The 72,089-nt window shown below is 44.7% G+C and overlaps 2 protein-coding genes and 1 long non-coding RNA gene across 6 annotated transcripts; 2 read left to right on the forward strand and 1 right to left on the reverse strand.

Annotated features, from left to right (window-relative positions):
* Nucleotides 1-12,184: 12,184 nt before the first annotated feature.
* LOC127321259 (protein TIFY 9) lies at nucleotides 12,185-14,833 on the forward strand. The gene is made up of 4 exons (XM_051350291.2): nucleotides 12,185-12,599; nucleotides 13,451-13,541; nucleotides 13,650-13,707; nucleotides 14,457-14,833. Exons 1-4 carry the CDS (start codon nucleotides 12,321-12,323, stop codon nucleotides 14,554-14,556), a joined length of 528 nt encoding a protein of 175 aa, XP_051206251.1. The 5' UTR covers nucleotides 12,185-12,320; the 3' UTR covers nucleotides 14,557-14,833.
* A 673-nt stretch (nucleotides 14,834-15,506) lies between these two features.
* Nucleotides 15,507-45,670, reverse strand: LOC127321248 (uncharacterized). Its single transcript, XM_051350284.1, has 13 exons — nucleotides 45,417-45,670; nucleotides 45,209-45,319; nucleotides 43,756-43,853; nucleotides 43,249-43,335; nucleotides 42,991-43,121; nucleotides 42,838-42,910; nucleotides 42,690-42,735; nucleotides 42,481-42,590; nucleotides 42,255-42,362; nucleotides 42,097-42,156; nucleotides 41,067-41,128; nucleotides 40,586-40,898; nucleotides 15,507-16,154 (listed from the first exon to the last, which is right to left on the reverse strand). The coding sequence occupies exons 1-13, from the start codon at nucleotides 45,598-45,600 to the stop codon at nucleotides 15,936-15,938; spliced, it is 1,602 nt and encodes a 533-aa protein (XP_051206244.1). The 5' UTR covers nucleotides 45,601-45,670; the 3' UTR covers nucleotides 15,507-15,935.
* On the forward strand, nucleotides 35,372-39,104 carry LOC139836118 (uncharacterized). Of its 4 annotated transcripts, none has more exons than XR_011752282.1 (3): nucleotides 35,372-36,004; nucleotides 36,125-36,191; nucleotides 36,733-39,104. It is a non-coding gene; the product is annotated as an uncharacterized lncRNA (long non-coding RNA). The 4 variants fall into 4 exon arrangements; XR_011752281.1 differs by lacking the exon at nucleotides 35,372-36,004 and having other exon boundaries at nucleotides 36,011-36,191; nucleotides 36,733-38,228; nucleotides 38,738-39,104; XR_011752283.1 differs by lacking the exon at nucleotides 35,372-36,004 and having other exon boundaries at nucleotides 36,011-36,191; nucleotides 36,733-36,865; nucleotides 38,738-39,104.
* Nucleotides 45,671-72,089: the final 26,419 nt, after the last annotated feature.

Consider the following 72,089-nt stretch of genomic DNA (forward strand, 5'->3'; position numbering starts at 1 on the left):
AGTGGAGACTCCCCTTGCAGCGTGTCTTGATCTCCCCGGCAACGGCGCCAGAAAAAGAGCTTGATGGCGTGTAACTCACACGTTCGTTGGGAACCCCAAGAGGAAGGTATGATGCGCACAGCAGCAAGTTTTCCCTCAGAAAGAAACCAAGGTTTATCGAACCAGGAGGAGCCAAGAAGCACGTTGAAGGTTGATGGCGGCGGGATGTAGTGCGGCGCAACACCAGAGATTCCGGTGCCAACGTGGAACCTGCACAACACAACCAAAGTACTTTGCCCCAACGAAACAGTGAGGTTGTCAATCTCACCGGCTTGCTGTAACAAAGGATTAACCGTATTGTGTGGAAGATGATTGTTTGCAGAAAACAGTAGAACAAGTATTGCAGTAGATTGTATTTCAGTATAGAGAATTGGACCGGGGTCCACAGTTCACTAGAGGTGTCTCTCCCATAAGATAAACAGCATGTTGGGTGAACAAATTACAGTTGGGCAATTGACAAATAAAGAGGGCATGACCATGCACATACATATTATGATGAGTATAGTGAGATTTAATTGGGCATTACGATAAAGTACATAGACCGCCATCCAACTGCATCTATGCCTAAAAAGTCCACCTTCAGGTTATCATCCGAACCCCCTCCAGTATTAAATTGCAAAGCAACAGACAATTGCATTAAGTATGGTGCGTAATGTAATCAACAACTACATCCTTAGACATAGCATCAATGTTTTATCCCTAGTGGCAACAGCACAACACAACCTTAGAACTTTCTCACTTTGTCCCAGGTGTCAATGCAGGCATGAACCCACTATCGAGCATAAATACTCCCTCTTGGAGTTACAAGCATCTACTTGGCCAGAGCATCTACTAGTAACGGAGAGCATGCAAGATCATAAACAACACAAAGACATAACTTTGATAATCAACATAACAAGTATTCTCTATTCATCGGATCCCAACAAACGCAACATATAGAATTACAGATAGATGATCTTGATCATGTTAGGCAGCTCACAAGATCCGACAATGAAGCACAATGGGGAGAAGACAACCATCTAGCTACTGCTATGGACCCATAGTCCAGGGGTAGACTACTCACACATCACTCCGGAGGCGACCATGGCGGCGTGGAGTCCTCCGGGAGATGAATCCCCTCTCCGGCAGGGTGCCGGAGGCGATCTCCTGGATCCCCCGAGATGGGATCGGCGGCGGCGTCTCAGTAAGGTTTTCCGTATCGTGGCTCTCGGTACTGGGGGTTTCGCGATGGAGGCTATTTGTAGGCGGAAGGGCAGGTCAAGAGGCGGCACGAGGGGCCCACACCACAGGGCCGCGCGGCCAAGGGGGGGCCGCGCCGCCCTAGGGTGTGGCCACCTCGTGGCCCCACTTCGTCTCCTCTTCGGACTTCTGGAAGCTTCGTGGCAAAATAGGACCCTGGGCGTTGATTTCGTCCAATTCCGAGAATATTTCGTTACTAGGATTTCTGAAACCAAAAACAGCAGAAACAAAGAATCGCCACTTCGGCATCTTGTTAATAGGTTAGTTCCAGAAAATGCACGAATATGACATAAAGTGTGCATAAAACATGTAGATAGCATCAATAATGTGGCATGGAACACAAGAAATTATCGATACGTCAGAGACGTATCAAGAGGCGGCGGCTGCTGGATTGGGGAGGATTGGGATAGGGCACGACGCACCAACGCCGGGCCGCGTGGGCTTCATCGACCCATGGATAAAAAGCGGGTTCGCGCGAGGGCCTCGCGTCCGGACTACTCCACCAGTGAAAAATGGACGGACAAGATTGCCAGACGGGAAGATCCAACGGCTACGAGCAGCTAATCTCTGTGAGGCCCCCTATGGGGGGCATCATATACAACGTTAGATTTCTCGCGTGACACAGGCCGCGTGTAGGGGCTTCGATTTTCTGCCCCGCGCGAGCCACCATTGGTGTCCCGCGACGTAGCTTCGCGACGCAATATCCACAACATTATTTGGGAAACGCCGCGGCCCAACATATTTCTGGCACGGTAATAATTCTTTTTTCGCTCTTTTTACGTAGACTGTTGTACTTAACTTCGCAATTTTATTTCTTTAGATCTACACCTCTGTTTAGAATAGTGTTTTTCCGTTAACTTTGTAATTAGATCCTCTACAATTTTCATGTCGAAGTTTTTCCATCCGAGCAACTTGTTCGGACAACTTTTCGTACACTATTAGAACCGTAACCACTTAGGTCTAGTTTTGTAAAATCCATATCTTGAGTTCTACACGTCGGATTTCGACAAACCCTATACCGTCGGAATCAGCAAATCACGTAGATCATGTTAGACATGTTACGTGGCAGTTTCGCCCAACTTATCTTCGCGGTACCCCTTTGTTCCGCAACATCGTCTATAAAATAAATACTACCAACTTTTTCTGAGAGATTCTTTTGGCGATACGCTTGTAATGGAATTCTCTACAACTTCCGTGTAGAAAGGTTTTCCATCCGGAGAACTTCTAATAACTTTTCGCGAAAAGTGTAGTCCTATAACCTGTTTCGACATAGTTCATTTAGCCAAAATGATCTTTATGATCATACCCATCTTCTAGGACCATTATAATTCTTTATCATGTTCACAGATAATGCATAGCTTACCCCTGGTTGTTTAGTTCATATTATTCAAATGACAATTGAGTTATTTGAGTAATGTGTGACTTGTCCTAGTTTAGAATTTACCTTGCTTTAGTAGGGTGGAGATACTCTACCCCATATCACATGTGGCTCCGCGAACCAAATCCCGATATCATTCATGACATTCAATCCTTCCACTTAGTTCGAAATATTCGAATTTCAAATGAGTTATTTGAATAGATCATTATATCATTAGTTCATATCAATTCCTATGTGTGACCTTGTGCTACTCTGATAAGTGTTGTCACACTATGTCGATTGCATAAGTCTTGTTTTGCCGTACTCCATCCAATAGCACCATTGTCCAAAATATTTGAATCACTTTGCAAATATTCAAATTCAAATATGAGAATTTGAGTATATGTCTATTATCGATTTCTATAATCCTTTCTCAACATGATTCTTTTGTGAAGGTGAAACTTATGATCACATTCACACACCAATACCACTAGACACTTACCTTGAACCAATATCGTGTCTATTCAAATTCTTTTTCATTCATCCCTTTGACCTAGTTTAAAACCATTCAACTTACAAATGAGTAAATTGAGTAATTCCAAATACCATTAGTTCATACCCAAGACTATGTGTAACTCATACTATCTTAGTAAGTGTTGTCACACTTTACTAAATAATGTTTTGAGCTGCACCCTTTGAGACTCGTGTGATTTTATCACATGGATCATTCCTTTTACCCATTCTTGAGTAGCAAACAACATTTGACCATAGGTTCTTATCAATCCTTTTCTTCTAAGTATTTAACTTAGATAATCATGTTCTTTCCAGGTATTTGACCCATCCGTTCAATATCTCCAACTCATATCTTGCAAGCCATACCTCATGCCATATCTTCTTTATTCGATGACTAAAACACAATGAATAACTACCTGTTGTTTGCTTGGTTTGATTTTATTGTTGTTGAATGGTGTGTTTATGTTGTGCTATATTCTATGTTATAGTTTGTACGGAGAGGCACGTATTTTGATTAAGAGAAGTGAACGCGCTTCGACTACCAAAAAGGCAAGTGACACTCAATTACCTACCTATTTTGTTAAGCATTAGTGTTTTATAAATTAGTATGCATGGTAGGATTTTGTTTTTGAAAGTTATGCTATGCTTATCAATCCCAGTAGTGTGTAGTCACCATGAACCCTTGCTAGCATTCTTAGTTTGCCTAGCATTAACAAAATGCCATTGCTGATTTGATTATTCTGGATTGTAAGTATTGGGAATTAAAATTAACAACCTTAATGAAACACCTGGGTGGATTGGTTGAATGGTGGGCGGCTACTCAGGGCCACAAGACTCCTGTCTAGTACTTGTCTTGTGGTTGTCTTCGCCTGAGGGTGCGCATAAGTCGAGTGGCTACTCAGGGCCACATGACTCATGTCTAGTACTTGTCATGTGGTTTTCGTCGCCTGAGATGTGCACTTGTGGTTGGCCACTCAGGATTAAAGAGATTAATATGTCGTCCATGTTTTTAGTTAGCTTCCAGTGCAGCCTTATGGTATTATGGGCTCTGCCGGGATTAAGTAAGTTGTGAGGCCAAACTTGTTGCTAGACATGATGATGTGGCTTGCAACCAAACGGGAACGGGTCTAGCTAGTTATGGTTGAAGCCTCCTTCTGAAAGGTCTTGTCTCATTTCTTCTCTTGGGAAGGGTGGGTCGTAAGGTGAAAGTGCACAACCTCTCGAGAGTAAACCTAAGATCTTAGCCGTGTCCCCGGTTATGGACAATTTGAGCTTTCTAGGCAGGAAATGTACGGAAGAATCTCATCACCTTTTCAGAATAAGTTAAAATTTGAGTAGCAACTGTCGGATAGTACATGGGAGATGTAACCATGATACTGTTTATGACATCATTATGAGTTTTGTAAAAAGTTTTGTTTTAAATAAAATGTAGGATAAAATTGGCTTTATGCAAATTTGCCTAAACTCCACTTGCCAAATATCATGTAGATAGTCATGCCCAAAACTGCCACCATATAAGTGTCATTTGCCAGTACATCATTGTACTGACCTCCATTCGTGGGGCTGCATATTCAAATGTGCAGGATTTTCTGAGGAGAAGTACGTGGTAGGATCTCGAGTCTACATTCCAACATGACTGCCTGTGGCACATGAAGATGATGAAGGCTCATTGATGACTTACATTCCGTTGTGTTTGTTCTGAACATTTTATTGAGCTAGTCCATGTGCCTATGCAAAGTGTAAGGTTTTACTTTACCCTATGGATCAATTATGTAGTAATTTGATACTATTGCAATGATTACTATATTTTGTAATGTGTGTGCTATCAGTGATCTCGGGAATAGCACTATACACAGGTATCTTGCCTTTATAAAAAGGTAGGGTGTTACAGCGCCGCCCTATGGTGTGGGCCCCCTGCTGGCCTTCCTCGACTCTTCTTCGGTCTTCTGGAACACTCCGTGGAATATAGGGCCGTGGACTTTTGTTTCGTCCAATTCCGAGAATATTTGTAACCAACTTTTCTGAAATAAAAAACAGCAGAAAACAGGAACTGGCATTGTGGCATCTTGTTAATAGGTTAGTCCCAGAAAGTGCATAAAAACAATATAAAGTGTGAATAAAACATGTAGGTATTGTCATAAAACTAGAATGGAACATAAGAAATTATAGATACGTTGGAGACGTATCATAGCCTCGGGGGCTACTCCCATCGGGAACGCTGTTCGCATACCCGATGAAATTGAAGAAGTCATGGTGATCATATTTCAAGTTATGATATAACTCTTCATATACTCCCATCGGGAGGACAAGGTAAAAAAAATATGTCATCATATGACTCGAACAAATGTGCTAATCCAGCGCCTCAGTCGCGACTTAATCTTTGAATGCCGCAATACTTTGCGAAGGTAAGACCCCAGGATCCGTCCTGCGCGGCGTGGCATCGCACCCGAATGCGCTTTGCTAATTTTTTCCGTATCAACAGATGCGAAGAAAAATCCTAATGGACGCGTTAGGTACCCGATAAAACATGACTGGAATTCGGCATATGGTAAGACCTTAAGCGGCACATGTCGAATTACGTCAGTATACCGAGACCATGTCCAGGGACTTGATCTTGAAGTAGGTATTTGCGGGATTTCCACGAGAGCAGTTAACTGGTACCTGATCCGTCAGATGAACCAGCCCTAATTACCGTTATCCCTGTACAATATATGATTGTTTTATGAAAGTCATTTAGTAACTCGAAGAAATCAGGTGTTAATTGTAATGATGGAGATTTTCCCTGATTCTTCGATTCAAGCAAAATCTCGGGGGCTGCTGACATAGGCATCCCCAATGGGCCTGCCGAAGATGGCTACTGACATAAGCAAAATCTCGAGAGCGAAGCAAGAGCAACCAATCCATTGGAAGTTTCATCTTCTTCATCATCATCATCCCCGGATGTGTATTATTCTTGAGTTGATAGCACAATAGATGTGTCCAAAGATGACCTTGCCATTGACATAGGCATCCCCAATGGGCCTGCCGAAGATGGTACCCGGGGTTTACTGAAGGCCCACGACCCGAAGTTTATCAAGCCCGGAAGCCCAGTTAAGAGATAATTTGGAAAGATAGAGTTGTATTAGGAATAATGACTTGTAACTATTACGGGACGAACTCAAAGAGTCTCCCGGTCTTTGTAACTTGTACATCACGAAACCCTCGGCTCCGCCTCCTATATAAGGGGGAGTCGAGGGAGAAAGAGAGGATCGATTTCATTGTCAACATAACCCTAGTTTTCTAGCAGTCGAGTACTTTTCCGGCTGAACCCTCGAGATCTACTTGCCCCCTACTTCCCTGAAAACCCTAGTCTACAATCCGTAGGCATTGACAAGTCGATACCTTGTCAGCCATTAAGAAATGTGCATTCTTGATGTGAGGGTTCTCATTGGGGGATTCAAAGAGGGATGAAGAGGGAATATTGGTGGTGGCAATGGCGGCCACTTCCTTTGAGGTCTCTTCTTCATCACTAGTACTATCATTGTCATCGGAAGAATACTCTTCCTTAGTCATTGGCACAATCCTTGATGGCCTCTTATTCTTCTTATTCTTGTTGTAGAATTTCTTGTTGGGGGCCTTTGAATCTTTTCTCTTGTCCTTGGGAAATATCCTTCCACCATGAGTTTCTCTATGCTCATAGGGGCATTCGGCTATGAAATGGCGCTTGTCACCACAATTGTAGCAAGATCTTACTCTTGGGCCCGAGCTCTTGAACCCGCTTCAGTTGTTCCTCTTGATGTTATATTCCTTTGCCTTGGATGGATCACCCAAAAGGTTTTTGCATGGAATGCCATGTGGTCATTTTAGTGGTATTCCAAATCTTCCGGATAGGACATGCTCCAAGATGTCCTATATGGTTCTTGAGTGTTCACTTCTTCCACGGTATTGACCGTCAAGGCAAGGTTTGTACCTCTTGTCATTCCCATAGCACGATTGCGAGAATCTTGAGAGTTTTGTTCGGGCACCTTGAGAGCTTGCAACTCTTGCACCACTTGTTGGGAGGTGAGAGAAGGATAGCTTTCTCTCCCAAGAAGACTCTTGACATCAATGGGTTCAAAAGGCATCATGCAATCAATATACTTGTCCTTGATCCAAAAGTCATCAATATGTTGGGCACCCACATTCCAAAAAGCATCGGCAATGGTGATAAGCCTTCTATACATCTCTTGATGATCTTCATCTGGCAACCTCATGAATCCTTCGGCTTGGTTCCGAAGAGCACTATACTTGTTTCTCTTCATGCTTTCACTTCCCATGAAGCTTATGGACAAACCCTCCCAAGCTTCCTTGGCAGTTGTGAATTTCCGAACAAGGGCCAAGTCCTTTGTCCCCACACTGGTTTGAATCATGTGCAAGGCAATGGAGTTGAGTTGGTTATCAACCTCTTCTCTTCTAGTCAACCTGTCGGGGTTGTAAGGCTTGTAACCTTCCAAGATGATTCTCCAAAGTTCATTGGAGGCAGTGCAAAAATGAGAGCGAAACTCAAATTGCCATGTACTAAAATCTTGATCATTAAACTTGGGTGGGTCGCCTCTAGTGTTTATATGAAGATGGGGAACCGGGATGTCGGGAGAGCGGAAAGGTGGAGCGAATGCATTGTACCTCACTCCTTCACTTGCTCTAGGAGAAACCTTGGGAGTGTTAACTTTGTTTAAGTGATCACCATCCAAGGGTGGGCTAGAAGAGGGTGAGCCCGAAGCATCTCCCTTTTCTAACGTACCCTTGTCCCTTTCCTCTATGATGGGGATGACGGGGGGAACCGGTGTCAAAAGCTCGGAAATCATTTTCTTCATGCTTTCCATTTGAGCTTCCATGGAGGACCTCAAAGATGTTTCCATCAACTTGAGATCTTCCATAGAGACCAACTTCGCGGCCCCTTCCGTAACATCATCGTCTGGCATACTCTTAGGCGGTTAAGCCCGAAATAAGAGCCGATGCTTTGATACCAAATTGAAAGGATCGTATGCCGCACCTAGAGGGGGGTGAATAGGTGCTAACTAATTTTTAGTTCTTTCTCAATTTAGGCTTGACACAAAGGTAAATTCTCTAGATATGCAACTATGTGAATTTACCTATATGACAAGGTCAACTACTAAGCAATATATAGTTAGACAATATATAGGGGAGATAATAATGATAGAGGTAACCGAGAGTGGAGCACGCGGAGACACTGAGATGATTCCCGTAGTTCCTTCCTTTTGACATGAAGTACGTCTATGTTTGGAGGAGTGTGGTCACTATGAAAGCCAGACCAACGCCACGAAGATTTCACTCAGGTCTCCTGTGAGCAACACCACGAAGGCCTAGCCCACTTCCATTAAGGGATTTCCTCGAGTCGGAAACCGGGTCTTTACAAGGTTCTTGGGGCACACATCCACAACCAAATTGGAGGCTCTCAATATCTGTAACAATACAACAACAACAAGAACAAATCAACCACAAACAACTAGGGTTTCCAAAAGAGGAACACTAGCAAAGGGGCCCTCAAGCATATGAGGGGGAAATGCAAATCTCTTCGGTGAAGATGTAGATCGGGGTCTTCTCCTTCGATTCTCCAACGATCAAGAGCTTTGGATGGTCAGAGGAGGAGATCTTGTGATTCTTGTGTTTCTTGAGTTGGCTCTAATGGTGGATGAACTTGAGATGAATGAGCAACCTTTTCCAATGGGGAAGAGAGCTATTTATATGAGTAGACGCTCCAAATCTGACCGTTGTGCACGTTTTTGTGTAACACCGGAAGTTCCGGCTACAGGGGCCGAAAGTTCCGGCTGGATCCCATCCCGTCTGAGACGATGATGGAGCTGGTGCTGGCGAAACAAGGGTGGAACTTCCGGTGGCCGGAAGTTCCGGCCAAGTTCCGGCCTACTTCCGAAAACGCGAGAAAACCCCCCTGGTAAGGAAAAAACGCCATTTTCGGAACTTGACCGGAAGTAGGGCGGAAGTTCCGATGGTCGGAACTTCCGGCCTACTTCCGCCGTGCTTCTTCGGCAAACACCACATCAGTGCTTCTTTCTGGAGCATCTGGGCGGAACTTCCGCCTGCTGAGGCCGGAACTTCCGCCAGAAGTAAAAACACAGCAATAGCTCCAGTTTTGACAAATATGTCCACCAGCCATGTGTGTAGTATAAAATCATGTACATGTCTACATCAACACACATAAAATGTACCTATGTTGACATCAAACACACAAAACCTAAAAGGGCGGGAAATGTTCTTTCATAAACCCGCCTATTCACCCCCCTCTAGGCGACATCCTTGGACATTCAACACTTTTATGAAGCGCCTTCGATGTTAATACTTTTTCTTAGCACCATGATTGCACAATAGTGTTTATTAGTTTGAACCTTCGTAGAAAATATCAAGTAATGGTGTTCATCCAAGTGTAGCACCATATAAACCATTTCATGTCGCAGAGTGCGCCATGTCACATGGGTACAAACGCGTCTTCACCTGGCGTTGGCGCTCCATCCTCCTTCTAAGCGACCTCAGGCGCACATTGTTCCTTCTTCTTCGTGGCAATCTCGGCCTTCAACTCCTTAAGCTCTCTCGTTCTTCCCTCTATCCTTTCTGTGTCCATCGATGCATGTATCCCTATCACAAATTATGATGTAGTATACCATCCTTGAGGGTAAGCAACGAAGTCACGGAGAGGAGTGAATTCACCTTTGATGTGACGGTGTTGATGCACATGATGCGGTGAAGACCGAAGGTCGGGCTACATCACTACCCAAACAAAGTTTTAGTTAGTTAGACCTTTTTTTTGGAAAATGATCAGATTCCCCCGGGGGATCGAACCATCACAACCTCCTGCTTCTACATGTGACACGTGCCCCACGTGGCCCACTATCCCGTCGATGCATTCCCCTCCACTCGTTCCTCCCTTCACGATAAGGCTGACTTTTTGCTCGTCCGCCTCCACAGCGCCGCCGCCGATTCACCAAGCTCCGCCCACGACGCTGCACATGCTCTCTCCTCCCCCATCCGTCTCTCCCTGCCTATTGCCCCATGGAGCTTGCGCCGCTGCGGATTTTCTTCAGGCCATGAACGGCGATGCGGAGGAGGCCGGCGAGGGCACCTCCCGGCAGGAGCTCGAGTGCCAGCGCGGGTGGTTGCACGGTCGCGGAGGACGGGACCAAGGCACAGAGGCGTACGACCCAGCGCGGGTGGTTTCTTGGCCGCGGGGATGCGACCCAGCGCCGGCGGGTGCTTCGCAGTGGGGACGGGGTCACGGCGTGGAGGCGGCCGCCACCTCCACCGGCCGCTCGCCGGCGTCGCCTCCCGAGGCACGCGCTGCCGCCTCCCAGCCGCTCGCCGGCGCCGCCTCCCGAGGCACGCGCTACCGCCTCCCAACCGCTCGCCGGCGCCGCCTCCTGAGCCGCGCGCCGCCGCATCCCAGCAGCTCGATGCGTGCGCCATGGAGCTCTTGCGTGCGTCATGGAGGTCCTGCGGCGCGTCGCCGCCGCGTCCTTGGTGGGCTCCCGCCGCGTGCGACCGCCATGTCCTTGGTGGGCGAACCACATGCAGCTTCGGCAATCTCAGGCGGAGGTGCTGCTGGTGGTACAAGCCAAGCACCTCCATGCGCCGGCACCGCGCTTCTCGGGGAGTTTGCTGGCTTAGGTCTTCTGTGTTGCTACCGGCGGATGCCAGTTTTGCTAATTTAGACCTCCGGCATTGCTACCGGCGGAGGCCAGCCTTTTGCTACCGGCGCAGGACAGCTTTGCTATCGGCGGTTCCAGGAGTTGCTGCCTTTTGGTCAGATGGAGTTACTTCAACCTTGGACGACGCTAATGCCGGCTGCAGGCGAGGTCTTCGTTGTTGTCTCCGAGGATTTGCAACATATGAATAATTTTCTTGCTATAACATTTTTATGTTTTTTGCTACAATTGCAAAATATGTTTGCTACTAGGATCTCCGGTGATTCTCCGGTGAGTTCTCCGACGAGTTCCCTGTCGATATCCATTTTTGCTACAAATAGCACGATTTTTTGCTACAATCGCATAATGTTTTTGCTACGAGGTTTCCGGCGAGGTCTCCGGCGAGCACAGCCTTTTTCTTTTCTTTTCTGAACGAACCGTTTTTTGCTTCAGTCATTTGCTGCCGGGGGTGATTTTTTGCTGCCGGAGGTGTTTTTTTTGCTACATGCAAATCTAACCGTTAAAATGGTTAATCCGACGGCTAGGGACCCGGGGGCTGGGAAATCAGATCCCCCGGGGGACGCCCAGCAGTTTCCCTTTTTTTTTAGTCAGTTAGACCTTGAAACGCGCTTATATGAAAAAACAGTTCTCTAAAAACTAGCTATATATTCAAACAAGCTAGTATACAGAATCACGGAGATACGGCAGATGTGTTTTTCCTTGTTGGCTCAGTTTGGCGCCTCGCTCGCTTTCCTTTGTCTCTTTCCCGAACAGCAGGGCTCGAGGATCGCGTGCGCAGACTAAAACGACGTGTCAAATGAAGCTAGCTGCTGAGACAAGGCCGATGAATTAAACCGAACGCCGATGGTAGCGTAGAACCAGTCGCAAATTAACCACTAGCTCGTCAAAAGGTTGAAGAAAAGGAGAGTGGGCGTCGAGGTCGCCGAGCTCACGCTGTCGGCTCAAACCGGGCACCGGCGTGGGCGGTTGCTCGCGGAGGAAGCAACCCATCAAGTTTCTTTCCGCTCGTGGCTTAATTCCATGCCCGTCCCATCGGACGCGTGCTCCGAACACGCCTCCTCCGCGTCCGCCCATTCCCACTCCACTCGTCGTTAGTTTTTAATCCTGAACGTCACTCGTCGCTGATTAGCAGGAGTTGTTCGGAATCCGTTGGCATGCACCACACGCGGCAGCTGATCAGTGGACGATCCATCTCACTATTCTCGTTTAATTATTGATTGAATCAGGGTCGACGGAGACGGAGGGGTGGGTCGGTCCCTTTCCCGTCGATCGCCAGCGATTTTTCCGCACTTTCGCGCGTTCCGACCTGCGCTGCCGAGCAACGAGACTCACGGAGGGAGACGACGACATGAGTCCTAGCCTCCCATGCTCTCCTTCTTCCTTTTATATACACACCCTGCTCGCCTTCACCTACAACTCCCGATCCAACACAACCTCTTAGACTCTAAGCTCCTACTCTCTACTCTACCTTACCAACCATGTCGTCCAGAGCGCCTCCGGTGGAGCTCGACTTCCTCGGCCTCCGCGCCAACGCCGCCGGCCTCGCCGAGCACCACGGCAAGACCAGCGCCGCCTCCTCCTCCTCCATCCGGGGCATGGAGACGAGCGCGATTGCGAGGATAGACCCCCAGCTCCTACGCCGCGTCGTCGTGGCGCGCCCACCGGTGACGGCGGAAGAAGCGCCGCCCGCGGCTCCCAGTCCCATGACGGTCTTCTACAACGGCTCCGTCGCCATCTTCGACGTCTCCCACCAAAAGGTAATTCATCATCTCCTCACGTACCTCTGCTGAATGTCCTTTTTTTGTTTTTGAGGAATTCTGCTGAAGTTCATTAGCTTATCTCTTAGTTGATTATAGTGGTTCAGCTTAGGCCTTCGCTGATTAAGCACGTAAGTCTGTGGCATAGTACAGCTCATACACAAATAGGTAGCTAGCAGCCAATGTTTTAGCTGTCTACTTGCGTGGTTGATGATACAGCTTGCTGCCATGGTTACCGATTCAGATGTTATCATTACATGCTCTAGGTTCGGTTTGATTTTCCTGCTCGATCAGATTCGTGTGCATTCATGCGGGCGTCATGAGCTTAACTTACGATTTTTTTTTCCTTTCCATATCCTAGAATTTACGTACGCTGTGTATGTACAGTAATTTACCCCATCGATACCTAAAACTCGTCGAAATCTTAGTCACCCAAAATTGGAGTATGAGTGAGGCCGGGATGAGATGGTTGTGCCAAAGCTTGCAAAAGCGACTAACATTTAAGCGAAACCTCATAGAACTTAAAAATGGTAATCTACTGATTATATATAGCCCTGCATACGATATGTTAAGTACTCCCTAGATATGCAAGAGTAGCTGATTTTTTTAGAACTATATATATTACTGGTAGTGTACATAAAAGTATTTTGAAATGTTAGATTTATAAATACCACTGTGAGGCTATCAGCATGTCTAGGGAAGTTCTACGTCTTGTATCAAACTAAAGAACTTCCATACTTTTTCAATTCGAGAGACATAACACATGTGTACAAAAAAAATACACGTGTAAATTGACCTAATTAATACATATTCTGATATTTTCCTTGACCTTTTACCAAATGTTTTGACAGGCAGAAGCTATAATGCGGATGGCAAGGGAGGTAACGACGGCTAAAAGGGGTGACCTTGGCAACACTACACTCGTTGCCAATTCTGCCAAAGGTTTGTAATAATAACTCAACATGAACAAACATGAGATTAAAAGAAGTATGAAGCAGTTCACTAGACCATTTGTGTGAAGTTGTTGCTTATATTCCTTATTCCCTGCAGACATACCGCTGGCAAGAACAAAATCGTTGCACCAGTTCCTCGCCAAGCGTAAAGAGAGGTAAATACAATCATGTAGTATGTTAAACCTACTTTTCGTCTAATTGCATTCTTGTTTTACAAGTATTGCTATGGGTAAACTAAGCCGTAAGCTTTTAATTACGTGCAAGCTACTGCATACTATTAGTAGTACAGAGAAAAGCAAACAGAACTAGTTTATTTGCTCTCTCTTTTCCTCACCAAGTACGTACGTACGTCCTCTTTACTTTTGTGCTGTCTCTCTTTGAAAATTCCACATGCATGAAGAAAAACTGTTGAAACCGTGTGGGTCCTTGACCGATGTCGATGGATCGGACCACGTTTTTGTTGCCATGGACACTTGGACAGTGGTAGTAAGCAAGCAAGCACATCGCATACATATATGATCGAGAGCGACGTCTCGAGATCGACGACCGGTTCGATTCATGGACCGACACCTACCAAATCAAATACTGCAAGTGATCTGCTGACCCAGATCGAGCAAAGGAGGATTTGGTTTGATCGTGTGTGTATGCATAGACGTCTCATATTTGCCTTTATCTGCTCGCTGGGATCATATTGGCTGGTCTGGTCAAAAACAATAGTCGAAAGCTGTAGTTGCCCTACGTGTTTATTTTCCAAATCTTTTGGACTGGTTGTGCGTGTTGACCTAGCTTATTGGCCACCTAACTACTCATAGTAGGTGTGGCTTGGTATACTGATAGTCATCGTCCTTAATTATTGCTAATCAGCAGCTAGTTAACTCATGTGTGTTGTTTGTTAAACGTGCAGATTGACTCGCATGGGTCCGTATCAGTTGGGAAGGCCCGGCACCACCAGCGGCAGCAACAGCAAGTCTCTCCGTGTGAAGAAGGAAGCGGAAGCAGCCTAACTGGCTTAGATAATCATAGCTATATATATATATAAATCAATGAAAATGTTCATTTGGTGCTCTTGATTACCGATTATTACTCCACTAATCGTTCTGGTGATTACCAGTGTATATTCAACCAATATTGTATTGGACTACCGGTACCTATAGAATTAATTACGTAGATAGCTAGATGTGCGTACGGATGTATACGTACAGCGTACGTAACACTGTAATTTACCATTTGTTGGGCGCAATCCCTATGTATGCACACGTATATATGTTCTTCCTCCTGGTTTGTCTCGGTGTCCCGTTGAGCGCTATGGAGAATACACACGACTACAATTCTCATGTGTGCAAATCACGAAGCAAATCTAACGGTACTAGAGTCAACCTAGCCTGAATTAATTTTCAGTCGATCTAGCAAAACAGGTTAAGCCATCCTATATCAATCTTTGAGATGTGCACTGTTCTCCCTTGCTTCGTGGAAGAATACCCGGCAAGAGGGCGGAGACTGACTAACTAGTCCTCTTGTGTTAAGCGCGCGCGGTGGTTTCGTAAGCTCGTGACTAAGCGCATTATGTGTCCTGGGGTGGGTGAGTGTGTGGGGGACTCGTTCATTGCATTCTGAGCAAGTCCTACGTACGCAACTAACTCTATATAATCACGTGCCTGGTCGATATCCGGCCTCTTTGTATACGTAACTCAAAGGAAGGAAACAATCAGTCGACACGATGAGCTATCGCTATTGACGACTGAGACAAGTACCAGTCCAAGCAAGTTCATACGTAACTGATTACGCGCCCAGGGGTGAAAGTATCCCCATGAAAACAGTCTCCATTGGGTGCCAAACTTTAAAACCCATGCGGAACACATTGATATCCATCAAATAATCACCGAAAGAGCACTCACAAGTCAAAAGTGACGCTACAAATAAATGGAACCGTACAGCATGGCATACAAACAACGTGTTCAGGAAACCAAGAGCACACAGCTTTTGCACCAACTCCCCTTCGGGATAAAATACAGTTCAGAAAATCAGTTGAAATTAGATGAATAATAATTAAATAGCATTTCAAACAGTTCACAAATAAATGTTGACTTGGGATAATCTGGGAAGAAAGAGACGCGCCCAGAAAAGGCTGAGCTTTTGCCATGTGGCAGCAATGTGTGCACCATATGGCGATTGATTAACACAGCTTCCATGACCCACCCTGTTCATGGAAGCTGAGTTTATCCCTATCAGATGCAGCAATAAGACCTGCTGTTCCGGCTCAAGCTTGAAAAGCTCCAGAAGCTCATCTGAAGCAAGCCATCCTAAGGTTCAGAGCATAAGCTGCAGGCAGCACGAGTCCCTTATGAGGCCCTGAATTGTTTATCCTGTCCACGAAGTCTCATCTTCAAGAGCTGCCATCTTCTTTCTCCAGGTTCGGGGGGTATATCGTGTCAAAGACAACCAGTGTGAAGAGATTTCTTATTTCAGCTGATGAACCTTGATATAAATTTTGATAATCGATATTTCCATCACTTTTTGGTTCATAACCATGCTCCTTTTTTCCGTGCTGAACACGCTCAATTAATTTGAGAACCTTCAGGTACGCTTGTAGTGGGATAAATACCTAAAACAGCATCGGTACCACCATGGCGTAAACCAGCATCAGTACAGCGTAGAGCATTAGAATTATCACTGTCGAGAATAGATAAAATACTAGCAGCATGGCTGCAGTATATTTCTACCAAGGCGGGTAATACTTTTGTGAGGTAAAGACCTAGTTATTGTTACAGGATACAATGCTTTGGTTCAGGATCACCTATTCCTCCATAAGTGACTACCTATTAGAATATCTCCTGATTTATAGGCCAAAGTTAATAAATCGTACCCAAAACAATTTTATGGTGAATAACCTTTGGGTACAAGGCAAGCTGGTTCCTCCCGTGATTATTGAGAATCAAGAATTTCCATAGTTCAATATGCTGATGATACACTGTTGTTTATGGAAGCTAGCTTTGAGCATCTCGCTGTCATTGAAGACAATTTGTTACAATTTCAAGAGGCCACTGGGTTAAAGGTTAATTTTCACGAATCTTGTCTTGTGCCGATCAATATTGACACCTTCTACTCAACTAGCCTTGCAGATATTTTTTGGATGTACTATGGGAAAGATGCCATTTACCTATTTGGGAACTACTCGCCCTACTGTTTTGGAACTTGCTGTTAGGAGTAATCTTGTCAATGTAGTTGGCTAGTAGAAGCTTAGTCATGAAGTATCTAGTAGGGAGAATTCTAGAATTAGGAATTTCTAGAGTAGGATATTTAGTAGTGTGAAATATCTAGAGTTTGTAGAGTATTCTAGAAGTATGGTGTCGGGATTGGATTGTGCCACATGGCAGCAATCTAAAGGGTCATATACAAGTATAAATAGGGGTACCACCCCTCCCACGTAACTAAGCTTGGTACACTTGAGATAATATCTAAGAAAGCTTCCTGCTAGTAGAAGCCTAGTGTGTGTACGTGTGTGAAGCACATCAAAACAGAGCAGTGTGTGTGAAGCACATCAAAACAGAGCAGTGTGTGTTAAGCACATCTCTTTAGAGAGGGAGTCCTGGGTGAGAACTAGTACCATAGCTCCTACAATTGGTATCAAAGCCAAGGTCGTGTTAGCTAGAGTGAGATATGGAGAAGGATGGAGAGAATGTTTTCATTCGATACCCTATGCTCACAAAGAGAAACTAAATGGCATGGTCCATCAAGATGAAGTATGCATGCGTGCTAAAGAATTTGGGATGATGTCGAGCCAAAAGATCCGAAGGTGCCCACATAGGAGAGTAAGGATCAATTGCATTTTCTGCCATTTACCAAGGAATACCAGAGGACATGCTCTTCTTGGTGTACGGAAAGGAGACAGTGAAGGAGACTTGGGAGGCCTTGAAGATTATGCACATGGGTGCTGAGTGTGTGAAGGAAGCCAAGGTACAAACCCTCAAGACGGAGTTCAAGAGCCTGCATGAAGGAGTCGAACTTCGCCTCCCGGTTGACAACCATCGTCAACCAGATCCGAGCACTTGGTGAGGAGTTTGAGGAGACTTATGCCGTCAAGAAGTTCTCCACGCTGTCCCCAACAAGTATCTCCAGATTGCTTCGACCATAGAACAATTTGGTGATATCAAGACCATGACGATGGAAGAGGCCATTGGGCGACTGAAAGCACACGAGAAGCGAACCTACGAGGAAGTGTTGATGTTGATGAGGACTTGCTGCTGATGTGTGCAGAGTGGAAGGCAAGCCACGAGGCTGAGAACTCGTCGCGACTCGCGAGGACGAGGGCATGGTGGAGGTCAAGGCAGTGGCCGCGGACGTGTTTGTGATAAGTCTGAGGTGAAGTGCTACAACTGCCCTAATTTTGGACATTATGCCTGAGTGTCCAGGAAAAGAAAAACAAAGCATTCCTTGCGAAGACTCTTAGTGACGACAATGAGCCAGCACTCTTGTGAGATGGGTGGTGAAAGTGCACGCCCATAAGCGGACCCAAGAAAATTTTGAAGCCTGGGCAAATAGGCTTAGTGTGCTAATTTTGTATCAAATACATATGAAATAGGGGCGAAAATAAGCCTGTCGGCCGGCCGGAAGCCCGGGCGACTGCCCGGGCATGAGGGAAGAGGGATGCTAGATCCGCCTATGTGCACGCCCAAAGGTGTGATACTGTTGGAGAGTGTGCACAGGCGGCGGTGTGATATGATCGGCATAGAGGGCATCGGTGTGAGGTCGACCATTATGGTGTGATGCCGTTGTCACTAGAATGGTTGGTGTGAAGTCAATGTCGGTGGTTGATGCCATTGTCAAGTGAAAGAGTCGGTGTGAGGCGGATTGAGGCCATCACAAGATGAAGTGCAAGATCCAGGTGATCTGGATTAAGGGATATAGATGATATGACAAGATTAAGGGGGAGATTGTTAGGGATAATCTTGTCAATGTAGTTGGCTGGTAGAAGGAGCTAGCTTGGGACTTCTTTTCGGCTTCTAGGATGGCTTCTCAAGCCCGTTTCCCAAATTTGTTTAAACTTCTAAATTAGTAGGTAGCTTCTGGGAGAAACCCTTCTACTAGTAAAGCTTTGTTAGATATCTCAAGTGTACCAAGCTTAGTTACATGGGAGGGTTGGTGCCCCTATTTATACTTGTATGTGACACTTTAGATTGTTGCACCAAAACAGAGCAGTGTGTGTGAAGCACATTGTTGTGGGTATACTTCATGGGTGTACCATCGACAGTGCCTAGATCCGGCAAGCCCGGGTGGCCCACAGACGGTGATGAGGCATGTGGCCCATCGGGGCGGCCCAGTTGCTGTTGATCGTGAAGGAAGAAGTCCAGCCCAGGATCAGCAGGCCGGATCCGTACCGACCTAGGAGTGACCCGGATCCAGGGAGGCCCATGAGGAACCCGGATCCAGTACGACGTGTATGGAAGGCGGATCCGTGACGTGCACGGCAAGATATTGTACCGTAGCTAGGCTATTTGTAATCCGGCTAGGACTCTCCATGTAAACCCTAGATCCGTGCGCCTTTATAAGCCGGATCCCGGGAGCCCTAGAGGCACAACCACAACTCATTGTAACAACGCGAAAGCGCCCAGATAATTCCAGACAAGCAGCAGTAGGCCCTGTCATCGTGCAGGTGTTCCGAAGCTGGGTAACTCGCGTACCACCGTCCCGTGTGCACTCCGCCCTATGGCCCCTACTTCTTCTCCCCCTCGTGAGGATCCCTCCTCCGGGGAACCGTCGATTAGACAACGACAGTTGGCGCCCACCGTGGGGCCTGTGGCGTCTGGAGGCCGGAACCGGGAGGGTTCCGCCATGGGAAGCTACGACGACACCATCGCTGTGGGGCGCGTCCTTTACGCCGGAAATCTGCCGATCGTCCCTCCGGATGAGTGCTGGATTCCGGCTAGGACAAACCCCGTCAAGCTCTCCATCGTCCCAATTGGCGGCATTCACATCTTCATCGGGGAAACCGTCGATTCCGACGGAAACCCACTGGTAAGTAACGCAGACGCGACCGCCGCAGAGCCGGACGCCGTCGCGAAGATCCGATCTCGAGATGCGGGAGCTTCCCAAGGAAGATTCCGCCTCGGATCCGGAAATTTCAAAGCCCACCCAATCCGCCCCCGAGCAGAAACAAAGGTGGAAGACCAATGCATCCGCCCGGGTTTCCCTGTGTTAGAAAAGCAGGTGCCACTTCGTACACTTCTTGGCCCATACCGCCGGAACCGCCTCAAGAAGACGGAGTTGGTCCCTGAAAGCAGTAGAGGCACCGGAAAGCGGCGCAGATCCGGATCGTGCTCGGCTTGTCGGAGAAAGCGAAGCTCCGGTTGAAGAGTCGATTTTGGGCAATCGAGCCCAATTTCCGGCGACACCCCGTCCACGGAATCCGATGACTTCGTTCGCAAGATAAGGAGTACGGATACGGCGATCAGCTGAAGTCGACTCCGCCCAGCCCAAGCAGGTTCTCGCAACGGTAGCAGCGACCTGGACAACCGGATCCGGAGACCAAGTCGGCCAATCGACCCCCAACCATCCCATCAAGGATCTCCAATGTCTCGAGTGCGACCCCAAAGGGATTCTCCCTGAGGAAATCTTGTCGCCAGAGGAGGTGGCCGCGCGAGCGATTCTTAACACACCTATAACCCCGGGCGACGCCGCAGATCCGGGAGGCCCTAGAGACCGCCGTAAAGGAAATGCGGCCACGGCCAAGAGGCTCGCCGATACCGAAGCTGCGTTAAGGATAGGAAGGGCAGATCATGCACTGGACGGAAAACTTCGAGAGACAGACCGCGAGATTGCTGCCACACTCGAGCAGGTCAAGAGCATGAGGGCTGAGTGGGAGGTAAAGATGACCTATGCGCAGCGGAGGCCGATCGAATTGTTAGAGAAGCAATTCCGCCTCGCAGAATACCCTTCAACACGCCCGCAGATCACCACCATTGGAAACTCCAAAGGACAACATGCGAAAGTCATGGAATTGTTGAAGAAGAAGGACGAAGAAGTTGATATCAACTATCTCCGCACACTTGTCGCTTCAAGAATGCGGCAGCAGAACAAGGCGAGATACTTCGCGCAGTTGGAATCCAATCCGGATAATCGTGTATCTACCGCGCAGAAGGACGATGAATCGCACACCGGATCGTCGGAGCGCGAAGAAGGGCCAGGGAGCACCCAAATCCGATCCCCGTTCCGTCACGTACGCCTCCGTCGGATCCAAGGAAGGGAAAGGACGCGATGTACTCCGAAGAGACAAATACCGCAACCCCTCACCTCCACCCAACGGTTACCCGCGACCCTCGCCGCCGTAGTCCAGCCGGAAACACCAGGCCCGTAGGGCATGGTGCGCTTGTTATCCGCGACAACGTGCGCCAAGAAACGAGAAACAGGAGCGCTCGCCGGAACCTCGCCGGAATCGTAACAATGTTCATGAGCCCGAGCCCGGGAGGAGTCGGAATGAAGATCGCGGTCCGTAGCCTCGCCGGAACCGCGATCCGTAACCTCGTCGGAGCCGCGATCCGTAACCTCGCAGAGCCGGGACCCGCAGCCTCGTCGGAGCCGTGACCCGAGCCTCGCCGGAACGACCAGGGCAGCCAGCGCCAAGGCGAAGGCAGCCACAGAGCCGGAGTCGCACCGGGAAGGCCGAGGAGATTCGGATGGCGGAAGCAAGAAGTCGGACCGCCCACCTCGCAGTCTCCTCACCACCACCTAGCGGTGGCGGCGGAGGTGGAGGCGGAGGCAATGGCCGGAGATCTCGCTCTCGCTCCAAGTCTCTCGCCACGGCTCGCGCGACGCGCGGGACCGCCTTAACGAGTACGTAACCGACTACATTGGTCCGAAGTGCTTTGGCAGATGATTCGAGAGGAACCAAAGCCAAGGATGAACCTCAAGCTACCCGGGAAATCGAAGCATTATGATGGCACCGAAAGGCCGGATACCTGGATTGAGGATTACTACAATGTCAGTAACCTTCGCCGGAGGAACCCCTAACATCGCCGCCGCATGCTCCGCTTGTACCTTGTAGGTCCAGCCCGGATACGCTCGGCGACCTCGAGAAGAACTCCATCTTTTCTTTGGTTCGACTGAAGAACGCTTTTGAGAAACACTTCAGGGCACCTACAAGCGACCGCCACAACAAGCGACCTACGTGCTTGCATCCGTAAGAAGGGCGAAACATCAAGGAATTTCCTCACCCGATGGTTGGCATGCGTAAACGAGTGCGAGAACGTTGACAACCGCACGCAATGCACGCCTTCATTGGGGGCTTGCAGCGAGGAGGATTGTCGCGACACAAGCTAACCCGCATGGTCAATGCAAATCAACCGACGTTGGATGACATGATCACCATCGCTAGCGATCACACCGCCGCCGACGACGACGCGGGCGGTGATCTCGCAGCCCACGGCAATCCCCCGCACCAACAAAAGAAGAACCGTGACAACGGCGGCAGCAGCAGCCATAAGCGCAAGAACCCGATGACCGTAAGAGTGGCGGATCCGAGATGGTCGCCATGGCGTTTCAACGCGGAGGTCCAGGAGGCGGAAGAGGACGCGGGACGCGGAGGCGGAGCCGGCAGGGGTCGGCAAAGATACCTCCGAGGTCACCGCTGCCGGATCCCGCGCACCGCAAACCTATGAGGAGTACAGAGACATGCCCGCCCGGCCCATCTCGGATCCTGTTACGGGGAAGTCCACTCATACCAACCGCAACCGCAAGTGGGTCAATGATCTAAAGAACGACCCGAGGCCGGATACAAGCGCGCCGGAAGCACCGCCCTCGCGGAAAAGGTGGCAAGGGCAAGAACAAGGACAAGGAGGACGATAGTTCCGAGGCGATGGATGAGGATGATAACTCGCCGGATCCCAAGGCGGGATCCGCAGGAAAATCCAACCCATTCGACAAAAAGAGCGTGGGGGCTTACCACACTTTCCTCGGAACCCCAACAAGACGCGCCTCCAAGTCGGCTACCCGGATCCCGAACGCCATAGTTCCCGTGTGCCGCACGTCGGTGGTCGGAAATCCCGTGCACATTTGATCGGAAGGATCATCCCGCAATTGTGCCGAAGGAATGCTACGCCTTGGTTGTAAGTCCCCGCATCGATGGGTATGACTTCTCCAAGTGCCTCATGGATGGTGGAGCTAGCCCGAACATCATGTACCGAGACTCTAGAGCGGATGAACCTCACCAAGGAACAGCTCAAACACAAAGACCACCGAGTTTCATGGCGTGGTTCCGGTAAGAAGGCGAACTCCCTCGGCGACATCACACTTCCCGTGGCTTTTGGCGATGTTCATAATTTCCGCGAAGAGAAGATCACGTTTGAAGTTGTGCCCTTCAAGAGCTCCTACCACGTCATCTTCGGCGAGCCCACCTACCACAAGTTCCACGCAAGAGCGTGCTACATCTACAACAAGCTCAAGATTCCGGTCCTAAAGGTATGATTACCGTATCCCAGGAGACTACAAAAAGCTCATGAGTGCGAGTTAGGCGAAGCCGCCTTCGCAGTCTCGTGATATCCGGAGAAGAGCCGAAAGGCTACAGAGCCGCGGTGGATCCGACCGAGATGCGGACCACCAAGAAGCAAATCTCCGAGCGTAAAACCTCCTTCAAGCCCGCGATAGAAACCAAGAAGCACGACCTCATCCCGGGTGACTCTTCCAAGCAGGTTTCATCGGAGCCAACATGGACCCCAAATAGGAAAGCGCTCGTCGAGTTCCTCCGCGTTAACATGGATATCTTCGCATGGCAACCTTCGACATGTCCGAGTACCTAGGGAACTCGCCGAGCACTACCTCAACATAAATCCGGGGCCAAACCGGTGAAGCAAGCTATGCGACGCTTTGGAGATAAGAAGCGCCGCGCCATAGGAATGGAACTAGCAAAGTTACTAGAAGCAGGTTTTGTAATAGAAGTTATCCATACCGATTGGGTCGCGAATCCCGTCCTTGTACCCAAAAAGAACACCGAAATACTAAGAATGTGCATCGATTACTCGGCTTGAACAAACATTGCCCGAAGGATCCGTTCCCCTTGCCGCGCATTGACCAAGTCATTGATTCGACGGCGGGGCGGAACTTCGTGTTTTCTTGATGCGTATTCCGGTATCATCGTATCCGATGAAGGAATCCGACCAAAAGGCGACTTCATTCATTACCCCCTTTGGTACTTACCGCTATGTTACTATGCCTTTTGGTTTGAAAAATGCAGTGCTACTTACCAACGTACGATGCGGCGGTGCCCGAAGGACCAAATTGGCCGAACGTGCACGCTTACGTCGACGACATCGCGGTCATGACCCGGAAAGGATCCGACTTGATCGGCCGATCTCACAGAAACCTTCGACAACCTCCGCAGTACAAGATGATGTTGAATCCGCCGAAGTGCGTCTTTGGCGTGCCAGGAAAACTCCTTGGCTTCATAGTCTCTCACAGAGGCATTGAGGTTAACCCGGAAAAGATCAAGGCAATCCCGTGCATCAAAAGGCCAACTTGTCTCAAAGATGTGCAACGACTAACCGGTTGTGTTGCAAAGCAATCGCATGGGTTTGTCGGCCGTCTTGGCGAGAAGGCACTACCTCTGCAGATAAGCTGAAGAAAAGCAGACAAATTTGTCTGGGACGACGCAAATTGATGCAGCCTCTTCGAGGGTTGAAGGAAATACTTACTTCCCCTCCTATCTTGGCAGCTCCAGCAGAGTCAGAGCCAATGCTCCTTTACACGGCAGCTACCAACAAAGTCGTCGGCCTCGTCATCGTGGTGGAGCGAAAGGAAGAAGGTCATGAATATGACGTCCGTAGACTGTCTACTACATCACGAGGTGTCGACGGAATCAAAACAGAGATATCCTCACTTTCGGAAGCTAGCTTATGGCGTGTTCCTAGGCACGGAAGTTGAGGCATTATTTCCAAGAGCATCCAAAGAATGCCGTGAGCAAGGCTCCGCCGTCAACAATTCTCAACAACGCCGACGCAACAGACGTACGGCTAAATGGGGCATCGAATTATCCGCCTTCGACATCGCTTACAAGCCAAGGACTGCGGTAAAATCTCGTGTTACGCGCATTTCGTTGCAGATTGGACGAAGCTCCGGATGCAAGTCTCGGAGCCGGAACCGAGAAACATGGGTCATGCACTTCGACGGATCCAAGCGGCATCAAGGCTCGTGGAGCCGGAGTCACCCCGAAGTCCCCTACCGAGAAGAATTGCGGTATGTTCGCAGATCCACTTCGAAGCTACCAACAACATGGCGGAATATGAGGCTCTACTACACGGTGCTGCGCATCGCTAAGGAAATAGGGATCAAGCACATCATATCTTGTGGAGATTCCGACTGGTGGCACAACAAGTAGCCGGAACCCGGAACGCCGTAAATTCCGTCATGGCGGCCTACAGAGACGAAGTTGACGAGATTGCCAAGAGCTTCCTCGGATACGAAGTCAAGTACGTCGGGAGAGACGATAACACAAAGCGGACATGCTATCCAAGCTCGGATCCGGCAGAAACCAATTCCGCCCGGCATTTTCTGGAGCATCTCCGGATACCCTCGATTAAGGGCGCTAACCCGGAAAACCCCCAGGTGGCGGTGTCTCGGCTAGGGAAGTGATGGCTATCATTCCGGCCTGGACCCGACCTTTCCGGACTACCTCATCGATCGAAGTTGCCAGAGGACGAGGTCCTCGCACGACGAATCGTCGGGCGAGCACGAACCTACACAATAGTTGATGGACAGCTCTACAAACGAAGTGCGGCAGGGGTATTTCTTACATGCGTCTCCAATCAAGATGGCATTGAAATCCTCGAGAGAGATCCACGCGGGGACCGCGGGCATCACGCCGCTCCCGCATCACTCGTTGCAAAAGCTTTTCGGTTAGGTTTCTATTGGCTTACAAACTAAAGAAGACGCTCGATAAAATAGTCAAGACCTGCCGAGGTTGTCGGTACTACGCTACTCAACCAAACGCTCCAGCCCAAGAGTGAAGACCATACCTATCACCTGGCCATTTGCGGTGCAGGGGCTTGATATGGTTGGTAAGTTAAAAATCATCTCCCGGCGGTTTTGAGTACCTCCTGGTCGCCGTTGACAAGTTCGGCAAATGGATCGAGGCTAAGCCGGTGAGAAAAGCCGACGGTGCTACGGCACTAAAATTCGTCTGCAGCCTCGTGATGAGATTCGGCATCCCGCACAAAGATAATCACAGATAATGGCACGAACTTTGCTCAAGGAGAATTGAGGGATTATTGTGAGACAATGGGGATACGGCTGGACCTCGCATCCGTGGCTCATCCACACCCAATGGTCGGGTTGAAAGGGCTAACGGCCTAATATTATCGGGAATTAAACCACGCCTTGAAGGACCGCTGCGACGAGCAGCGGAGCTTGGGCCGATGAGTTGGAGGTCGTTTCGTGGAGTTTACGAACTACCCCTAACGTATCAACGGGGTTTACCCCTTTTTTCTGGTATACGGATCCGAAGCCGTACTTCCCTCCGACATCATCCACGATTCACCGCGAGTTTCCGCCTACAATGAAGAAACAGTGACGAGGCAAGACAGCTATCTGTGGACCGATCGAGGAAGCTCGGAACTTAGCGAGATCGTAGATCCGCCATCTATCGACAAAAGCTCCGACGTTATCACGGTCGTCGAGTTCGGAAACGCTCCTTTATGGCAGGAGACCTGGTCCTCCGCCTTCGACGAGTGAAAGACCATAAGCCGCAATCTCCATGGGAAGGACCCTTCGTCGTTAGCAAAGTGCTTCACAACGGGTCGTACTACCTTGTCGATTTCCGCGAGTTAAGGGATAGACTCGCTAATCGGCACCTGAAACGCAAGCGTGAGGATCCGGATGACATCTACGATGAAACAGATCGCCCTTGGAATATCGCACGCCTACGTCCTTTCTACACTTAGCATATATTTTCCGAGTTCTAAACTCGTAATAGTTATACATGATCAATGAAATAAAGCTTCGGTTCACTCTTTTGAGTCTTTTACCTCCTTTACTTGTTCATTTTAGATCGTGTATGTTTTTTCCAACTAAAACCGCAGAGCTGGATTTTTTCCGCCTAGGCGTGTATGAAAGTTGTGATTTTCAAAATCGTCCTTTAGGACGTAAGCTTAAGTTTTCCGATAAAGTTGTTATCGTTGCGAACTCGTGGATTCCTAGTAGCGATTTCGGCACCTATGCCTGGGGGCTTGTTTCCACGGTTATGGACGGATCGCCATTGGGCTTCGTCGCCGCCGGCGAGCGTTTCCGGCTAAGGTTTTCCGGCTCGTGGAAGGTCAAGCGAGTAAGCCGGAAAATAACGAAGTCGACACTTGCTTTCCGACATAAAACGAAACATGCACACAATATTTAACGGATAGCAGGATAAGTGTTTCCGCCCATGCATAATTGTTTCGTTCCTAGCTACTTAAGAATTTAAAGTCTTATTACAAACCCTCGCCGGGGCCAAAATGATGCATTGCTTTTCCCGCAGAATAAAAGTTCTCACTCCCCCTTAGCCGGAGAAGTTTTGCCCTCTGGATCTTGTTCCTTGGCGCCTTCGGCCGGAGAAGATACGTCTTCTTCACTTTCCTTTTCTTCGGAAGCGGCGGTCTTGGTCTTGGGTTCTTCTTGGGGCGCATCCTTGGAGCTGGTCCAGGTAAACTCGGCTCCGGATTCCGCAGTCGCGCTCGGGCGTCGAGATCCTTCAAAAATTCCGCTTCTAAGGCCTCGTCGGCCGAGGACGACCTTGTCGTAGAATTCCTCGTGCCGGATCCTGCGCGCGATGCGGGTGTCGTAGCCGCTCATCGCATCCAGCACTCGCCGACGTCCGCATCCGGAGGAACGCCCGTGGTCACTTCATCAAGATCAAGACCCGGAGTATGTGCTAGGCACATGGTCAAGGCCATTGCACTGCGCCTCGGCCGAAGATGCTTGTAGATCAATCACCACTCGGCAGAACGTCCATCTTACCAATAAGCTTGCGCACGTCACAAGTGCGGCTCCTTTTGATGTTCAAATTATGGCATATTTTGCGGGAGGCGGAGATGAGATCCTTGCGGTCATCACCCGCGAGTTGCGAGAAGATCGTCTCGTGGGAACAAATTCCGCGCTCGTTAGGGTACCCAAGCGGCTCTACATAAAAAGATAATCGGGATATAGGCATGCAATTTGAGCGCAAAGTAAAAAAGAATCGGAGCAAATATCTTGACAAGGTTCCGATATCATACCCAAGATGTTCTCATTGAGCAAGTCCCGATCTTTGCTCCATTGTCTCCATGAATTTCCGGAGTCCGTTGAGCTCCTTTTGTCGCCTCACGATGGTCTCGCCGTCGGCATTCTTTTCAGCTCCATTTCGCCCTTCTCCCCGATATGCTCGGAGTTTTTCTCCGCCACTGCTTTCGGCCTGCTCCTCTTAAGTTCCGCCTCCTTTAGCTTCGTCTCCAATTCTTGGTACGAGGAGCGCAGTTCTCAAGTTCGATCAAGCCGTTGCAAGGGAGGAGGATGCGCCTATAATAATATACGTTAACGACAAATTTGAAGTCGAATTTGGTTAATAACGAAGAAGGTGGAAACCAACCTTGGGCGTCTCGCGCTTGTTTAGCCGATTCCGCATTCTCATCCTTCGTGGTCCTGATATTTTCCGCCCGACTCGTAGTAACGCGGCGACCGCAGGCAATGTTCTTGTGCGGCTCGTAGTGCGGCGCTTTCATTGTTCTGTAAAATTTAAACAGTGCGGGAGTAAAAATTCCGCCTATAGCGGTGGTTTCTTTTAAAGCATCATTGCCGAACTTTTCCGCCATAATGCTTGGGGGCTCTTTGGTCCATTCTAAAAAACTTTCCTAAGTAATTTTTCTCTAAGCATTTAAGCGCTAACTACTTTTTGAGTTTCCGCCTACATGCTTGGGGGCTCTGGGAGTACCTTTTGCTTGCGAGATAAGTTGATCGCAGAATCGGCCAATGTTTTTCTTGAAGTCCCGGATCTCCGATGTCCTCGGAATCCGGCTTCCCTGTGCGTTGTTCAAGATGGCGTTGAGCAGGTCTTGTTCAAGTTCCCACTTCTCCGCCTCGATCGACTTGTTAAAAAACTTGGTGGCATACGCCTTGGGGGTGGAAGTGGTGTCCGCCGGATCTCCGAAGTTCTTCGGAAACGACTATGTCGCCGGCACCCTCTCCGGCCTTCTCGGAAGTGACTTCCGCATCTCCTTGGCCTTGTGTTTCCGCCTCTTCTTGGGCGGGGCTTTTGGCCTTGGGATCTTCTTCCTCCAGTGCCCGCCGCTAACCGGAATTATCTCCGGTGGAGTGTTTGCGGCAGCGGGGGAGATGGGTCAGCTTCGAGGAGGCGACGGTTGAGGAGTAGGGTGGGAAGCGCCGGGTGGAATCGGAGTAGAGGGACCAACAATAGGAGATTTCTTCATGTACTTCGTGATGGGCTCCTGGCTGGTGGTCCGCGTGGCGCGGTTTTCGGATTCCTGCAAACAAGTGAAAGGGTTTAGACAAGAAATAATTTCGCTAAGTAAAAATCGCATCATGCTCGGAAACTCACGGGCGCCGGGAATGATGGGGCGTGTGCCCCGGCCACCGTCGAGAGCATCCGTAGACGCGCACGCTCCGCCTTCCTTGAGTCAAGCGGAGGTGGTTTCGTCGTCTTTGGCTTCTTGGCGGAGGCCTCGCCGCTAGCTCCGGCCGTAGCCGGAAGCCTTGGCGCGGGGACGCTTTGTAGGTCGAGGGGCCGCCTTGCGGGGTGCCCGGTCCTCTTCCTCCTCGTCGTCTTCCGAGCCTCCTCCGCCGTGTCGCCGGTAACGGGGACGCGAATTATGGTGCGGAAGTTGTCCTCCGCCAAAGTATTGAGCCGGAAGGAAAATGAACGAAGTTAGAGTTATCCTTGTGAAGTTTGAAGCAACGGAAAGAACGAAGCTTACCGGAGGACACCGATCGTTCGTGTAGATATCCTTGAACGATTCCGGACCTGTTGGCCCCTCGGAATCTTCACCAGCGTCTTGAATCTTCTTTTCAGAGAGTCACCAGGAAGATCATGGCGGGTAACCCGGAGAAGATCATCCGCCCGGTGTAAGCGCACATCAACCGCGCGTTGTAGCGAAGGGGCTGGATTCTCCGGTAAACCAGCCTAAGTGTAAGCCGGGCTCCGGTAAGTCCGTCATGGACTAGCCAGAGATTCTCCGCGCAGCTTTCTCCAAGCTTGGAGTCGTGGCGAGTGGAGGGACGAAGCTCCGCCTTGCAAGTTCTTCCGGAGGTTCGTTGACGAATCGGGGAAGGCCTTCGTGGACATCCGGAACAGGAGCATTCTTCTCGTAGAACCATCCGGCGTTCCAAAGACCGGACGGACTCGTGTGAATCATGGGGAGGATACATACGATTAGGGCGGAGCATAAACGTCATGCTTCCGCAGTTCACCATTGCTTTGTCCTTAGTTTCTTTCTTCACTCGGAAAAAGAATTGCCACAACTTGACATCCGGCCGGATCCCAAGATGTCCTTCGCAGAGTCACGAAGTTGGACAAGAGAAGGTATGAATTGGGGCAAATGTTGTGGGGCTGGAGCCCGTAGGTGTTGAGGATGGAGAGAAAAATTCCGAACAAGGGAGTGAAAGACCGCGTTCCACCCAAGCCTTGGTCATGACAACTTCTCCGCTTCGGCTTGGGGGCGTCGGAGTCACGAACGAAACTCCGGTGTGTGGAGATCATTCCCTCGTTACGGAGCTCTCTAAGCTCCACGTCGGTGGTTGCGCAAGGCCACCATTGACCTCGTTCTCCTTCACGGATCCGGGCCTTGGACGCCCTCTTGTTTTCCGCCTCCCGCACCTTTCTTGCCATCCGAGCTTGTCCCTCGAGTTCTTCTTGGAGCTCTTGGAGGGTAGGGATCCGGCTTGGAGCGGTCTTTGGAAGATGCGGAAAAAGGTTGAGCTAGTCCGATGCTCGGAAACATACGGTGGCAAGGTGAATGATATAGGATCCGGGCATATGGGTTCTATTTGGTTGGGATCCGGCTACTCGAAGAGCTACCAAAGGCAAAGTGACGATTCGAGTGGCATGCTTCCGCCGCACCCATACAAAGTGTCCGAGTACCCGGATCACTAAGCCTATCTTCTACACTAGGTTGTCTTCTACAAGTCCGCGTACTTACCGCTAATGGCGCGGTGGTGCGACGAGCTCCGGCGGAAGATGAGGTCGCCGAACTTGAAGGAAATCGGCCCGCGTGACCACGAATCGGCGGCGGAGCAAGTTTCCCGTTCAAACGTGAGAATCTTGGAGCGAGGGAAGCCTTGGTTCGGCGGCACTCGAAGTTCACCGGCGAAGTTCGCCGGAATCAAGATACGGCGGCGGCGCGGCGCGAGGAGGAAGACGATGTGGTGAGAGGGGGTGAAAGAATGAATTTTTACCGGCCGCGGGGTATTTATAGGCCGCGCCGGAGATTCGGGATCCGGATCCAACGGTGGAAACCGAACGGTCGCGCCGTTGGATGGATGACACGTGTTTAGGTCAAATGCGGTATAACGCCGTGGTGGTAACTGAACCATGCACTCCGAAAATTCCGGTTGAAGATTTGCATCTGCGAAACTTTAGCGCGGGAAATGAGGAAGTTGTGCGCGGGAAATACGGAACTTCCGTTGTTAAGCATGATCTGAAGATGAAGGATTTCCGAAACCGTTAGAGTCTTTTAAGATTCCGGGTGATTCTGTGAAGATAAGATTGGCTTTCGTTCAAGCAGGGAGTAACCCGGAAATGTTCTTTGGAACGTCGATGGATGAAGTCCCTCGGGATGGGAGCATTTTCCGGCTATAAGTTGGAAAAAGAAGAAAATGCAAAGTTGGAGCTCTTCAAGTTTCTCCGCGGTACCAACGTTTGCCGGAGATCATGATGGACCGAGAAGACGGAGACTCAGGGGAAACTCGGAGAACTCGGGGGCTACCGTTGTGGGTATACTTCATGGGTGTACCATCGACAAGGTGCCTAGATCCGGCAAGCCCGGGTGGCCCACGACGGTGATGAGGCATGTGGCCCATCGGGCGGCCCGATTGCCGTTGATCGTGAAGGAAGAAGTCCGGCCCAGATCGCAGCCGGATCCGTACCGACCTAGGAGTGACCCGATCCAGGGAGGCCCATGAGGAACCCGATCCAAGATCGACGTGTATGGAAGGCGGATCCGTGACGTGCACGGCAAGATATTGTACCGTAGCTAGGCTATTTGTAATCCGGCTAGGACTCTCCATGTAAACCCTAGATCCGTGCGCCTTTATAAGCCGGATCCCGGGAGCCCTAGAGGCACAACCACAACTCATTGTAACAACGCGAAAGCGCCCAGATAATTCCAGACAAGCAGCAGTAGGCCCTGTCATCGTGCAGGTGTTCCGAAGCTGGGTAACTCGCGTACCACCGTCCCGTGTGCACTCCGCCCTATGGCCCCTACTTCTTCTCCCCCTCGTGAGGATCCCTCCTCCGGGGAACCGTCGATTAGACAACGACACACATCTCTGTAGAGAGGGAGTCCTGGGTGAGAGCTAGTAGCATAGCTCCTACACTTGCCTTTGGCTGACAGTGTCGAGAGACGCTTAAATGCATGCTCAAGATTTCTGAATTATCGGGGCAAGCTCACCTTTGTAAACTCTTTGTCATCCCTTCCCACCTTCTATATGTGCATGCTGAAGTTGAACAAAACTATGGTCAAGGTCTTGTGGACAGGGCTAGGAGACATTGTTTGTGGGATAAATATGACAAAGAGTATCATAACTCGTTGGCTGCATGGGAAATGGTGTGTAAGCTGAAGGAGGAGGAGGGGCTTCCTGTGATCATCAATCTTAAAATACAAAATGATGCAGTACTAATGAAACCTATACAAGTTTTTTAGCCATCATGACACATCTTGGGTCAGTATGGTCTGCCAAACGTATTATCAAAATGCAGTCCCTCATGCTGCAGGTCAAGTTGGTTCATTTTGGTGGAAGGATGTATGCACATTATTCAAAAAATTCAGAGGTATTTGCGCATCTGATGGTATTGGAAAGATTGTTGGTCTCAAGATATTTTGGCGATTGCTTGTCCAAGATTATATTCATTTGCTTTGGACTCTGATGTATCACTTCAAGCTATGCTAGAATTTAGTTCCTTAAAACAATTAGCTCAGCATTTTGCCATCCCCATTTCGGAGCAAGCATTGATTGAGCTGCAACAAGCGTTTGTGGTGCTACAGGATTAAAAATCTGATGTGTCTGGTACGCTCCAGCCAGATACTTGGAATTTTCGATTGCGGAATGGGGTGTATTCTTCGGCTGGCTATTTTAATTCATGTTCAACGGTTTGGAGGTGTCTTCGGTGTTTAAAAAGTTGTGGAGAAGCAAAGGACTTAATAAGCAGAAGGTTTTTTACATGGATTCTCATGGTTGACCGTTTGAATACATGATATATGATGGACAGACGTTACTGGCATCTAGACTCTGGATGTAACTCTAGACAGAGAGAGACGAGGGAATATTTGTTCTTTAATTGCCTTTTTTTCTGCAAATGTTTGGAACAGGCTCGGCATAGTGCAGACTTCTAGGCAGAGTATTGCGGATATGTTTCAGGATGCTAACATGAGCTTTTCAGGACCAAATTTTTTTGAAGTTGCTACATGTGCTCTGTTTGGAATTTGGAAGTGCAGGAATGGTAAAATCTTTGAGGGGAAGAGACCCTCTTTTGAGACATGGAGGGAAGTTTTCAAGGAAGATCTAAGGCTCGTATTTTGTAGGGTTAAGCCCATACATCAAGCAGACAAGCACAGCTCTCGGCCTGATTGAACTCCTTTTAGTTGGTTTTTGTCCTTTTGGTTTGTTTTAGCCCTTGTAAATACCATGTACTTGTGTACAGTGGAATCCCTTTTTTCTTTGGAGCTTTCAATATGTAATTGTGTACAGTGGAAGTCCAACGGTTTCATGGTAAAAAAAATTACTGGCGAGAGTCCATTATCTATTATATACTATAAAAGCAATATACGGATGTCTAATAGAGACACCACGTTAATCCACAAAGGCTAGAAATAAATATACCATTGATTTTACAGATAACGGTGGATATTTAAAAGATCTAAGAGTTACGTAAATCTATATATACATGACAAGTCATAATTCAGTTTGAAAGAGGAAAGAAAAGCTCACGTGAAAGCTAATCCGCACGTTTATTTTAAAGTTTGGATTTATATTCTACGGTTAGGATCTAAGAGGTTATCATGTGTCAATCGTCAGGAGGAGTCCGTGTTATATACTACGAGCTAGGTAGAGTACGTCATGAAGAAATAAAATAGGTTACAAAGTGTTCGTGTATAATACTAGAAGCTAGATAGAGTCCGTCATGTAAAAAAAGGGGTAGTTGGAGTCCATGTTCAAACTCCAAAAACTGGCGTGGGATACAAATACAATTTGAACAGTACATTTTAAATAAAAAAATACATTACTAATTAGACTGTAGGTACACAGCGCCACCAAACCTATTCCCTAAATGCAAATGGTCCATGCCAAGTCTTCATGTACACATTTTGATTTTTTAGGAATAAAAATGGTTTAGCTTTATTGATTTATTGAAAAACGTTAAAATTGGAAGATATTCATGATTAGATGAAGGGACAGATTGAAACAATAGTTTCACTTGGTTAAAAGTTTCATACGGATGAGAAATTATTACAAATTCTAATGTTATAAAACTTATCATAGATGGCCAATTTTCTATTTTCTATACTGGGTGAATGGTCGTGAACATGCTCACATACTCGGCACATTGATTATTCGTAAAGAAAATAGTACCATGCTACTCTATCATAATGTAGAATTTTTTACATATTTCTATTGTATACTAAGTCACAGTATGGTTGAATGTAGAGGAACATACAATAAACTCTCGCTATAACATATGGTCTCGATATATGTCTTATACTTTAATATAGGAACAAAAAAAAACTATGGCTTCCTGAAATCGCAATAAAAATTAAGTGAATGGAAATAATTGGAACTGAACCAACTATAGTAATCTGTTGCATCTTTGACGTTTTGCATGTCTCCAGTCTTCGCCCATGTGTCTTCACCCATGGACTGCGGACAAGAAGAATACAAAAACGTACCTAAACTACACGATGAAGATTGTTTATGGTTCTCCACCAAAAGTTGCCCAGTTGATTGTTGAAGTTAAAGAGTATCGACAGAGTCTAATAGAAGGAAGAATCAACATGCCTTATGTCTTATTTTTTCTATTTATGAATCACCAACCAAGACAAACCGGACACTATAGTGAGACGTGAAATCACCCAATTCCATTCTGACTTAAACATATACATGCGTCATGTGCCATTGAAATTTGTCGGGAAAAATGGTCAAAGCCCAGGTTGAGAAAAAATTACAAACGTCTGACTAAGCAAATCACATATGGTTTCTATTTTGACCACACAGCATGGCAAAAATGAGAGAGAGGGATGCCATGAATTCTCAAACAAAAGTGAACCATAAAACCACATATGTGAATCAAAATTGTATCTGAACATATTACTACCACATACCGTCATGGATTTAACTAAGCGTATATATATATTCATTAATTCCTCTTGATTGATCCTAAACAAATCCATGTATCTATAGATTTCATAAGCTTTAGTACAATTGGAAGCGTCATCCAGCTATTGTGAGGTGGATACTAATTACTATATGGACATGAAAATAGAGATGTTAAGATTTACACGGTCACGCGCCAAATGACAGACACACCAGTCCAGACATGACGAGTTGGTTGTATATAAGATTTGACACATATAGCTTAAAAAAATTCAAAAATTCCATAATAATCATTCAGTTGCAAATTTAAAGATGTTTTGTTTTAGATCAATATTTGTGGTTGTTTTAGAACAATATTTGTGGTTGTTTTAGATCTTTATCGATTCCTAATCTCTACTACTTAAAAAGACTAAAGTGGTTCCTTATTCTGCCCACGTATCAGTACGTCAAATCTTTCGTCGTTCCTTCGTCGCGCTTCTTTTCACTCCCCCCGCACGCGTCCAGATGGGCCAAGCTCCTAGGCCCAACTTCTCCTTCCTCTAATATGGTGTCGCTCTCTCGTTTCCAGGGTTCCTGCAACTCGAACGCCGCCGCCACCACAGGCTACTCCGGCCGCCTCCCCGCCACCCACGCCGCAGATAGACTCCGTAGAGGACCTATGTTCCAACCTCTCCGCCCTCCGTCCTCCGCGTCGGCTGTAATGAAGGTCGTACGCGAGTAGGAGGTTGGCAGCACGCGAGATCCTTGAGCAAGCCGCTGCCGATGATGCCCGTCATAGCCGCGCCGACAGCAGGAAGCACCGCCAGATTCCCACACGTAACGCTCAAGATCCCGGGCGGCGCCGCGCCGCGCCGATTGCCTCGACTGGCCGGCTTCTTCCCACCCGGCAACCAGCCTTTAGTAATATACATAGCTGCATTAGAGGTTCGTTATATGCATCGCCGATCTGGATTGATTCCTTTCTCTGAATTTGCTGACAGCCATTTGTCACCTTATGACTGAACTCACTGCATATTTAGGTGCTGATTAAACCATGTCTTATAGGAAAATGTTATCCCTTTGTGATGGAAACGAAAAGGCCACGTGGTATTCACTCTTCAGCTCTCACAAGGTGAACATTGTCCGTGTTGCATTCAGCTTATGCAGTAGCACTTATGAATCCTCTTTTTAGGTGGTTCTACATGATACATAACATACCAAAGGCTGCATTTTAGATCATCATTGCTTTCTAAAGGTTAACTTGGTCAGATATAATATAACAAAGGTTGTTATTTACATCGTCATCAATCATATCGGTCACCCGAAAGTCAAGCTTTACTACCTTTAATGCAATGGTACCCTGACAAAGGGCAGCTTAGTGATTACTATATTAATATGCCAGGATACATTCACGGATTATAAGTGCATAACTGAATGTTTGAATTATTTTCATGAAAAAAATGAAGTTGCGGCAAATATGCTAAATATGGAGTGCTATGCGATTCGTGGTGTGTGGTGATTTAATGATAGTGAGTGAAAGTGTGTTTGTGTAAGGCGTGTTCGTTGTCATGAGTACACGGAGTGGTTGAGTGGGAGTGTGGTTATCTGTCCAGAAAATTGTAGGTGATCTTCTTATCGCTGATGAATGAACTAAACGGTCATCCCCTGATCAGGTTTACTACGACTCGCATGACGCAGTGTGGTGCCGGCGAGGAGGACCAAGCAAGAATTGGACTATCAGCCTTCGAGTTTCCTATCACCCTTGACATCGAGAAGATGCCACCACAAGCCGTCTCTGCACTACAGGTATACCAATGATCTTATGGTGGCTAGGTATTTACGATTATCTATGGTTCAACACAATGTTTTGAGAAAGTTACAGTTGTTCAGACTAACAGCTCAATCAGCGATTCTAAGTAGTGAGGTTTTGGTGATTCTGCAAACACCTGCCATCCTTAGTTTCTAGGTGGCTGCCAGTGACTGAAGTTAGTGCATCCAAAGGTCGATGCAAGAATATGTTTGCATTACGTAGTTGCGTAGACAGACAAATTACATGAATTCAGATAATCGTGCGTGTGCATGGAATTTGCCCTTTTTGAAACCAAGGCAGGAGCACTGTTACTCCGTGGTATAAGTGATAATGAAAAGTGTATTCACAAAACATAAGACCTGCTTGTAGAGTGAAGATTCTCAAGTAGAGTATCGTATTCCTCTGTTATGCTGCATTTCCGATACCAATATTTCTTACCTAGCTCGCGACTAGAGGGGAAGAAATAACTGGCATCAACACTTTAAGGTCAGAGTGTATTCGAGGATATATGTACTCATGCAACAACTGAGATTTTAGTTACAGAATGGTGCATATCTGCTTGAATCCATGCTTAAAACCCCTGAGGAGATCAGGTTCTTATGACTGTTCGTATGACTAAATTAATCTTCCAAAAACAAATTTGTGATGCCAGTTGTTGCTGTTCTGAATATGCGAAAAATGCTTTGTCAGATTCAGTGTTACCGCTGAAATCATTTACCTTTCGAAAGCTTTAATTAGATTGCCTTTTCTTGTGCATGAAGATAGGTCATATATTTTATTCCTTCACATTACCTTTGAGGAAAAGATATAATTGGTGGTGTTAACCTGCCACATGTTAATTGTTTACAACAAAGAATATATATGAGTCATACTTCTTTGATCTGAATCAGCTTTGATTTTTCCATGCTTGTACTCATTCCTTCAGGGAAAGATATATTTGATGTTCATTTCGTGCCCGATGTTTAAACAAAGGGAATTATACAAGTCATACTTTTTTTGGTTAGATTCAGATCTGATGTTTTCCTATTTGCGTTCACCAAAATGAACCCAAATGCAAATGATCCAGTAAATCTCTTTTTATTTTATTGGAGTTGTCGTACATTAAATGTTACCGTAACTTCCCAATAATATTCATATATGTTCTTGTGTGACCATCCGTTTCATAGCTGCAATTGGGAAACCAATTCCAAAGTTCAATCTTATTATGGAAACCAAAGTAGTGGCATATAGTATTGTCTTCCAGAACAAATACATGCTGATCAGGTATATCCTGGTGTATCTCTTGACTGAAATGGATGTGGAGGCTCGAAGGAGCAAGAGAAATTATGTTTAAATACAAGTGTGCCGTGAAACTCTCCAGTTAAGTATATCTCTTATGTCTCCCTTCCTATTGACGAATCCATCCTGTTAATACTATATACTGCACCATCTTACTTTTGGGTAAAGCAGGAAATTATTAGGATCATTGCTTTCTGAAATTTAACTTGGTAGCACTTGCCTAATTACTATAAGTGCATACCTGAATGTTTGAAACCTTTGCATGACAAAATGGATTGGTGGCAAAAGATGCTAATAGGGAGTGCTAGATGATTTGTGGTGTGTGGTGATTTTAGTATTCTCTTTTATATTCATTTATTTCTTTCCCTAATTATCATATCTACAATATATCTATCCAGATGAACCAAACAAAAAGATAATTTCTGATTTTGTAATTTTTTTTGGTTCTTTTCATGAACACACATCGTTAGTATGGTTCAAGCAGAGTTTTTTTATGGTGATTATATGGACTAACGTGAATCGGAGACAAGACGAAGTGCCAGTGTACCACAAACTAACTTTTCCCTCATCTCTTGATCCTCATGCCGCAGGTGCTCATCAGAACGTACAGAGGGATTTCTGGCCGGTTATTTCAACATGCAATTCGGGTTGGAGAGATTTCGTCGGCGATTACATGATGCGCCGAACATTGCGAATCTTATTTCAAATTTTCAGTCATCTAAGCACGACCAGAAGACTAGACCGATTTTGTTTGTAAAAAAGGAGCCTCATTCCGTGCGATAAGGTCAAGAGCTAGCCATGTGATTTCATCTTGTGCAAGCAAAGCAGCTGGATCCATAATCATGTATGGGACAAGATACGTGATGGCTAGCTAAAGATCACCTGATGGAATAAAGAGTTCCGACATTAAATAAACTGTGACTTACATATAGATAAGTGGAGTGTTTTTGCATTTTATATGTCCATGCAGTTATTTGCTTCCGTACAGTATAATATTGTTTTCTGTAGCACTCTTTTTTTGTTTACCTCCCTAACCATGCATATATTAATTACCCACTCTAACCCCATGTTATAATATAGAAGGAGAAGTTCCGAACCTTCTATTTGGTGAAGATTAGTTTAGCACTGAGATATAACATGTATTTACCAAAGATAGTTTCTTGGATCATACCCCCTGCAACTCCTTGAGTGAGAAGGTTTTTTTTTTCATGGCGAGAACAGTTTCATTTGATTGTCAATTAGGCCATCTGACTTATATTCCCCGGTTTTGTCCCATATATGCAAATTCTAATTGTGGCACTCCGGTTTCAGGTTTATCTCAAGTTTCTAGATAAAATGGCGTTGTTTGTCATGCTACCAAGAATATCAAGCAATGCAGTAACATTTCAGAGCATATTAGAGGATATATGGATGCATGAAACAACTGAGAATTTTCTACAGTATCTTATTTTAGTTACAGGATGTTAGTCATGCCAAATGCATATCTGATTAAACCCATGCTCAAAACATATATGTTTTTTCATAGTGAAGATCATGAGAACCCCAGGTTATTGTTGTCCTTGCCATAACTCATGAAAATATCAGTGTTTTGTGACTAAGTTTATCTTCTGAAACAAAATTTTGATGCCAGGTGTTACTTTTTTGAAGATGTGAAAATTGCTTGGTAGTTTGATGAAACCTCTGAAATTATTTACCTTTTGATATCATTAAATTAGACATGTCATTTTTCCTTCACTATTTATGGGGTTGCTTGCCTTAAGGGAAAATATATATTTGATAGGTGTTTTGGTGCCACATTTTTACAGTTAAACAAGAGTATATATGAGCCACACTTCTTTGATTTGAATTAGCTCTCATATTTTCCTTGATTGCATGGATTTCTTCATAGTTTTTTTGTGAATGCCTCCAATCAAGGGACTTGGTTACCTTATTAGTCAAAGAGAAACTGGTCGTAAGAATAGACCATTTTAGTTCTATAATAAGGAGATTCATATTTAAAAAGAGTGAGTTATGCAAATTCCTACCTATATCAATCGTTGTCTCTTTGACAATAAAAAATTATTAACCCGTAGCAACGCACGGGCATTTGTGCTAGTATATATTATAAACCATAATTTTATTATCGAACAAATTGTACATACTAAAGATGATGCCCTCGCATATGCGAGGGCCACCCCCTTAGTTTATCCTAATTTAAAGAGATGTTCTCCCATGCTTGGAAGGTACCAAGATGTACCACTAAGAAATATATCAACATTAACTGAAAATTATTGGGGAAACAACAGAAAAGTCAGGAATTTGAAGCTTTCGGCAGGCTTCAGGCTTACCCTTGCCGTGTTGGCTTTTCAGGCATGTCCCAAAGCCAGCATTTGAAAAGGTCTACTTGCAAGATTAAAGAAAATATCTAAACATGGAAGACAGAAAAACTTTGTACTTACAAGATCTGAAGATGGTGCTTGTGGGATTTTCGCCATAGCATTTGCAACAAAATACTCATCGGTCATTTCAGTTAGTGCCTGTCTCATTGAGGTGGCGAGGCCTTTGACCTCAGCTACTAACTGTTTATTGCTCCACACCTGTGGTTCCAAGAGCTCTGGAAAACCAGCATCATGTTGACGGTTGATTGATTGTCCAATATCCACTGCCAATGGCAGATCACCTCCAAGGTACACAGCTAGTGCAAAAGTAGCCACCACCAAAGGATCCCGTGGTTCCCGTGCCAATGCCTCATGAAATGCTAAAATACTTATCCTGCAGAAACAACAGCCATGCAGAATATCTTTTTACCAAATAGTAGCGAACCCCAAATTTCAAGAGTCTGAAAGCATGTGCATACTTCCTCGAAGGACAGAGAGGTTTGGAGTCTATATAAACTGTTGCCTTGCATAGAAATAATAACTTAAATAATTCAACTCTTACCATAAACTATTATGGCATGGCCTGTTAGGTGCAAGAAAACTATCCAGCTTAGAAAATAGGACCTGCACGCACAGATAGATGAACTTCATAGAAAAATCTAGTAACTAAAGCCCCATCAGAAAATATCCATAGCATGCCACCACAACATGGAATTGGACACAAAGAACATCTAATCTTAATCTAGCAATATTTGCAACAAAATGAACATTAATATCTCAAACAACACCTTGACTCATCTCTCCCAATGCACACTAACGATGCTCCCTCGGCATAGGTGGTGCCTTAAGCACCTGTGCTGCAACACAGGAAGGCATCCTCATGAGCACGCGTCTGGTAATTAGCTCCAACAAAGGAAGGAACAATCTTCATAGCTTGACCAGGCATGATGGACTAAAGCGGCACAGTTGACCTAGACAGCAGCTCGAAGTAGCAGTGAAGAAATCAGATCCAAAGCAGAGCTGACCAGGTGCGCAAAGCTAAGGTCCCGTCTGTCATCCTAGATTGCCCAGGCTGTCAATGGCGCCCTCAGTCACCTCCTGTGAGCAAGCTCATAACCCCAGCCAACCACCCAAACCCCACCCAGACCACGCTCCGGATGCCATGGAACAAAGAAGATGGAGTACCAGATTGGAGGTCACGCTCTTCCGATCACTATTCCCAGGCCTAAGAGCTGAGGAGCGAGGCGATGCAGTGGGAAGGAGTCATATGGGGCAGATGTCAGCGACTCAGCGGCGATGCAGAGAGAGGAGCAGCACGAGGTGGAGGGATGTCCCTGCTTGCATATATTGGTAGGAGGACGGATATGGGGTGGGAGAGAGAGGAGGAAGATGGTGTGAAGAGGTGAGGGCAAATATTATACTATTTCTTAACTCCATTAGCCTCAGTTAGTTCATAGAGGTGTTTTACTGTTCTGGAAAGAGGTGATGTGTGAGTGATCTTTTGGAGAATTGCAAAAGATGTGGTTCGAGTATATTTGCAAGTGCAAAAGCTACTACCAGTGAGATGTGAATTCTTTAGAAATCAGACTTACCAGTAACATGTTGGTCCCATCATCCTTCCTCTTAAAACGAGTTGAAGAAAAATATGCTGCCTGTACAGCCCAATCAAATCATTCAGCTAAGAGCACCAAAACAAAACAAAAATATTCAAAATTTGAGATGTGTATGTCCATGCTAACAGTTTATATACCTGAAAGGGCAATAAATGTTCAAGAAGACCAAATCTCCAAAGCAACCTTAAAGAAGCTTCAGCTGAACCATAAGCAAGCATATAATTAACCTCCATGAGTAATCTTCCCTGTGAGAAGGTAATCGTTAAGTAGCAAGCATCTAAGCGACATTCTTTCTTATTCGGTGCATATGAGTAGACAAAACGTCCATGAAACAGAAGCACATTGTGCATGTCAGGATCAAACCTTGTCAAGTCTTGCCACAGAGCAGGCAAGAGTTCTCACATAATAAGCTGTTTCTTTGGGAAAGCTGAACCCTAATCGAGCTGCAATTCTGATTGCACGTAGAATACGAGCTGTTAATTACAAATTACATATTAATGCCAAAAACTCACAGAAAAGGAAAAACCAATAAGCAAAAACTCCAGAAAAGAGAAATTTAGATTGATACTGACCACAATCCTCGTGGAATGAAGTGCCAGCAGGAATAACAGTACGGACCTGGTGAAAGGGGAAAAGGATGAGACAAATAAATGAAGGAAAAGAGTGAAGTTAAACTGATGCAAAAATGAAACAACTAGAGTACTAATAGGTACTGCAGACCTTAGCTTTCTTAATATCTTCGATGCCTCCCAAGTAGTCGTAGATCTTTTCTGAATACGGATTGAACATTAATCTGCACACACTTGACTTCAGAAAATATATATACCGCAGCATGCAGTATGGAAACCAGTTATCACGTAAAGGCGCACCGACCCATTTATAGTGAAGTCCCTCCCTTGACAGTTTTTCCAGCGAATATAATCATTCTTGCTACAATGTGGGCTCTTTGAAGTGTGCATTTGATTGCCACTTGACCCTCGAGCATAAGTATTAAAACTCGACACCTAGCAAGAAAGATAAGAAATGTCCGGTTCAGACATGTGGTGTAAAAGAAAATTCTAACTCAACAACCACCAACTCAGAGTGTGCAGTTTGCAATGTTTGGCCAAATCCATAAAAAGGTGTACGAACCTCAACAATAGAATTCCTGTCATGTACATGAACTATGGGAAAACGCCTTCCTACTATAACAGCTGATCCTGAAAAGGTGTCTTTCACCTGCGGGAGTTAAAATAGCATCCTTCAATTGGTAAAAATACTATTGGTATCTCAAGTGATAATGTCAAACGGTCACAAAGTAGAATAGGGTTTTGTCGACAATTTGTGGTGCAATGTAACTGCAAAATATGACACATGGAAATGCACAGCTAAAAGCAAAACTGTATAGTTATTCTAAGGATTTTCACATATTACAAATAGATGCATGCTGAAAGTATCCGTTATTTCAGATAATGATACGCTGCATGCATCTGATATCAACCAAATACTTATGTTTGTTGTAGTCGGTCTTTGCGAAACTATTACAACCTCCAAATTTCAGCAGAAACAATAGCTCTGAGGACTTATGCAATGCAACTTGACATTTTATTAATAGAAACACAGCATAAAAATAGCATGCTTGTTAGTTCGAAATATAACCTGCCTAAGATCAGCTGTCGTTATTATGTCGAAATCTTTTGGGATTTTCTTCATTATGAGATCTCGAACACAACCACCGACCAGGTATACATCATATCCTGCAAAACAGTAAAACGCATAAACATAAAAATGAATCTGAGAGTGCAACAAGCCACAAACTCAAATGTAAAACTCAAATAGTACTCCATATGAACACATAACATATCCGCTTATCATTATGGTCCTATAATCCTAGTTTCTGTACCTAGCTAACAGCAGGGTAACACGACTGAATTGAACTTCATTGCTGATGAAATGGCAGATACATTTCTTAACCTATTTACTTATTTAGTACAATGGACCATCAAATGCTAATGCAATTATTTCATGGCAAATAAAGGAATGCTCTACTTTACAATTTTACTAGTGGTAACCGTTCTTATACGACAAGACGCAAACACTAAACTACAATATTGCCATAAAATAACTCTACTGCAAGAATAAATAAAGAACGGCCTTTCAGGAAATAAATTCATATAGGGCTAGAAATTTATCATTTCCATCATCGCTTCTGAAACTAATTGGTTTGACAGCTCTACAGCGCTGAATATCCATTGTTCATATCCAAATCCATACCCATGTTTTTGGGTAGGGTATGGGTTAAGGAATAATTACCCATTCTGTTTTGGGTACGGGGAGGATAATTACCCAATTAACTTCAACGTATCCATACCCATAAGCTTGCTTGTAATGGACCTGTGAGATCCATTGAGAATATAAATAAAGAAAGAAAAAAGCAGGAGCGATACACCCCGTACGTGAACTAGCTAGCTAGCATCAAGAATCCATCCACCTGTATGCTTACTTAGCTTCTGTGCATGAGCGTCTCATCTGACTTGTAAGTCTCGCCGTATTATACAGGCCAGCTTGGGGCATTCGTGTCTTGCCAGAAAGCTGCTTGAAAGCGATGATGTGGCATGGTTGATGTGTATTATCGATAGACTACTGATGCATGTGTATATCATACCAGACCAAAGTCTGCAAGTGGGTAAGATGCATCCATTAGGGAATACCCGTTGTTTTGGGTATGGGTAAACAGAAGCTCCCATGGGTATGGATAACCAGGAATGTGGACATGGAACCCTTCCCAACGGCAGGTTTAACAGGAACTAAGGATGAGCAGATCACATTAAAGCGACAAACATTCATAAGATTATATGTTAAAATGTCTCTGTACATTATATCATGATTCCCACTGCATAAGACACTGGTATTATGAATTTATGTCGAAGCAATTGTTCCACATACACAGTCAGACGATGGCTATTTCCCCAGCCCCACCACTGTAGCTACAGAATCATACTAGAAGGTATAATAAAACAAGACAAAACAACACATTATGGAACCGAATTCAGTAGTAGTGACACTTCAGTGTTTCTACGATAGCAAGCAAGCCAGCGAAAGAGGGACGCACCTCTGCTGCGGAGGCGGTGGAGGACGTTCCAGGCCTCGTCGGGGATCATGGACTCCTTGAACCCGAACCGCTTCGCGCTGACCTTCTTCCACTCCGGCCCCTCCGCGTCGCCTAAGCAGGACCCAGACCGTTCGGGAGGTAAGCGAAACCAGTGTATCGCCATCAGAAGAGCAGAGAATGCCCCAGTATTTATGATGCGTATACTTACCGGCGGAGGCGGTGGAGGGGGTGGAGTCGGAGGGCGAGGGGGAAGGGGACGGAGACGGGCCGCGGCGGCGGCGGCGCGGGGAAGCAAGCGCGGCGAGGGGTGAGGGCACGAGACGACTGGGCCGGGAGAGGGCGCCGAGCCCGGTGGTGGCGGCGAAGCGCAGCTCCGGCGAGCGAAGCGCCATTCCGATGATGGAGGCGGAGGCGGCGGCGGCGGTGCACGCGAGCGCACGCGCGAGGGGGATGGATAGCAAACAGACGAGGCGAATATGCTAGGCGCATGGAACACCTCTCGCCGATGGGCCGACAGTGACACGCCTGTCTGTAGCCCGTGGGCCGTTGATTAACAAGCCTTCGGTATAGATGGGCTCGGCCAGCCTATGCGTCGAGAAGATGGGCCGAGCATTTTGTTTTTTACAAGAGCATCTCCAACACACGCGCTAAATCATGCTCGAGCTATGAAAACAACGATTTTTTTTGCATGTGGGCATCCAAAATAAGTGCTCCAACAGACGCTGCATAATAGAGCATGCGGTAAAAAAAACTGCAACGCTTGGAAAATTGCGGCCCAGCCAGGGCAGGCTTTGTATTTCATGGGGCGCCCTTGGGCGAGGTGACAAAAGAGACCCCTATAATTAATATATATAGATATATTGTGCCTAGTTTTAAGTATAAACTAGCACAAAATGCCCGTGCGTTGCACCGGGTCTATAATTAATTAAATATTTTTATGTTGAAGTGTGCTCTAAATTTAGTTGTATCATTATTTTTAAGTATGTTTGATTTCACCCAAATTTCAGTTATCTTATATGACAATCCTCACAAAAGTAATAAAAGCGTCACTTAATTATTTTTCTTTCTATACATCATGTGTATCAAAACTATGAAATCATCATGCTCAAAATCACTTGTTAAATTACATGGATATACACTAAATTAATAAAAAAAATTGTCAGATCGCTAAAGAATTGGATTACATGGAAAATAAATTTTCAAAAAAATGATACCACATAAAAGGAGATCAATTATTTACATCTGATAGGATGGTACCGTTCAAATAAAAAGTGATTAATGAAGCCTTATCCCGCCTTATCATGCTTGGTCGTCAATTTTTAAACTTTAGCAGATCTATGAAATGGTCTGATTTTTAAGTGAAAAAATTCTTATGTAGCACAAGGTAATTATAAAATTTCTTAATGAAAAATAATATAAGATTATTATTATTATATATAGAGAGGTATAGATTTCAGTGGCATAACTCACCTCAAATCATCCAGCCTTTAACCAATATAGAAAGAAAAGTAAATTTTGCAATCGAAGAAGGAAAAAAAAGCTATATAACCGCACGAAAAAAACTAATTAATTTTCATCATCCTGAATTACTACTTCAAAACAAGAATTAACAACATCAAGTTAGGACTTTTAATCAGTTTCTTCTACCGGTTACTCCCATTAATGTTCAATTGTGCAGATCCTGTAGCACTCTTCTCTGAAAGACCCATGTCTATTTCAGAAATCTTGTCATCCTACTTCTCGCATGCTTTGGTGGACTGGAGATGCCCAAACTGTAGTGTCGCATTAACCATCCAACAAACTAAAACTATAAGGAAGACCAACAATCACATCCGCTACCGCCATGCGTGCTGTCGCTGCTGATGGAGGTGTGGACTTTGGACCCTGGTGCCTGCAGGCAGCTCCCTGTCGGCCACAACCGGATGCGGCACCCAAAGGCAACGCTCGCCGCGTCGTCCCCGCCATTCCAGGGCTGTCGCTGGCAGTACGTACCTGCGGCGGCAGCATCCCCACTTCTCCCGTTCCTTCCTTACCAGCAATGTGGACTTGCAAGAGCTGGCTCGGCATAGAACGCTCGTGAATAGTTCACAATTGACTGGTGTTTTTGACCAAAGCAAACGTGAGCGTAGCAGCAAGCTAAGCTAGCTAGATGATCAAATTAAGTTGGTGTGTAAGATTACCCAAAGCAACATCTATCAGCTGAACCTGTTGGATTAAACAAAATGCGCACCAAAGCACAAGCTGGCCTTATTCATCATCAAATCGTTCCGGTACTCCCGTACGAAGCTAGGAAGATGCGCTAATTTATCTGTGGTGCAATAGCAAAATCGATCAGCTGAACCTTTTCGGGGGTGTGCCCAGCCAGCCAGGAAACGCCGCTGCAGCGCGTGGCTTGGAGGCAGGCCACGGCCCGTGCATGTCATTGCTGGCGACATCGCGGCGGTGCAGGGGAGCATCCGGTCGAACACCATTGGTGCGCCGTCGAGCAAATTGGCCGCCGTTGGCGGTCCTGGCGCCGGCCGCCTTGGGGCTGCGACTTTCTACTGATCTGCAATACCGAACAAACTACGTCGCCCCAGCGGTGCCAATCCATCTCGCTGACGCCACCAACTCGACTTGGAAGCCACGCTGAGCATCTCCGTGGGGCCTATGCTTACCAGATTCCCGGCCGGCCTGTTCCATTCTCTTGTCTTCGGCCTTGAACAGGTCGAAGCTGCCCCGTGAGCATCAGCGACAGAGAACTCCGCAGAACACGGGAAACTAAGCCCTACGCCGCCGGCGTGGCTCTTCTCCCCCTCGCGCGAGTGCGACAACGCTCAAAGAATCGCAGCGGCGGCCACCTTCGCGAAGCCAAGCCTGCTCAGCATCCTCGCTGACGCTAGGGAGTGCAACATCGTTCGCATCGGACGATGCGCCTTCCACGCTCGCGCGGCCTTCTGCAACTCGCGGCCTTCTGCAACTCGTCGCTGCGCGCCCTCTCGAACCGATCTACTGATTCCTCCTGCCATCGCTGGGGTACGACCATGCCTTCGACTCGCCGAGCTATTCTCTTCGTCGGTGGATCGGCTGAGTGGGCGTTGGGTGTTGGGTAGGACGATGGGGCGGCGGCGGCTCGATCTAAATACGCCAGAGGAATCAAACCCTAGGTATGGCTGGACATACCGAACATATGTTTGACTTGGCGGTGACATATCTTGTAATTTCATCTGGAAACCAGGGGTAATTCCAAAACGGACGAAAATTTTGGGGAGAAACCTTCCTTCCTTTATTAGTAGGTAAAGAATACTGAAAATTAACATTCAATGATATATTGATGTCTAGAAATAATTGTTAACCACTAAGAAATGCCATATAACGATTGTCAGACAAAAATATTATAAAAATATAACAAGTAGTATTTCCTGCTAATTACCTCAAATAAAACTAAATTTGGATTAGTCCATCGACAATAATGCTTCAGTGCTTCACAAAAAACTTATTCGGGCATTTCTAGATGCAACATCATAACCTCATGACTGCACTTAAACATTGATCATAACAAATAAGTGCAGCAAGTAAATGATAACAAATTGTCTTACCAGTAAAGCTAGGCTCCCCGGCAACAGCGACAAAAAATGTCTTAATGCCCACAAGTATATGGATCGCTGAAATCTTCGATGAGAAGTATTACCTAAATTTATAGTTCGACTCAAAGGGAACACAAGAATACCAATAAGACTTTAGCAATTGGGACGTCACTCTCAATCACCTGCATATCAATAAACTCACAAAAAAAGTGGTGATTTTATAGCAGTTGATTCAAAGCAGTAAATAAAAGCAACAGATTTCCAGTTTTCACCGGAAGAAGTAATGTGAAACTTTCAGTGGCTAAAAAGCGTTGGCAAGACAGCAGTGGGGTAATGTATGGATGGTATTGATCATGTAATGTAATCCAACTAACATAGCACTCATCTTGTCTTTTATTATAGTGATGGACATCAACAATACTTGATGCTGAGAAATACCTATTTAAAGCACCTTTTTGTCATTCAATAATTTAAATCGCTCATTTTTCATTACTTTTCACATCACCAGATTTATGTTTTCGTTTTGGCATTGTGACACCTAATACTATGAATAAATTAAATACACCTCTCACAATATTTACACACATGACCGCAAATTAGGAACACACAATTTGCTATCGTTAAACAAATAAGACGGAGAAGAATCACCTAAGCAATAAGCAACAACGAAGAAAGAAGAAGGCTAGGAGATCAATCCTTGATGGCGGTTGGCGCTGGCGATCTGGGAGCCTAGGAGTCCAGACACTGGCGAAGGCAGTCGGGGATCGAATAGAATAGGAGGACTCCAGTCAATAGATGGTACCGTAAACTCTTTCTTTTCATCTCGTTCAGTCGATCCCCTCCATGGTCTCATTGATGGACTGCGTCGATTCCCCTCTCTGGCCTCTATCTTTCTGTCCCACTAGGCCTTTGGCCCTTTTCTAGATTTTTTTTCTAGCATGAATGTATAGACGAGAGATGTGCTGATGAGCCCCCTCTAGGAGGTGGCCCATGGGCGTTGCCCATGGTCGCCTAGGGCCATAACCGGCCCTGGGCCCAGCGCGCTAGATATTTGGCGTACACGGTACCGCGCGAAAGACAACTGCCGCTCTGAAACTTTCGCACGGCGCTCCGCTACGCTAAATCCTCTGCCCCCTTCTCCTCCGGCGACATCGACGCGCCTACCAATTGACTCCGACGCGGAAAAATTGACGATGTGCCACTCCCCTTCAGCCGCCACGCATCCAGCAGGCCGAATCGCCTATCCGCTGCCACCAATCGGCCGCGCCGTCACCATTCTACAAGCAGCTTCAACCGCTGCTAAAAAGGATCTTAGGCCCTCCACTACAAGGAAAGGTACAGATTTGCCTTCTAGACCACATTTTTTGCCTCAAGCTGCTGCTACTCCTGCTACTAAAAAGAAAGTTATTGTTCATACTAGTTCACCATTATCTATTATGTCTACTAGTAATGAAAAAGATTTGTTGGATGTTGATAAGGATAAACAAGGTGCGCCTGATTTATCTAAGTCTATGTCTGATGAACATATAGAATCCGAATTTGAAGATGGTGAACTTTTGATGAAAAGTATAAATCTATGAGTCTTAAAATATCAAATGATAAAGAAGATGATATCTTTACTGAATCTTTTATGAATGCCCAGCTATATGATTTGGATGAATTTGAAGCTAGCTTAAATTCCTGCTTAAATGATTTATTTCCCGATGCTAGAAAAACTGAAGCTCCTGTTGTTTACATTAAAGATAAAGACTATGAATTGAGTGTTGAGCCCGATAAAATAGAGAGAGCGGAAGCTATTAAGTTTAATGGTAAAAAGGATGAACTTTCTTGGGAGCACTTAATAAATCTATCCGGGCTATCAATTTTTTTTGGAAATACTGAAATCCAAAAGCGCTATTACTTCTTGAAATTGGTTCCCTTCTCTTTAGGAGGTGAAGCAAAATCTTGGTTTAATTCTTTAGCACCTAATTCTATTACTAGTAAGGAAATATGCATCTACTTGTTTTGTAATAAATATTTTCCTGCTAGTAAAATACATGCTATGGTTGAAGAAATTTTTCACTTTGCTCAAGGTAAAGAAGAAGGTATATTCCGCAAGCTTGGGGGAGATTTAGTGCCCTCGAGAGGAAGTGTCTAGCCCATGGATTAAAGGATAACCAATTACTTAATATATTTTATAGTGGGCTAACTGAAGGATCTAGATCTTATCTATAGAGTATTGAAGTTAATATTTTGAGGGAAAGGATTGTAGAAGAAGCTAAGGAATTACTGAATACAATCAAGCAGAACCACGATGATTGGAATATTGATGAAGATATTACATATGGAAGAGGTATGCATAAATTGTCTAATGAAGTTATGAAAGAAGCATCAAAGTCTCTCAAGGGAAAGGGCATTCAAACTTCTAAGTTGAAGAAATACTCTCAAGATGGTTATAAATTTGATACCGATAGACCATGTTTTCCTATTCAAGTGCATGCATGCTATAAACTCTGGAAAAGGTAATAAAGAGGTATCATCTCCTACTAAAGTTTCTTTTTTTAATGGTTCTATTTATGATGGAGGGAGTTTTGAGTATGATATTAGAAGGGGCATATTGGAGAATTCTCGCAATATAGAAATTATTCATAAAAAACTGAGCTCTTGTGTAGATTCTCTTAAAATGACTATCAAGCGTTATCATATGATGCATACAAGTTGAGCAAATGATTTATCTTTAAAATAAATTGTATGAAAAGCTTCTTGATGAGAAAAGGCAGGTTTGTGGAGTTAATACAAGAGGAGGTTCAAGTACTCAGGACCCAGATTATCCCGAAGGACATCCTAAGAGAAAAGAACAAGAAGCTCGCAAGAAGAAATCTTTTGCAGGGAAATCCTCCAATGAAAGTGAAGAGAATGATAACTCCGTAGATCAAGATAATTATATATCTATTTCCGATGCTGAAACTGAAGATGAGAATAATGAAGAAGATGTGGAAATGTCTCAACCACATGAAGAACCACCTGAAGAAACTACTGATAAAGAACCTGAGCCTACAATAAATGAAGATCCTCAATCATCCAAGGATAAAAATAAGAAGAAGAAGGCTCCATCTCAACCAAAAGGTAAAGAAAGGGATCCATGGGTTCATAGAACTATACCATATCCCCAAGAGGTAACTAAAACTCTAGACAATGAAAGATTTGAGAAGTTTATTGAATTGATAAAGAGTTTATATTTGCAAATTCCTCTTGTTGATGTTATTAAAATTCCTCCATGTTCATAATATATGAAATACGTTGTTAACAATAAGAGGAAAATACCTAATGAAGCTATTATTGCTATGCTTGCTAATTATTCTTTTAAGGGAAAGTTACTAGAAAAGCGTGGAGATCCAGGTATTCCCTCTATTCCTTGCACTATTAAGAATACCTATGTTAAATATGATTTATGTGATTTAAGAGCAGGGGTAAGTGTAATTCCATTCTCTTTTTATAAGAAGCTTAACTTAAATAAATTAGTTCCATCTGAGGTTTCACTGCACATGGCTGATAAATCCACTACTATTTCTATTGGTATATGTGAAGATGTTCTTGTTATGATTGTTAATATGCAAATCCCTGCGGACTTTGTGATATTAGAAATGCCAGAAGATGATAATTTATCTATTATTCTTGGTAGACCTTTTCTAAATACTGTAGGGGCTGTTATAAATTGCACTGAAAACAAGGTTACCTTCCATGTAAAGGGAAAGGAGCATACTATACACTTCCCGAAGAAGAACTCTATTGAGATACCTAAGAAAAGTGTCAATGTTATTGAGCCCAAGTTTCTAAAAATTGTAAGGTTTGAAATACCTATTCCTCCTCCAAAACCAAAGTACCGAATATTAATGGTTGGAATAATTCCAATCCATTATGAGGTACCCTGAAATTTCCTTTGTTATTTCTTTTGAATCATTGTTTCTATCTTTATCATAGTAATAATGAGACTTGATCAACCTCATTCTTAACATGATAATGATGATATTATGATTCCTAGTATTTTATTTTATCATTAGTTTTAAAGTTTATTTCCACTTTATTCATTTAGCATTTTATCTCTTTAATTAATTTATGCCAGCTTTTGATAGTTTTTGAGTTTCGAAAAATTTACACAGAAAATGTTCTCCAATAATCACCAAAAAAACACTGGTCATTGTTTGTGCACAGAGGATCCACCATGCAAAAGAACGAGGCAAAACAACAAACATGGGAGGAAATAGCACGGGTGGTGCGCCCTAGTTCTCTAGGCGCGCCACGTGTCCTCTTTGGCCCCACAGAGGGAGTATGAGGGGCAAAGGCCCATGTGCTTCAACCCGAGCAGGTATTTTTCGAAAAAAAATCCTCTGCCCCATTGCTGCTCCATCTTCGATATATCAGTTTGGGTAGCCATTTGCAAATTCCTTTGGACGAATTACTCATCATTAGGTATCTGACTCATCCATTCATCCAATTTATTTTTGATATGATGCTTTATATTTTGAGGAGGATGTTGTTCTTGGTGTCATATATTATGCTTGAGAAATCCCAAGATTTGAAAGTTTTAGGGTGAAATAATTGGTAGTTTTGCTTGGTAGAGCCTCTATGAGTATCCTTGAGTTTATATAACTTGCCACATCTAAATTTTCAGTGGTTTTTGATTAAAGTGTTGTAGGCATACACTCTCATTGACAAGGGAAAGGGGTTGTTTAGTAGCCTTAGGTCAAGAAGGAATGCAAGGGTGTCTCTAAATATGAACGATGAACATGAATTTGAGGACAATATGCTCTATAAAGTGGAAGCTCCTTATGTCCATGCCACTAGGTGGAAAGACCCCAAGATGCTCAATTCAATGCATATGGAAGAAGACTTTGCTTTCTTCCTAGAGCATACCAGGCTTGAAGGATTTTCAAGCCGTCCATACAAGACGTATGCCGAAATAACCAGCGAGTTCCTTGCCACATTCAGGTTTGTGCATACAAACACAAAGACATGTAAGAGAGGTAAGACCATCCCCGCCAAATTTGATGTTAAATTTGTCATGCAACAAAATAGATACGTTATGTCCATTGATGAATTTTGCAAGGCCATTAATGTTCCAAATGTTGGGAGTTGGGAGGAAATCCCTAGAGATTCCAATGAGGAACTCCGGACATTTTGGAGGAGCATTAGTGTGGATGTTCCAAATGATATTCATAGAAGTAAACTCTCTCATATTCAATATCCATGGTTGAGGTATTTTGCTTTGTTCTTAGTTAGGGGATTTGTAACATCCCAAAAATTTCAAAACAAACAAAATGAATTTCCCTTTTTCCAAATTTTGGAACCAAGAAAAACTTTTATTAAATTAAGTTTGATACATAATGATCTTGCTTAATTCTTGTGCTTTTGCCATGATTGTTTAATTAGTATGTGAAATACGCTTAAACCCTAAACCTCACACCCCTTTTTACCATCCAAGTTAAAATAAAATAAAAAGAATTTAAATAAGAAAGAGGCATATGTGCCTATGGCTATCTTTGTAAAACTTTACCCTAGGCCTTTCTACTTTGTTTAGAGGATTGGAAAACCTTCATAAACCTTACCTAGTACTTATCAAATCAAATCCAAAGTGAAACCAAAGAAAATAAAAAGAAACTAAAAATGTCGTAGAGGCATATGAGAGCAAATAGCAAATTTGTGAATTTGAGAATCTTGACCCTAAGACTTGTTGTGAATGGTTGGATCACTCCTCTATACCATTTCAACACTCAACAACATCAATTGGGTCAAGAAAGGTTAAATTAAAAATCAAATGCAACATAGGCATAGAGGCATATGTGGCACATAGCCATTTTACCCAAACCTTGACCTATGCCATTATACCTTACCCAAATGGTGTGAAACCATCTCTAAACTTAATCTTACACCAAATTGACCCTAGACCTTGCCCAAGTAAAGCAAGATGAACAAAAGGGGAAAATAAGAAAAATTGGAATACCACCTCTTACGTGTTATGGCCATTTTTGCAAATCTTTGAGCTAGACCTTTTGGAATGGTTTCAATGGTTTGGAAATGTTCCTAAACTAATAAGAATCACTTTTAAGTCAAGAAAAATCAAATCAAATGGAGAGAAATGAAATAGTGAGAAAATTCCATTTTCACTCACATACACTTTGGCCCACTTTTTAAATCTTTAAGCAAGGCCACCTTTGCTTGTGCCATTGTTTGTAAAACACTTATATATCAATAACACTCCAACAAAATTCTTTGAAAAATTTGAAAGTTGATTTCTTTCAGCCATATCATCAAACACCTTGTATGCACACACTAGATATATGCCCATGCTGGATTTTGGAGGTGGACCAAGTCCAACCTGACCACCTCTGCATCCCTACACTTCTCCTCTACCTCACCATCCACTTGCACCTTAGTCAAAGCATAGAAATGATCAATGCCAAGACCATGCCGGCCACCATGACACCCACATGCTCACCTCCTCTCCTCTCCAATCTAGACTACCTCAGCATGTCCTCTAGCTCGTCCTCACCTTGATGATCCTGACCATGCACGCGCTGACCCCAGGAGACGCTGGCACTGGCCAGGACGTGATGCGCCCAGTGACGCCCAGTGACACGCCAGAGCGGGCACGGCGACGCCACAGGCACGCCAGTACACGTGTGCACGCCGTTGACTCCGACCACCCCCAACCCTCTCCTCTCTCCTACGCCACCACCACGACACCACCTACCTCCCAGACACCATCATTGGTCCGCCGGTGCCCTGTAGACGACGACGCCATCGACGCCATCCGCCATTGCTGCCAGAGCGCGAGGACGATGACGATCGCCACAGACCTCCTTTTTCAGCGCCGTCAAGTCCCACACCCTCACAACAAGGCCGCCAACTCGCCTGCGTCAGCTCCCAACCCCCTCGACCAATGTATCGCCATCGTCATCGATGACCTGCCCGCTCCGCCTCGGCCTTGCCTCGCCACTATAAAAGCAGGCCGCCCCGAGACGATTTCTTCACACCCTCGCGTTCTCCTCTCCTTCTTGAGCCTCCCTGACTCCTTCCCCTCTCCAATTAAGCCCTAGGCCGCCGGAATTTCACCGGAGTCCGCCGCGAAAGCAGCCAGACGGAGGTGATGACTCTGACCCCCTCAGCACCTCTCCCGACCCTCGTTCGCCTCGCCGTCGTCTTCCACGCCGACCGCCCGCCTCGTCGAGCCTCGCCGGAGCCCCAGGTATCCCCTAGCGACCCCTCTGGCCGACGGTAGGGTTTGGACCTCGCCGGAGCTCGTCGCCGACGAGGACGAACCACAGCCGCCCGATTCTCTTTTAATCCAACGGCTCACAGTGCGTACCATTTCGGGCGGGTTAAAATCCCACTGACAGGCGGGGCCCTATGTTAGTCGGCCTGCTGCGCGCTAGAGCGTCACTGGGCCGGCCCGTTTAGTTTCCCGCGCGTCTGTTTAGTTTGAATTCGTTAAAATTAATTTAACCCAAATTTGAATACTGGTGATGTGTTCAAAATTGCATAACTTCAACTCTACTGAACCAAATTCGTTGAATTTTATATATTTGGAAAGCTGGTGAAATTCTCCAAACAACTACACTGGTCTCAACCCTAGAATTGGTGTAGAATTGAAGTGACAAAAATAACAAGGCAGGGACTTTTGTGACTTCAATTAATTCTTAAAAATCAACAAAAATTTCTATTTAGTTGATTCCGACTCCTATAGCTCACATTTTACTTACACTAATTGTTTCTGCAAAAATATGCATGGTTGCTTTGAGTGATCATGGCCTAGTTTAATTAGAGGACTATATGGCTATTTCTAGTCAATGATATTGTCCAAAACTATTTATAAATCATATGGGAGCTTTTCTCTCATTTAAATCTTGTCACAAACATTTCAAAATGAGATAGAGACCATGTTCTATAGTTTCTCATATGGAATTGTTTGATGATATTAAATCATTTCTATGTTAGGATTAAATTGTACGAGGTGCTTCACCTCATTTAAATCATTTTCTTAAATGATGAGTATGAAGAGGTTGACTTTGGTCAGCCTAGGTCATATATTCTTCATGAAGGAAATTAAATTGTAATAAGATAATGAGAGGAAATTATTTCTCTAAAGAAGGAAAAGAAACACCTTAATTAGTATGAGAGGAAATTATTTTTCTTAAATAAGAAAACAAGTCCACCAACCTAGTAGTAATGTGTGATGCTAGCCTAAGTGGTGTGACTCATGTGTGTGTGCTTAGTTTAGTACTTAAGTTTGGTATGATGATTGTATACCCCGTATTCGTATTTTAGACGCTAGTACCGAGGAGTATCAAGAGGAGGAGGAGGAGGTCTACTTCCAAGGAGAAGAAGACCACTTTGACCAATTCCCCAACCAAGGCAAGATAATACTCTTGCAAAGTGCAAAGCTCACCCAGAGCAAGGCATCACCCCTTTTACTTTATGTTAATTATCCTATTTCCAAGTTTTTACTTTACAAGCTTTATTGCTTTTGTTTTATCAAAGTACTTTTTGATTTATGATTCACTTGGTTAGCATTGGATTAGTACAAGAGTATCAAAGTTAGCCTAGAAGAAAAGCAAATTACTTAGCACCCCTCATACTTAGATGCTAGTGCTAAATTAAAAATGACTACTCTAGATGGGAACATGTGTTTGTGAAATGATGGTGAAAACCTTGGAATGATGAGTCATTTTCCATTGAAAGATTTTGAAGGTGAATATGACATGAATTTGACTTGGTGAACTGGTTAAAAACTGATGATTGAGTTGGATGTGATACCATTCCAATTCTTGAGTACCCCCACAATACCTGATTATGGGTAAGGCTTAGCTGGAAATTTATGTGTCTTAGTATGGGTTCCCTCTAAACAAGCGCCATAAAGGTTATGCCGAGGCTGCCTCCGTTGAAAGTGAAATGACGTGAATTGAGGTGAATTGTACGGCCAAGCCCTGTGCAGTTCCCAGGTTGACAGTTGGTCTTCACTGGGAGGCCAAGCTCATGGGGAGAGGTGCCTATACTAGGATGTGTAAGTGAAAGGTTAACGGTTGATGATCCGCGTGCTGAGTTACGATGATTCGGGGTTATCCCTGACGGATGTAATCAAATGTTGTGGCACAAGTGTGCAACCTCTGCAGAGTGTAAACCTATTCGAATAGCTGCGTCCGCGGTCATGGACAGTTGGAAAGGCCATACTGTTTCCGTCATCAGAATTTTATCTCGTTTTGACTTGTGAATTGAACTTGAAAGGTGACTGTGATTTTGAATCACAACAGAGTTGTGAGAATGACACTAATGTTCCCACTTGAGTTAGTTAGCACATGAGGAGTTGTTTACTAAAATGTTTATAAACTAAAATTGGCTTTATGCAAATAACCCTAGAGCTTAGAACACTCTCAATAGCAATGTTAGTACTTACTTTAGTATTAGTTTGCGAGTACTTGAAAGTACTCACGGTTGTGTCCCTGGCTATTCAAATGGCCAGACTATGAAGAGGAGCAGAACTACCAAGGTGACGACCAGCAGGACGCCTATGACAACTAGGAAATCTTCTGATGTCAAACGTTGGCATGTGGATTAGATAGTCCACTTCCGTTACGCATCCGCCATGTAATATGTTCGTTGATCATTAGATCAACTATTTGTGTAATTTTGGATCATATGATCTCTATGTGTAAGATGACTATGGATGTAATGAATGATGACTTATGATATTCAACTATTATGTCTCGCAACAACAATATTCCTGGGATTGCGATGTATGGCATAATAGGCATCTGGACATAAAAATCCGGGTGTTGACAGGATTCCTAGCTAGGAAAAATGTAACTGCTTGCACATGGACTGTTGTCTACTTGTTGAGGTGTACTCTTGCTCGATGATCCATTTGTTTGATAACCTGTCAAAGCAATCAAGTTGAGAAAGCACAATGCAAGCAAAAACACCTTGCTTAACCATATGCTTATACTTATAAAAATCTTTCCACCACACTTCAACAAGAATATCCATGTTAATCAACAAGCTAGCATCCAACATGAGTGGGAGTTGGCTCCCGCGACTCCACAAGATGACGCATGGCCTGAGGAGGTACCCGAGCCTCCTCATCAGGAGGAGTTGGAGGAGGTACCTGTGCAGCCACAAGCGGAGTGGTACGAGCCAACACCACATCAGCATGAGTGGTACGTGCATGTACCACCTCAGGAAGAGTGGCAAGCACCGCCTCAGCAAGAGTGGCAAGCACCGCCTGCACCGGATGCCTGGGGGTTCACACCTGTCGTGCCCTACTACCAGCCTGGGGAAGGATCTTCTTCCCAATGGTGGAATGAAGGTGCTTCTTCACAGTGGGGGGAGCCACGACCCTTCTTCGATGATGGATCACACGGTTGGGGGCCGGGCTCCGACCATCTCGGCTACTAGCTTCACCCCAAACTTGGGGGAGTATGTGTTCTTCGCCTTTCTCCATTGTATATTGCCATGCTAGTTTTAATTCAGTTTCGTTGCATTGTAGTTTTTGTTTATTTCACCATTTTAAAAACCTAAAAAGATTTTCACTCTCTAGTTTTTGCATTTTGATTCTTACGAACAGAAACCTCAAAAACCCAAAAAGATTTCCACTTTCTAGTTTTTGCATTCTGCTTTCTTTTCAAACAAAAACCTCAAAAACCAAAAAGATTTCTTCTGCTTCTTTTGAATGCTTGTTGCATTTTTTTTACAACTTCAAAACTTCAAAAACACAAAAATATGTTCGTTTTGCTTCTAAAAGAGAAAAGGGAGTTGTAGATTTCTGCATGCTAGTTTTCACCGTTTGATTTTTAATTCCTAGCCTGTAACTCTGGTTGGGCTGAAATTTCCGCAGGAATTTAAAACTTTTCGTCCCCTACTCTCAAAAAAATTGGAAAAAAATCCTAGGATATTTAAGTGGGGATAAAAAGGGTTGCACAGCTGCTGGAATTTATTGATAGATTTTGTTTTTCATCACTAAGAGTGGCTAGTTGAATTTTCTATGGGTCCAAAATGAATGATATACTTTTATATGGATCACAGATACATGATTCACTTTATTGACATCATATTTCTAAGGTAGCTACTATAAGAATGAGATGCTTTGAGTGCACCAAGTTTAAATCTCTCAATTCTATATTTGAGCTTGTTGCGCAGTTCCTGTTGGGAGAGGAAGAACAAAGATGATGAAACTGAAGGAGATATGCTCTAGAGGCAATAATAAAGTGGTTATTATTTATATGTTTATGTTTATGATAAATGTTTATATACCATGCTATAATTGTATTAACCGAAACATTAGTACATGTGTGATATGTAGACAAACAAGAAGTCCCTAGTATGCCTCTTAAACTAGCTTGTTGATTAATGGATGATTAGTTTCATAATCATGAACATTGGATGTTATTAATAACAAGGTTATATCATTGTAAGAATGATGTAATGGACACACCCAATTAAGCGTAGCATAAGATCTCGTCATTAAGTTATTTGCTATAAGCTTTCGATACATAGTTACCTAGTCCTTATGACCATGAGATCATGTAAATCACTTATACCGGAAAGGTACTTTGATTACACCAAACGTCACTGCGTAAATGGGTGGTTATAAAGGTGGGATTAAGTATCCGGAAAGTATGAGTTGATGCATATGGATCAACAGTGGGATTTGTCCATCCCGATGACGGATAGATATACTCTGGGCCCTCTCGGTGGAATGTCATCTAATGTCTTGCAAGCATATGAATAAGTTCATAAGAGACCACATACCACGGTACGAGTAAAGAGTACTTGTCAGGAGACGAGGTTGAACAAGGTATAGAGTGATACCGAAGATCAAACCTCGGACAATTAAAATATCGCGTGACAAAGGGAATTGGTATCGTATGTGTATGGTTCATTCGATCACTAAAGCCATCGTTGAATATGTGGGAGCCATTATGGATCTCCAGATCCCGCTATTGGTTATTGGTCGGAGTGAGTACTCAACCATGTCCGCATAGTTCACGAACCGTAGGGTGACACACTTAAAGTTGGATGTTGAAATGGTAGAACTTGAATATGGAATGGAGTTCGAATATTTGTTCGGAGTCCCGGATGAGATCCCGGACATCACGAGGAGTTCCGGAATGGTCCGGAGAATAAGATTCATATATAGGATGTCATTTTATGTGAATTAAAATGACGCGGAAGGTTCTATGGAAGGTTCTAGAAAAGTCCGGAAGAAACCACCAAGGAAGGTGGAGTCCACATGGGACTCCACCTCCATGGCCGGCCAACCCTAGTGGGGGTGGAGTCCCAAGTGGACTCCCCCTTAGGGGGCCGGCCACCCCCCCCATATGGGAGGTGGAACTCCCACCTCTAGTGGGAGTCCTAGCTTGGGTAGGTTTCCCCACCATATGGAAGGTTTTTGGTTCGGGTCTTATTCGAAGACTTGGAGACCAACACTTGGGGTTCCATCTATATAATGAGGGGCCAAGGGGAGGGGGCCGGCCACACTTGGGGGTCGTGCTATCGGATTCAAGAGGAGCTACTACTTCCGCTGCCCGCTGGAACGAGGAGGTGGACGTCGTCTTCATTAACAACCGAACGTGTGACCGAGTACGGATGTGCTGCCCGTTCGTGGCGCCGGAGCGATCGTGATCAAGATCTTCTACGCGCTTTTGCAAGCGGCAAGTGATCGTCTACCGCAGCAACAAGAGCCTCATCTTGTAGGCTTTGGAATCTCTTCAAGGGTGAGACTCGATACCCCCTCATTGCTACCGTCTTCTAGATTGCATCTTGGCTTGGATTGCGTGTTCGCGGTAGGAAATTTTTTTGTTTTCTATGCAACGTTATCCTACAGTGGTATCAGAGCCATGTCTATGCATAGATGGTTGCACGAGTAGAACACAATGGTTTTGTGGGCGTTGATGCTCTTGTTATCTTTAGTTTGAGTACTTTGCATCTTTGTGGCATAGTGGGATGAAGCGGCTCGGACTAACTTTACATGACCGCGTTCATGAGACTTGTTCCTCGTTCGACATGCAACTTGTATTGCATAAGAGGCTTTGCGGGTGTCTGTCTCTCCTACTATAGTGAAGATTCAATTTACTCTTCTATTGAAAACATTAGTATCAACGTTGTGGTTCATGTTCGTAGGTAGATTAGATCTCTCTCGAAAACCCTAAACCACGTAAAATATGAAAAACAAAATTAGAGACGTCTAACTTGTTTTTGCAGGGTTTGGTGATGTGACATGGCCATAATGTGATGATGAATATGTATGAGATGATCATTATTGTATTGTGGCAACCGGCAGGAGCCTTATGGTTGTCTTTAAATTTCATGTTGAGTAGTATTTCAAAGTAGTTGTAATAGTTGCTACATGGAGGACAATCATGAAGACGGCGCCATTGACCTTGACGCTACGCCGACGATGATGGAGATCATGCCCGAAGATGATGGAGATCATGTCCGTGCTTTGGAGATGAAGATCAAAGGCGCAAAGACAAAAGGGCCATATCATATCACATATGAACTGCATGTGATGTTAATCCTTTTATGCATCTTATTTTGCTTAGATCGCGACGGTAGCATTATAAGATGATCCCTCACTAAAATCTCAAGATAATAAAGTGTTCATCCTTAGTAGCACCGTTACCAAGTCTTGTCGGTTCGAAGCATCTCGTGATGATCAGGTGTGATAGAATCAACAAGTACATACAACGGGTGCAAGACAGTTTTGCACATGCGGATACTAAGGTGGCCTTGACGAGCCTAGCATGTACAGACATGGTCTCGGAACACGTGATACCGAAAGGTAGAGCATGAATCATATGGTTGATATGATGAACACTTTGAGTGTTCGCCATTGAAATCACACCTTGTCTCGTGATGATCGGACTTAGGTGTGGTGGATTTGGTTCGTGTGATCACTAAGACAATGCGAGGGATATTGTTTTGAGTGGGAGTTCACCTAGATTTTTAATTATGTTGAATTAAAATTTGAACTCAATTTATCATAAACTTAGTCTAAACTTTTGCAAATATATGTTGTAGAGATGGCGTCCCCAATCAATTTTAACCAGTTCCTAGAGAAAGAAAAACTTAAGAGCAACGGTAGCAACTTCACCGACTGGTTCCGTCATGTGAGGATCTTCCTCTCTGGCGGAAATCTGCAATATGTGCTTGATTCACCGCTAGGTGACCCTCCTGCAGAAACTGAAACCGATGAAGTAAAAGCTGTTTACGAGACTCGGAAAATTCGGTACTCTCAAGTTCAGTGTGCCATCCTGTGCAGTCTGGAATCCGATCTTCAAAAACATTTTGAGCACCACGATCCTCATGAGTTGATGAAAGAGCTGAAAGCTATTTTTGAGACTCATGCGGCCGTGGAATGCTATGAAGCATCGAAACAATTCTTCAGCTGCATGATGGAAGAAGGCAGCTCCGTTAGTGAGCACATGCTCGCCATGACCGGGCATGCGAAGAAACTCAGTGACTTGGGAATAGTGATTCCTAACAGACTGGGGATTAATCGTGTCCTTCAATCACTGCCACCAAGTTACAAGAACTTCGTGATGAACTACAATATGCAGAACATGAACAAGGAGTTACCTGAACTCTTTGGCATGCTTAAAGCTGCTGAGATTGAGATCAAGAAAGAGCACCAAGTGTTGATGGTCAACAAGACCACCAGTTTCAAGAAACAGGGCAAGTCTAAGGGAAAATTCAAGAAGGGTGGCAAGAAAGCTGCCACGCCTCCTGTGAAACCTAAGAACGGCCCTAAGCCTGATGCTGAGTGCTATTACTGCAAGGAGAAGGGACACTGGAAGCGTAATTGCTCCAAGTATCTGGCTGATCTGAAGAGCGGCCTTGTCAAGAAGAAGAAAGAAGGTATATTTGATATACATGTTATAGATGTTTATCTCACTGGTTCTCGTACTAGTACCTGGGTATTTGATACTGGTTCGGTTGCTCATATTTGTAACTCGAAATAGGAACTAAAGAATAAACAACAACTGCTGAAAGATGAAGTGATGATGCGCGTTGGAAATGGATCCAAGGTCAATGTGATCGCAGTCGGCACACTTCCTCTACATCTACCTTCGGGATTAGTTTTAAGCCTAAATAATTGTTATTATGTACCTGCGTTGAGCATGAACATTATATCTGGATCTTGTTTAATGCAAGACGGTTATTCATTCAAGTCTGAGAATAATGGTTGTTCTATTTTTATGAATAATATCTTTTATGGTCGAGCACCACAAAAGAATGGCTTATTTCTGTTAGATCTCGATAGTAGTGATACGCATATACATAACGTTGATGCTAAGCGAATTAAATTGAATGATAATTCTACTTATATGTGGCACTGTCGTCTTGGTCATATTGGAGTGAAACGCATGAAGAAACTCCATACTGATGGATTACTTGAATCACTTGACTTTGAGTCACTTGATAGATGCGAAGCATGTCTAATGGGTAAAATGACTAAGACTCCATTTTCTGGTATGATGGAGCGAGCTACTGACTTATTGGAAATCATACATACCGATGTGTGCGGACCAATGAGCGTAGCATCACGCGGTGGTTATCGTTATGTTCTAACCTTCACAGATGATCTGAGTAGATATGGGTATATCTATTTCATGAAACATAAATCCGAAACTTTCGAGAAGTTTAAGGAATTTCAAAGTGAAGTAGAAAATCAACGTAACAAGAAGATTAAATTTCTACGATCTGATCGTGGAGGTGAATATCTGAGTTATGAGTTTGGCATGCATTTAAAGAAATGCGGAATACTTTCACAATTGACACCGCCGGGAACACCTCAACGAAACGGTGTGTCCGAACGTCGTAATCGAACTCTCTTAGATATGGTTCGTTCTATGATGTCTCTTACTGATTTGCCGTTATCATTTTGGAGTTATGCATTAGAGACAGCCGCATTCACTTTAAATAGAGCACCATCAAAATCCATAGAAACGACACCGTATGAATTATGGTTTAATAAGAAACCTAAGTCATCGTTCTGAAAGTGTGGGGTTGCGAAGCCTATGTAAAGAAGTTACAACCGGACAAGCTAGAACTCAAAGCGGAGAAATGCGTCTTCATAGGATACCCTAAGGAAACTATAGGGTACACTTTCTATCACAGATCCGAAGGCAAAATCTTTGTTGCTAAGAACGGAACCTTTCTTGAGAAAGAATTTCTCACTAAAGAAGTGACTGGAAGAAAAGTAGAACTCGATGAGATTGATGAATCTATACTCATTGATCAGAGTAGCGCAGTACCAGAAGTTGTACCTGTACCGCCTACACCGGCAACAGAGGAAGCTAATGATAATGATCATGAAACTTCGAACAAGGAAACTACTGAATCTCGCAGATCGACAAGGGAACGTGCCACTCCTGATTGGTATGATCCTTGTCTAAATGTCATGATTGTGGATAACAATGATGAGGACCCTGCGACGTATGAAGAAGCGATGATGAGCCCAGATTCCAACAAATGGCAAGAAGCCATGAAATCCGAAATGGGATCCATGTATGATAACAAAGTATGGACTTTGGTAGACTTACCTGATAGCCGAAAGGCTATCGAGAATAAATGGATCTTCAAGAGAAAAACAGATGCTGATGGTAATATTACTGTCTATAAAGCTCGACTTGTCGCAAAGGGTTTCCGACAAATTCAAGGAGTTGACTACGATGAGACTTTCTCACCTGTAGCGAAGCTAAAATCTGTGAGGATTTTGTTAGCAATAGCCGCATTTTTCGATTATGAGATTTGGTAGATGGATGTCAAAACGGCGTTCCTTAATGGAGACATTGAGGAAGAGTTGTATATGGTACAACCCGAAGGTTTTGTCGATCCTAAAAATGCTGACAAAGTATGCAAACTTCAGCGTTCAATCTATGGACTGAAGCAAGCATCGAGAAGTTGGAACCGACGCTTTGATAAGGTGATCAAAGACTTCGGGTTTATACAGTGTCATGGAGAGGCCTGTATTTACAAGAAAGTGAGTGGGAGCTCTGTAACATTCCTGATATTATATGTAGATGACATATTATTGATCGGGAATGATATAGAACTATTAAGCGGTGTTAAAGGTTATTTGAATAATAGTTTTTCAATGAAAGACCTTGGTGAAGCATCGTATATATTAGGCATCAAGATTTATAGAGATAGATCAAGACGCCTAATAGGGCTATCACAGAGTACATATCTGGACAAGATTCTAAAAAAGTTTAGAATGGACGAAAGTAAGAAAGGGTTCTTACCTATGTTACCAGGCAAAGTCTTGAGTAAGACTCAAGGACCGGCTACGGCAGAAGAAAGAGAAAGGATGAGTAAAATCCCCTATGCCTCGGCGATGGGATCTATCATGTATGCCATGCTATGTACTAGACCGGATATAGCACATGCTGTTAGTTTGACTAGCAGATATCAAAGTGATCCAGGAATGGAACACTGGACAACGGTCAAGAATATCCTGAAGTACTTGAAAAGAACTAAGGATATGTTTCTTTGTTATGGAGGTGACCAAGAGCTCGTTGTAAGTGGTTACACCGATGCAAGTTGGAACACTGATCCTGATGACTCTAAGTCACAATGCAGGTACGTGTTTATATTGAATGGTGCTGCGATGGTGGGCAAGCTCGAAGCGGTGCACGGTGGCGAAGTCTTCAACAGAATCGAGTACATAGCGGCTTCCGGAGGCTTCATCAGAAGCGGTATGGATGAAGAGGTTCATTGTAGAGCTCGGTGTGGTTCCTAGTGCATTGGACCCATTAATCATTTATTGTGATAACATGGGTGCCATCGCCAATGCACAAGAGCCAAGGTCACACAAGAGGCTGAAGCATATCAAGCTGCGTTACCACTCGATTCGCGAGTACATCGAAGATGGAGAAGTAAAGATTTGCAAAGGACACACTGATCTGAATGTAGCAGATCCGTTGACTAAAGCTCTCCCTAGGGCAAAGCATGACCAACACCAGAATGCCATGGGTGTTAGGTATATTACAATGTAATCTAGATTATTGACTCTAGTGCAAGTGGGAGACTGAAGGAGATATGCCCTAGAGGCAATAATAAAGTGGTTATTATTTATATCTTTATGTTTATGATAAATGTTTATATATCATGCTATAATTGTATTAACCGAAACATTAGTACATGTGTGATATGTAGACAAACAAGAAGTCCCTAGTATGCCTCTTAAACTAGCTTGTTGATTAATGGATAATTAGTTTCATAATCATGAACATTGGATGTTATTAATAACAAGGTTATATCATTGTAAGAATGATGTAATGGACACACCCAATTAAGCGTAGCATAAGATCTCGTCATTAAGTTATTTGCTATAAGCTTTCGATACATAGTTACCTAGTCCTTATGACCATGAGATCATGTAAATCACTTATACCGGAAAGGTACTTTGATTACACCAAACGCCACTGCATAAATGGGTGGTTATAAAGGTGGAATTAAGTATCCGGAAAGTATGAGTTGAGGCATATGGATCAACAGTGGGATTTGTCCATCCCGATGACGGATAGATATACTCTGGGCCCTCTCGGTGGAATGTCGTCTAATGTCTTGCAAGCATATGAATAAGTTCATAAGAGACCACATACCACGGCATTTAGTAAAGAGTACTTGTCAGGAGACGAGGTTGAACAAGGTATAGAGTGATACCGAAGATCAAACCTCGGACAAGTAAAATATCGCGTGACAAAGGGAATTGGTATCGTATGTGTATGGTTCATTCGATCACTAAAGTCATCGTTGAATATGTGGGAGCCATTATGGATCTCCAGATCCCGCTATTGGTTATTGGTCGGAGTGAGTACTCAACCATGTCCGCATAGTTCACGAACCGTAGGGTGACACACTTAAAGTTGGATGTTGAAATGGTAGAACTTGAATATGGAATGGAGTTCGAATATTTGTTCGGAGTCCCGGATGAGATCCCGGACATCACGAGGAGTTCCGGAATGGTCCGGAGAATAAGATTCATATATAGGATGTCATTTTATGTGAATTAAAATGATGCGGAAGGTTCTATGGAAGGTTCTAGAAAAGTCCGGAAGAAACCACCAAGGAAGGTGGAGTCCACATGGGACTCCACCTCCATGGCCGGCCAACCCTAGTGGGGGTGGAGTCCCAAGTGGACTCCCCCTTAGGGGGCCGGCCACCCCCCCATATGGGAGGTGGAACTCCCACCTCTAGTGGGAGTCCTAGCTTGGGTAGGTTTCCCCACCATATGGAAGGTTTTTGGTTCGGGTCTTATTCGAAGACTTGGAGACCAACACTTGGGGTTCCACCTATATAATGAGGGGCCAAGGGGAGGGGGCCGGCCACCCAAGAACCACTAGGTGGCCGCACCCCTATAGTGGCCGGCGCCCCCTCTCCCCAAACCCTAGCGGCCTCTCTCCTCCATCACGTCCCGCACGCTTAGCGAAGCTCCGCCGAACTTCTCCACCACCACCGACACCACGCCGTCGTGCTGTCGGATTCAAGAGGAGCTACTACTTCCGCTGCCCGCTGGAACGGGGAGGTGGACGTCGTCTTCATCAATAACCGAACGTGTGACCGAGTACGGAGGTGCTGCCCGTTCGTGGCACCGGAGCGATCGTGATCAAGATCTTCTACGCGCTTTTGCAAGCGACAAGTGATCGTCTACCGCAGCAACAAGAGCCTCATCTTGTAGGCTTTGGAATCTCTTCAAGGGTGAGACTCGATACCCCCTCGTTGCTACCGTCTTCTAGATTGCATCTTGGCTTGGATTGCGTGTTCGCGGTAGGAATTTTTTTTGTTTTCTATGCAACGTTATCCTACAGAAACTATATGTGAGGATCGATAAAAGAGGTATGGCACCTTTGCTATATTCATCTGTGTAATTTAATGATAGGAAATACTTAAGTCTAGTTTCATAAATACTTGGGAAAGTGATATTAGATGTCTACTATATTTGTGTTCTCCTCTCCATTTATGATGCAAGTGAGATACTATTGAGGAATGCTATTTATACATGATTGGGAGATACTGGTTTTGAGTAAAGTCTATGCATCCCGTCATACTTGTTATTGTGGACTTGGCACATATTTAATGATGAATTACATTCCTATGTGTCTTTAAAATGTGAAGGTTGATGACTGTGTGACAGTCCAACCCTTTAAATGGCAAAACTCATCGTTAAAACATATATAAGTCGGCTGATAGTATATTTGGTTGACCAAACATTGTTACTTTTAGCCCTGAACCATTGAGCCACATCCTAGAGAAAGAAAAGAAAAAGAGAAAAGCAAAAGGAGAAGGAAAAGAAAGAAAAAGATTCAGAGAAAAAAGTGAGAGAGAGTTGGGAGGATGTTCGTCGTCTGTTGTTCATGTTGTCCCGGTATGGATGAACTATAGTAGAGATATCTATCTCCTTTGGTCCTTTGTACAGGCGGCATTGAGGTACCTCATTGTGGTACTCGTGAGAGAAGAGCAATGGGCCGCTAACAAAAGCCATGCCTAATCATGGTGAAAGTTTCAACAAAGAGCATCCTAAATTAGAAGAGTGAAAAAATGAGAGATTAGAGAAAGAAAGAAAAAAGTGAGTAAATAAGGAGAAGAGATAGAACCCAATGAGTTGGCTACTCTGAAGATAGAAAGGGCTAGAACTAAGAAGTGCCCGCTGACTTGCACTTATATGCTAAAAAGGGATGCACCCCTTCCACTCATAAGGTGTTAAAGTTAATAAGCAAAACACCTACCTTGCCTTTCCACTTTACGGTCAACCAAAAATACTAGCTTCTTACTCATGTATGAGTCCTCTATGAGAGTCTGAATGTTAAAGGACTGGAAGGATATGACATCCTCCCATTATTTGGTTTTGCAATGAAAGTATGATGAAATTACTAGACAACAAATGAAGGAATTGAAAGGTCTCAACAACCTTGCTCATGATTCAATCAAATGCGATGCTAGAACTTCAATTTTTTGCTACTACCAATTAATCTTGTCCAAATAGTGTTGCCATATAGTACCTCTTTTACACCATGCATAGATAGAGGAATATGAACATAGTGCATATTTAGTAACACGTTGTCATTCATTTGTGAAACTATGTATCGAATACTTGCAATGTTAAATTGTTTATGCATGCATGGAGCAAAGTTCTTGTCAAAGTCTTTTATCGCTTCTACACTGCGTTTGAATTGTTTGAGGACAAACAACGAGCTAAGCTTGGGGGAGTTGATACATCCCAAATGTATCTACCTTAATGAATTACTCTGGAATCTCACCATACTTGGATAAAAACTGTTGAATCTGGCACTGTTTTAGCAAAGTCTCCTTTTTATCATGTTTTCGTATGAAATAAAATCGGGAAAAAAATACCACAGAAGTTTTTCACCAAAAGAAGGGGCCTGGAGCTTTGGATCACGAGAGGGTTGCCACGAGGCCCGAACGAGGCCAGGTGGCGCTCCCTAACTCTGGGCGCGCCACCCATGCCCGTTCGACCCTCGGTCGTTGTCTCGTCTCCCCCTTCGTGTGGTGCCTTATATACCATAAAAACCTACCCGTTGGAAGGACACAACGTTCCACGAAATAGAGCGCCGCCAAGTTCACGATCTTCGTTTCGGGGGCCGGATTGATCCTGCTCTCCACCCATGAGAGAGGGATTTCGAGGGCTTCTTCATCATCACTGCCACCAACTTCATCACCAACCATCATGGACTCACTCTCCATCACCATGAGTGAGTAGTTCTCTGTAGGCTTAAGAGGTGGATGGGTTTTCGATGAGATTGATCATGTAATCCTCCATATGTATCGAGATTTTAGGTGTTCGTCTTGAAGATATTCTTGTATGAGTGTTGGTACACCTTTGCTATGTTTAATGCTTGTTACTAGGGCCCGAGTGACATGATTTCAGTACTAAACCTATATTGCTCTATCATATATATGAGGTTGGTATTTATCTGCAAGGTGTATTACTTGTTATTATGTTGACCCTGCGAATCCCTAAGGTGACAGGTGGGAAAAAACAAGGGGAAGATGTAATAATTTTGAGGGCTACGTGTGTTCATGAATCTTAATGTTTTGTTTCGGTCTATTCGAAAGGGTAGACCTTAATTGGTTGTAGTTTGAAGTTGGCCCCGGTGAAATGGGCAAGCATGACAAAAGATGATATGCAAATTCTCTTAGTTAGTACGCATAACTATAGTTGGATCACACACCTACACACAACTGAATTAGAGATGAGTGCTATGTTAGTTGGATTACATGATCAATATCATTCATAGATTACCCCATTGCTACCTCATGCCTACGCTTTTAGCCAGTGAAAGTTTCACATTACTTCTTCCAGTGAAAACTGAAAATCTGCTGCTTTTATTTACTGTTTTCTTTTACTGCTTTGAATCAACTGCTATAAAATCACCACTTTCTTTGTGAGTTTATTGATATACATGTGTGATTGAGAGTGATGTCCCAATTGCTAAGGTCTTATTGGTATTCTGTGTTCCCCTTGGGCCGAACTATAAATTTGGGTAATACTTTCCATCGAAGATTTCAGCGATCCCCTATACTTGTGGGCATCAGAGGCTCATCTCCATCGCCATCTACAGCAAATCTCCATCATCCTCCACAGTAAACTCTTGACAAACATGATGTATGATAATCCCTCTGTTCCATGATAGTTGTCTGAGATTTATCAAAATCTGGATGGATCTAGACACTATTTAGTATGTAGATACATCCAAAAGTTTGATAAATCTCAGACGAGTTTCATGGGACAGAGGGAGTACAATATATTGTTTTCCCATAATCTATTGTATCTCTGTGCTGATGTTTGAGTGGTGACTTGTTTATGAAAATTATGATATAGTTTGTTGTTGGTTGCATACAAATATATGTTATCTTCTATGATGATCTTGTTGTTTATTATGCACGTGTGAATCTTCCTGTTTTGTTGAGGTGCATGAAGAACTGTTTGTATATGTGGACGTGACAACCTCTGTTTCGTGGAGCGGTGAGTTTGAGATTGCTTTTAAGTATTGGTGATTAATTACATAGTAATCGTGAGCTCTTGAATCTTGGCATGAATATTTAATTCCTAACATTTAGTTGTGCTAACTTAATGAAATTGCGTAACTTTACAACGACTCCCAATTTCTTCCTCTGTTTAGCTACCCGCATCACCGCAATTGCTAATTGGTTTACAAGTTATAAAATTTTGTGTAGACTAGTAAAATTGCTCGTGCGTTGCAACGGGAAATACATTATTAAAATATTATCAGGCGGTGAAAACAGACCCTGAATAA

This window comes from Lolium perenne, chromosome 2 (genome assembly GCF_019359855.2).
Source record: "Lolium perenne isolate Kyuss_39 chromosome 2, Kyuss_2.0, whole genome shotgun sequence".
Taxonomy (NCBI): domain Eukaryota; kingdom Viridiplantae; phylum Streptophyta; class Magnoliopsida; order Poales; family Poaceae; genus Lolium; species Lolium perenne.

Coding starts and splice junctions, on each gene's coding strand:
- LOC127321259 (XM_051350291.2), top strand. CDS start 12,321: ATGTCGTCCAGAGCGCCTCCGGTGGAGCTCGACTTCCTCGGCCTCCGC. Junction 12,600..13,450: donor TCGACGTCTCCCACCAAAAG/GTAATTCATCAT, acceptor ATGTTTTGACAG/GCAGAAGCTATAATGCGGAT. Junction 13,708..14,456: donor CTCGCCAAGCGTAAAGAGAG/GTAAATACAATC, acceptor TTAAACGTGCAG/ATTGACTCGCATGGGTCCGT.
- LOC127321248 (XM_051350284.1), bottom strand. CDS start 45,600: ATGGCGCTTCGCTCGCCGGAGCTGCGCTTCGCCGCCACCACCGGGCTC. Junction 43,854..45,208: donor CCACCGCCTCCGCAGCAGAG/GTGCGTCCCTCT, acceptor ACTGTTTTGCAG/GATATGATGTATACCTGGTC. Junction 42,736..42,837: donor AAGATATTAAGAAAGCTAAG/GTCTGCAGTACC, acceptor CCCTTTCACCAG/GTCCGTACTGTTATTCCTGC.